The sequence below is a fragment of the Gastrolobium bilobum genome, unplaced genomic scaffold, assembly GCF_033153095.1.
Source record: "Gastrolobium bilobum isolate Gb01-03AN ecotype WA unplaced genomic scaffold, APGP_CSIRO_Gbil_v1 utg7986, whole genome shotgun sequence".
NCBI lineage: Eukaryota > Viridiplantae > Streptophyta > Magnoliopsida > Fabales > Fabaceae > Gastrolobium > Gastrolobium bilobum.
This window is the reverse complement of record NW_026899159.1, coordinates 666,066-736,571: the sequence shown is the minus strand read 5'-3', so window position 1 is coordinate 736,571 and position 70,506 is coordinate 666,066. Positions and strand designations below refer to the sequence as shown.

Below are 70,506 nucleotides of genomic sequence, written 5' to 3'. Positions count from 1 at the left end.
AGATTAGAGTAAAAACAAATTCAGTGTAAAATATATAAGATAAAGATCATTTGATACTGGTATTAAACTAAAAAATTTGATAAGAAATTTTAACCGTTGATTTCTGATAATTTAACAGTTATAATTTATTAAAAATTAATAATTAATCAATAAATATGACTCAATAAATTATAATCACTAAATTTAATAAAAGAAACCGTTAAAATTTGGTGTAAAAAATTCATACTGCTTATTATATTATACTATTATTAATTTTGTTGGTGGTTTAAAGTAAAATTATTTTTTATTTATTAAAAAGGAAAGCTGAAAATCTAATTGAAGCCACGGTAACTTGTGTTGAAGGTATTAAGGGTGCGTTTGTATTGACTTTTTATAAAAGTCTTTTTTATCACTTTCTTATTTCAAAAGTATTTTATATAAAAGTTACAGCTATTTAAATTCTTAAAAAAATATTTGATTGTTGAAAAAAATATTTGACTTTTGACTTCTGTTTTTTTTAAAAGTTAAAATTTTTAGCTTACAAAAAAGTAGATTTTTGGCTTTTTTTATAACTTCTGTTTTTTTTAAAGCTGACATTCAAACAGACTTTTTTCGAGAAGTGCTTTTTTTCTTCTTAAAAAAAGCAGTTTTTTTAAAAAAAAAACCTATCCAAACGGGCTCTAAGAATCATTGGTTTACCTTTCGTGCTTTTATTTTAATTTCATTTTAAAGTGAATGACAGTAAGAATCGAATTTGTTACTTTGTATTCAAGACTACTTTAATCCAAAATCTTAAAATATTGAGTAAAATAATTTATATTATTCTCTAATTCAGATTAACTAAAACAAATCGTCGGCGAATTTTTTTTGTTTTTAGTGGTGTTGAAATCACAGTTGAGGAGAGGCACGATTTTCGCAGTTTTTGGTACCTTTGACTTTCTATTCCTAGAAAAGTTCACTACATTTTTTATTAAATTTGAAAATAATAATATAAATAACTGTTATTATTTTACCCCTTTTTATGATTATTTATAGGAAAAATCTCATGTTATATAAAATTAGTTTTTTCTTCTATACATCTTGTATAACTTTTTTCTTTATTTTTCAGATAATTTATCTCATTTGACATGAGATTAAAAACATTTTTATCTATAATTGAGTCCCATTTTTTTTAATAAAGGAGTAGATATTTCCGAATTACTAAAGATATACTCCTATTCTTACTACCACGTCATCATCTGCTCTCTGATGCCTTTGTTTCTCTATACTTCTACCATTTCTTGTTTCTATTAATTATTTATTTATAAAAATTTGTGTACACAAATAAAAGCAAGCAAGCACGGACTCGTCACTTTTTTTGCAAATTGTACGTGTCGGATATGTGTCCGACACGAACACGCGGTTAATATTTGAGGACACGCAGTCAATTCTTCGACACGTTTCGACATATTTTTTCGACATGCGGTCAATTTTTTCGGACACGTGGTCAACGCTCGGACATGCTCTGACATGTTTTTTTTTTTAAATCTTAATTTCATTTTGTTAACTAAATATAAAAAAAATAATTTATAAATTAATTTTTTTTCTGTTATGAAATTTGACATGAAAAATTAACAAAGTACAAAAAATTATTTCTATTTATGCTATGAAATTTAAACATTTGATTGGTTATATGGCTTATTATGGACCCTTATATGTATTAAATATAAATTATATTATATATATTAAAATTTTTATTTAATATCAAAACGTGTCCCAACGTGTCGAAATATGACATTTTTTAGAATTAACGTGTCAGCGTGTCGTGTCGTGTCCCGTGTCCGTTCATCATAGCATAAAAGTAGACGTATATTTTTTTTCTCTTTTTTCTTATATCCCGTATAAATCTCACATATTTTTATATGTTTATAAAAAATAATTTTATCGCCTACAATATATGAAATATTAATTTCTTTGTTTATAGGTTTTATATTTGATTTATAAATAGAGGATAATTTTTTATTACATGATCTCGAATTATTTGGGGGAAAATAAAAATATTAATTTAGGAAATAAAGCATAAAATACGATTACCATTTCGCATATGAAATGTAAAATTAATTTATAAGGAGATTGGGAGAAAAAAAATATGTAAAGAGAGAAGAATGATTCGTCCTCTATTAGAATAACAATAATTTACACTAGGAAGAAACAAATTAAAATGGGACTTTTATTTCAATTTTAATAGAAGTGAGATTTTCTTCCTTTTTACAGTAAATAAAATTGATTCTAAATAAAAGACTTGTTAAACTTTTAAAACATAGTTAATTACATTTTAAAGTTATTTTGTTTTATTATATAAATAATTTTTTTTGAATTTTTTTAAATTATTCTTTATAAAGTAAAAAAAATCTTTAAACACCGATTATCTCAAAATTAAATATTGTGACATTAATTTAACTAAAATTTAAACCAAATGGGAAGTCTACATTTTTTTTTATCTCGCAACCAAAATGAAAGTACAAAAGAAAATCTTAATCTCAAATGAAAATAACCCTAGTTATTTAATATAACCATGTTCTGTGAGAGGATGAGTGTTATCAAACTCGAACCAGCGCAGTTATCAACTCGATCGAGATATTAAGTCAATGAGTTATCAATTTAAATAATAGATCATTGGTTTCACTACATGAATTAAATATATATAATAAAATATAATAAATATAAATATAGAAGGATTATAGCTAATAATCAGACTTGATTTAATGATAAGTGCTATAAATTATAATTTATATAATCTAGGTTCGAATCTCCTTAATAGTAACTTTAGAATTATTATCTAGTTATAATTCTTCTACTTAACATAATCATATTAAACAATCCACTTTCTTGTCATGAAAAAAGAAAGAAAGATAAGATACACAATTCTTGTTGTACAATCACCGTTATAATCAAAGGGAAATATTGTTCTCCTTTCACATAAGTTAACTTCTCTTATGTTCTCTCACTTTGATTCTCGCACTCCACTTTTTTCTTATAATGGTGGGACCCACCTATTTTATCTCTACAATATAAGATAATTATCTCATGTAAAAGGAGACTAATAAAGCCCTATAATCAAATATTAATCATCTGTTAGTCCTTACTTATAAAAGAATAAATATCCCTTTTGATCCTCAACAAATTTCACGATGTCCGTTTTAGTCCCTAACAAATAAAAAGGCCCATTGTGGTCCTAAGAAATTCAAAATGGATCTATTTAGTTGAAATCGTGGTCCCTCACAAATTTAAAAAAGACCCATATTAGTCCCTAAAAGGACTAAAATGAGTCCATTTTAAATTTTTTAGGAACCACGATGAGTCTTTTTATTTAGCGGACATCGTAAAATTTGGTGAGGATCAAAAAGAATATTTAGCCTCTATAAAAACAATAATAGTTATGAGCGTTATATCAAGGGTCATTTATGGCAAGTACGGCAGGTAATTGCTCGTTTGGTGTGTGGTTTGTAAAGGTTGTCCTGGATTTCGTGGTTTTGAAATGCTAGATAAAGTTAATCTCATAATTATCATGTAAGAACTCCGATGTTTTCGTCAGTGTCCTAAACAAAAAATAATTAGAAATAAATAATATGTATAAAAAATTTAATTTGAAAGATAAATTTAAAGATTGAAATAAAACAAGAGAGTAAAAATATCCTCTGTACATTATCAATATGAAACTTATAATATCTTAGTAAATTCCAAATATAGAAGTCGTCAAATAATCACATCCATTCATATCCAATGGTTATTACAAAGTCACGTAAGCTAACAGAGAAGTACATTGAAAAAGTATGTGCTGTATTATTTCATAGATACAAAAAAATAATATCAAAGAAAAAAAATAGACACAAAAAGATGTGTTCCGTTGAAAAAAAAGTATGCAACACTGTACGACAAAAAACAAAAATGTGTGAAACATTTTTATTTAATTCATTTGTTGTTATTACATGAGTACTTGTTTTTCCTTTTGTTTTTGTTTCAAATTTCGAAGGTTCATCATCCACTTCCTTAACTTCTATATTTAGCAACTATCTCTTTTTCTCCCTCTTCCCCCTCTCTCGCTCAAGGACCAAGCATTAGGAACCACGAAAAAGAGGTGCATGTTGTTGTTCCAGGTGTTTTTGTTTGCCACACCACAACATCTGCAATATTGTTTTTCCATGTTTTTGGCACGATTTGGCTTTTTTGAATTTCCCTGCATTTACTGAGCCTTGTTTCCGTTACAAGTAGTATGCGTTGGACATGCTTCGGAATGTTATTGTTTGGTTTGGCTCTTCTGTTCTCGACATTGTTTCGCCATTAATAAGAAATTTGGCAATTCCATCATCGTTATAATCATTCTCTCTCTTCGTTTTAGACCCCATTATTATTCGGGAGGAAAAGATTGAAATTTTGAAAAGAAAAAATAAATAAAAAAATTAAGAGGGGAATCCACCTGCTCAGAAGAATCACAAGATTTTTTTTTATCGTTAAATCATATCAAATGTTTCTTGGGATTCGGTTACACGTGAGAAAGGAGTAACGTTAGAATAACTTTTGGTGATAATTTCCATCTGGGGTATTCTCATTCAAATCAGTATGTGGTAGAAACATCAAATTCAGTGGAATGATCCAAAGGGGTGGTGGTGCTGGTATTGGAATTTGGTTCAGCAATCTGGAATTGATTGGTGAACTGAAAGTTTGAGAGAATGAGGTAGGTGAATACAAATATGGACACAAAAGAAGAGGCTGAACCTAATAATGAGGATAGGCCCACATCGCCAATGTGGGTCCTGCAGCAGTTATCTGAAGGGGCATTCAGAGTTGCTGGGGAAGCATTGCAAAGTATGTACTCTGGTGGTGGCGGGTCAAGCATGCCCCCAATGGGACCTGGTGTACATAGACGCTGTCAAAGTGAACTTGTTACTAAAGGATTTCAACGTAGTAAAAGCTTTCAGAAGTTAAAATCTCATGTCAACAAGGCTTTGCGGTGGGGTGGCAAATCCAGTGAAGAAGGCTCCCTGGCATATTTCAACCCTGAGGTCATGGCAGACCAGAAACGTCAGTGGTATCAGCTTCATCCCAAAACTCTGGTATTCAATTTTTAGAATCCCTTCATGTACAATGTTGATTTGCAAATAGTAGTAGAAATTAATTGCTGGTTTAACATTTCTGCTTTTGACGCAGAAAATATTCATCTGCCACACTTATATAAAAGTGAGTGGATTCATTAATTTTTTTTTTTTACTTTATGTGAGTGTGGTATAGAAATATTTTATGCGTCAGAAACAGAAATATTTTTTATTAGATAATGTACAGTAGTATAGTACTATCAATGATATTAAATTTCAATAGCTCATGTTTCACCTTATTGGCTCACAGTACAAAATCATTTTCCTTCCTTTCAATTACTTTTTTCTTTATTGTTTAACCAAAAAAACCTACTGCTTGGTTTAGGAAACTTTTTGTCCACTAGGAAACTCGTACTTTTCATTTGAGTTCATCTGACAACGACTTTGGGATAAAGGTGTTGTTGATGTTGAATGTTGAATTCTCTTGCTTGTTTTGAAAAATATAATTCTTCTGCATGCAATATTTTAAGGGGAAATATGCACCATTGAAGGGAATTTGTAGCATTTGTCTCTCTACACATAAGTCTGACCCTATCAGAAAGAACATAGAGTATCGGTGTTGATGATTTTAATTGAGAAAGATGTTCTTATATTTGTGCAGTTAACCATGCCATGCTGGTATTGTGAGTAATGGGTATGTTGTTAATGCTAAAAGTTATTTGGAAGGTGCTTCATGTTGACTCGGAACATTAACACTGATTCATTATTGCACTAGCTTTTATGGGGTTATTTTGTATCCCTTACACATGTTTTGTCAGAAATGTAAAATTATCAGTCTGTTGAAGTAAGTCACTGAATATTACTGTAGGATTGTCTAAATTATAAGGAGCCAACCTCGCTCTTTGAACATTTTGTGATTGTGGGGCTGCCTCCAGATGCTAATTTGGATGTCGTGGAGCATGCATTTGTAAGAAGGAAGAAATGGGAAAAGGAGAAGGAAAATTCTGAAATTCTATATTACAAAATGCTGCAGCAACAAAGGTTGCCAGAACCAACTTTGGAACCTCAGGTTTGTTGGATATCAGTTTTTTAATACATTTATTGATAGAAAAGAAAATTTTATTAGAGAAAAAGGAAAGAAAGTATAATTAAGGGAGGATAAGATATCCTCCAAAACAGAGGAAGAAGAAGCAAACAAAGAATAGAAGAGACTAAGGGCCTCTTTGATTGTGTTTTGGTTTTTTTGTTGTTAAAACTGTTTTGTAGAGTAATTATGGAAACAATTGTTATCTGTGTTTTTTTTGTTTTGAAAGTTAAAAACCAAAACAGAAAACAAAAACAACTCAGACATGTTCTCTAAATTTGATTCTAAAAACAAAAAAATAGTTACAGTTTTTAAAATCTCTTTTATAAAACAGGCCTTACCAAACGAGTTTTTTTGTTCTGAAAACTAAAAAACTGTTTTTAAAAACAATAATCAAACAGAGCCTTAACTGACTGTCCAGTCTCTGTGCTTATCAGAGATAGAAAAATTCAATTAAAATTCATCTGTGATTCTCAACTGATAAATTTTTAAGGTTGATTTCTCCAGATTTGCAGAGGATATTTAGTGTTATAGGCATTGTGCATAGCTGGTGTCTGGTTCTCTTCAGAATTTTAAAGATTAATTTCACAACATTTATGAAAGATTTTTAGGAATATTACATCTGTATTTTGATGCTGATTGTGAATTATTTGAATCTAAAATCTGCTGCTACCATACAAATGATCTCTTCAAACAAATAATTTGATTGTAACATTTCTCAGCATATAAAATGTAAACATTTCCTCCTTATTTATTGTAAAGAACCTTGGGATACACCACCCCAAAAGCTAGCTCGAAGGGTGGGAGTGCTCAAGGCCTTATAAACTCCACATTAGTTGCACATACATACAACCAATGTGGGATTATATATCTCAACACGCCCCCTCACACGAGAGCCAATTGGGCTTGAAGAGTGGAAGATGCAACAGGCTCAGCCTACCTGTGCTAAGAAAGTCCACAAGAGAAAGTGGGGGGCGGCGAGGCTCTGATACCATGTAAAGAACCTTGGGATACACCACCCCAAAAGCTAGCTCGAAGGGTGGGAGTGCTCAAGGCCTTATAAACTCCACATTAGTTGCACATACAACCAATGTGGGATTATATATCTCAACATTTATAATTTCAATTCAGTCTACTGCTATGTATCAATAGGTTTTTTGTAGCTGATATCATTTTGTAAACATGCAGATACTTTTCAAATATCCTCCTGCAAAGAAGCTAACAATGCGTATGAAGGATTTAGCCTCCTTTTGCTTTCCTGATGGTGTTAAGGTCTGTTTGATGGCTTTTTGACCCTTATAACCTTTTATTAATAATTAATTACCAAATTGACCTTCATTATAAACTATTTCAAAAATTTAACCCCCTCAAAAAACATAACACCAATCTGCCCCTGTTTGACCGTTGACCACCAAGCCTACCCGGGTACACCCCTCCCTACCCGAGTATTTTTTGAAATTTTTTGTTTACCCGGGTAGGGAGGGGTGTACCCGGGTATTTTTCTTGACACCTGCGAAATTGCTTGAATTATTTACCCGGGTACGGAGGGGTGTACCCGGGTAAATCTACATAAAGTGGTTGACTTTGGCATTATTGAAGGAGTGTTTCTGGTTAAGATTTTGAACATTGAAGGAGTGGATCTTTTCCTCCTGGGTAGATTGCTTCCTTTGTGAATCCTCTTCGTTCATAATTAACTCACTCAGATCTAGATAAAATTGTAAGATCACCATTTTTTATTTTTATTTCTTGGTGATAATTGTTTGACCATTGTTTGCCTATGACCTCAACTTTTTTGGACTGCCACTTATAACTTTAATATTTTATATTTGCATAACACGAATGTATCAGATAATGAAATACAATTACTTCATATACAAGATGCTGTAGCTACTCTCAAGCGAGTGCAAAATAGGATGTGACTTTCTAAGCTTATTTGTTCTATAGAAACAAAAGTCTCTGTCGAAAATATGACCGCAAAGAGTAACTTTCTTACAAATGTTCATGAAAGATTTGGAATTCTTATCTCACACTATGGATTCATGGAACGCTTATAGTAAGGCACACAGAAACAAAAGACACTCACTAAATAGGTAAACATAGAGTTCCAGGGGAACTAGCTTACATAGCATAAGACACACCACCTTTGGATGTTAGAATTTTTAATTAGTTAAATTCTTGTTCTGGTAAACATTCAAAGTGGTCTTTATTAAATGCCTTGGCTGTGACAGAAGAGAGGGAGCTTGGCTGAACAATTTGGCTTCATCTGATATTGAAAGATTTATAGCCAGAGCTCCCTGGTATGTTTGTCTGAATCCTTCCCCTCTCATCAGCAAGCCTGCAGTGAGTTTCCTTAGGGTGATGGCCTTTGCTGTGGCTGCTGTTGCCCTCATTGCTTGAATTATTTACAAAAGATTACACACTGAATGCCTCGACAATCGGCATAATAACGCCAAAGGGATATCCCAACCACTTTATGTAGATTTACCCGGGTACACCTCTCTGTACCCGGGTAAATAATTCAAGCAATTTCGCAGGTGTCAAGAAAAATACCCGGGTACACCATTCCCTACCCGGGTAGACAAAAATTTCAAAAAATACCCGGGTAGGGAAGGGTGTACCCGGGTAGGCTTGGTGGTCAACGGTCAAACAGGGGCAGATTGGTGTTATGTTTTTTGAGAGGGTTAAATTTTTGAAATAGTTTATAACGAAGGTCAATTTGGTAATTAATTATTAATAAAAGGTTATAAGGGTCAAAAAGCCTCTGTTTGATACTATTTGACTTAATCAGATCTGCCCAATTCTTTTTCTTTGTTAAATACTACTTCAACATTATGATGAAAATATATCTTTGCTAAACTGGTCCTAGTAACACTGCTTGTTAGTACATGACAAAATTATTATTATTTTCTTAATTTTCTATGAATAAATTGATTGATTTGTCTTGAATTTAGAAATTTCTATTATCATTTTTATCATTATATTGCAGCATATGAACATAATTTATGAGTATATATCACTGCGGCACCAGGAATAGAAGTCTATCTGTCTATGGAATCTAGAGAAATCTTACGTTGGTTTTTATCAGTTGCATCCATAGGTTGAGCTTATTAGGATTGACTAATACTCTGGCCTTTAATTTGTATGATGTCTTAATTGCAAATAATAAGTTTTCCACCTTTTATTTTGGGTAGAATTTGGCATTTTGTAAACTAATATGAAAATAACAGTTTTGATAAACTGCAGCTCTATTTAAGCTATGAAATCTGCTCCTATTTCCCCCACAAACTGTTTCATTTGTTAAATGTTGATTTACAGGCTTGGTTGTTGGAGAGGACTCCATCTTTAAGTGACCTAAATGAACTTGTCTATAAACAGGTATGCTACATCAATCTCATAATTTATCTTTTAGAATGACAAGCTAGTTAAGCAATTTATCATCTTTCATTTGTCAAATCTAGTGTTTTAGATGGTGAATTCATACTATATAAGCATAATTTAATACTTGGTCTTAGTACTGAGGCATGCACATGTAGAGAAATATTGAGGATCTCTACATTTCATGACCTTTCATTTTTGTTGAAAAGTAGCTTTGAGTGAATCAAATTCTTATTGTATAATTAACCTTCCATTGAGCGCTCACCACCTTTGAGACCAAAGAGATAATATATATATATTTTAATATTATCTACAGGAGCATTTAGGCAGAGATGATCTATCATTTATCTTTACGCTCAAGGTAATTTTTCTTTTTCTGTTGACATCATCTATTAACTTTAGTGTGTTAGCCTGATATGGTTTGTGACTGTTCTATTCAGCACTTCTGGAATCATTTGACTTACCTATACCCTGGTTCACTTATGCTAGGTCATAGCACGCAAGATTCTGTTTCTGTGTACAGTCTGCACATATTCTTATTTCGAATTTATTTTTTTAAGAATTGTGGAGTGGGAGGGTAAATTTATATTACAAACATATTTTCTTAGCTACTTAGTGTTTTTCCATGAGATATGTTGAAATATATAAAACCATTAATGTATCCTCACCCAATGGCTTAAGCTTTTGGGTTGAATTGATTCTTTACATGATATCAGAGCCTCGGTGTATCGGGTTCGATCCTCACCGCCCCCCACTTTTTTTCTAGTGGAATCTCTTTCTTCGCACAGGTAGGTGGGCATGTGAATTATCCACCCTTCAAGCCCAATGGGCTCTCTTGTGAGGGGGCGTGTTGAAATATATAAAACCATCAATGTATCCTCACCCAATAGCTTAAGCTTTTGGGTTGAATTAATTCTTTACAAGATAAAACTTAAGAAGCATGTGTCAAAGGATTGTCTCAACACTTCAGAATATTTGAGTTGTCAAACGTCATCCTATTGTTGCAGCTCAAGCTGCTGGTGATTTTTTACTGATCCCTCCTCTATATGTATATATATAGATATACCATTAGGTGTGGATTGGTTTTGTTCAGTTGGTTCTCATTCATTTCTTTAAGTTCAATATTTTGATGGGAAACAAAGATTCGTGACTGCTGAAATAAATTATTTATACCCTCATGCGCGTTGATCAGGCAGAAGACAATGCAACACTTTATGGAGTTTGCTTACATGTGCCCGAAATTGTTCAGAGGCCCCCTGGTATCTTAGTTTCTCCTCCGTCTGGGTTATGCAGCCGTTTTCTGGTTTCTGCACCTCGCTGTTACTGTCTTCTGACTAGAGTTCCTTTCTTTGAGTTACACTTTGAGATGTTAAACAGGTTAGCATTATTAATGGCTTATGGGCATGTACTGACTCACTTTTCAGGTCGAAGACATGCTTAATGTCATTTGCTTTTCCCTAGATCCAATAGAATTCATTATATCTTACTTGGATGCAGTCTCATTGCACAGGAGCGTCTGAATCGGGTAACTCAGTTTGTAAATGAGATGACTCTCACTGGTTGCTTTCCATCAACACCCAAACTAGATGATCAAATGAATTCAAACGCTTACTCCCCAGAGAGGGAGTCATTTAGTGACTGGATGGCTTGTGCAATACCTCTTGAAGGTGCAGCAGTCATTACTGCTGCTGCTGCTGGGATTATATCTGATGATGAAATCCCACAGTCATCACCCAAAATATGGGATTCTCACTGCCCATCTCCTATAAGTGTGACTGCCAGTGATGCTTCAGATTCTTGTCAAGTTAGGGATATAGATAAGGATGGCAGGAAGAATCTGCCAGATCATGATAATTGTGCTTTTGAGGCACCAGAAACTCATGATTCCATGGAAAAAATGTATGGAAATTGTGAAAGTGACCAAGTTTCTCCCAGTCCTGGAACACCCTTTTCTGCTCGGAGTCGTGCATTGGAGCGTCTTGGAAGTTCTGAGTCACTTTTCAGGTGGTAGATTTATAATTATAGTATTCTAGGTTTCAATTTTCTTTAATTTATTGTGCTGAGATATGTATCTGGCAAAAGTTTGTCTCCTAATCTGGACTTCCTTCTAATGGCGCTTAATTTTTTTAGATTTGAATAGTTCATCGGTCTGTTTAGTCTTACTGGTTTTTTTGACGTTTTATCTTCACTTTCAATTCAATTTCCTTATCATATTGTTTTCATTGGCAGTCCAGTTAGAAGCATGGCATCGGAAGATGAGGATGATTTCTTTTCAAACAATGAGAGAGACTATGGGGATGAATTTTTAATGGAATGGGCTATGGTCAGTGTAAAATGGTTGCCCATTTGCTTTGCATTGGTTAATCTAAGGTGATGCTTGATTGGCATTTAACATGTTTTCTTTGTTGTGAATGGCTTTGATAGGAGAATAAGAATGATTTGCTACAAATAGTGTGTAGATATCATGCTCAACCTATTCCACCTCGAGGAAGCGAATTTGTGTTCCACCCTCTTGAACATCTACAAGCTATTCAGTATATAAGACATTCAGTTGGTGCTCTTGGCTTTAGCAAAAACTTTTTAGATTGTTCTGAACCGGCCCAGGTAATTCTTAAGTGATTTTTAACGCAATACTACTCCACAAATATGCTCACTCTTTGCAACTGTACCTGCTAAAAGGTCGAGATGAAGTTGGCAGCTGCTGAGGAAGCCCTTGCATTATCAATATGGACAACAGCAACTACTTGTCGAGTTCTTTCCCTTGATAGTGTAAGCACATATTCCAGTTGAAGTTCAACAAAGTTAATATTTGTCAAAAGTTTTGTTGATACTGTTTTTAGAAACCATATCCTGCATGCAGAAAATCTTCTAAAACTATTCTTTTCCCACTAATTTCTATTTATTTCTTTTTTTAATGCAGAAAACTATTTTCAGATTGGTTTTGCTCCTCTCTCATGTTTGCTTTTCCTGTTGCTGTATGTTGCAGTTTATTTATTCCAGTTCTGATACTGAGTAACATTCTTTTATTGAATTATAGCTTGCATCTTTTGATCATCAGTTCCTAGCTTCATATGCTATAATTTAGGGTTGTACATGAACTGGGTTTGTCAGGTTGGGTCAACCCAAACCGAACCCATTAACTTTTTTACGTACTCTAAACAAAACTGACCCAAATATATCATGAGAAAAGGTTAAAGAAGAAAGAAAGGAGCATATATCATGAGTAGTTCCTAGGACATTTTCATATTCCCTATGTTTTTTATTTGCATAAATAAGTAGTATCCTTGTGACTCTATATGATGTACTCTTCCATAATGAGAAAAGGAATGGTAACAAACACTAATCCTTATTACCTTACAACTAGCAGGGACAATTTAGTTTGTCAAAGAAGATGGTTTTACTGTGCTTTCTTTTCTACTTATAGACTGTTTCCCCTGGCCCCTCTACTTCCTGTTGAAGATTTTGACACATTACATTTACTATATCAGCTGCAAACATCATGCTAGTTTCTTGATTGACCAAAATAACTTTAATTTTTTATCCATAACGTTACTGGCAGGTGTTGACATTAGTTGCAGGAGTGTTGTTGGAAAAACAGGTGGTAGTAGTGTGCCCAAATCTGGTAAGTCTTTGAAACAATCATATTAATTGATGATCATTGATTTGCCTTGCAATGTTTTATGCTTATTACGAGTTTTCTGCTGCTGTTAGTTAACTTGGATTGCTACAGAGAAGTATTATAACCTGTCTTTCATTTTGGCCATTTTTTGACACTATGCAGGGTGTTCTATCTGCCACAGTGCTATCTCTTGTTCCCCTTATTCGTCCATTTCAGTGGCAGAGTTTATTGCTTCCGGTGAGTTCAGTGGCATTCGACAAGCCCTGATTTCAAATTTTTCTTGTGGCATTGTCACATGAGTCTAACAATATGTTAGCCTTGCATTTCAGGTTTTACCAGGGAGAATGATTGATTTTCTTGATGCCCCAGTTCCATATATTGTGAGTTTCATTTTATTTGATGTTTTGTAAAATATGTTGCTTTGCGTTATATTTGTTTTGTAGACTACTATTTTAGTATTTATTATTGCTTTTTTTGTTATATTAGTTTGCTGAGTATTACTTGAGTATTCATTCTTCATTCCTTTATAATATTCGCCTTTACCTGGAGAATGGTTGATTTTCTAGGTTTTTTTTCTTGCTTTTTAGGATGTGTACTTCCAGTTTCATTTTGAGTTGATAATGGTTTTGTGTTGCATTGAAGATTTTTTAACATCTTCATGTTAATAATTCTACTTTTCTTTCAATATGTGAGAATGACACCCTGCTCATATATTATATGTAGTTTTGTTTTGATGTTGAAACTATGCCTTCTCTTTCTGAAATTTTAAAAAATAAAAAAAATAAAGAGACAAAAATAGGAGTGGAAAGAGAGAGCCCCACAAACTGAAAAAATTCCCCACCTTGGTTCTATGTCATGTGATATTTTTTTATTTTTTGCTGACAATACATGTGATTTTGAGAGTTTTTAAGAACGGTCTCATTGTTCAATCCAATTTTCTAATGTTCTTGAAGGTTGGCATACAACATCCACCAGATGATTTGAATAGGAAAACAAATAATCTTGTTCAGGTTAATGTACTGAAGGATCAGGTTTGTCATGACCTTTTTGGGCTTGTATATATGTTTTTGACCCCATTGTTGAACAGGATTTCTAACCAGATGATAGCATATGCTGTTCCATGTAGAATGTCTCTTTCATATTTCTGTTCCATTTATTTTTCTTTATGTAGGCAAAAATGTGTCATTTGCCAAGACTTCCACAGCATAAAGAGCTTGTCTCTCAGTTGGGTCCAATTCATGCCAGACTTTCAAGTGAAAGTTCAATTGCTAGAAAGCATCCTGTACATAGGTGCAACGAAGTCCAGGTTTTTTTTTTTATTTCCTATACTGAAAGACTTCTCTTTCTCTCTGATTTTAGAAAAATAAAATTTAATATTTTATCTATGAATGATTCATGCATAAACCAGCAGTGTTTCAGCTTTTAGCCTCTGATGCTTCTTCCTCTAGTGGAAACTGCTAATTTGTATGTTTACAGGCTGAAGCTGCAACTCAGTTTTTAAATGTCATGTGGCACTATATGGAGTCACTTTGTTCAAATCTGAAATCCCATACGATAACTAGTGTACAATCAAATAATGACAGGGTAAGATAAATAATTTGTTTTTTTTTTTTTTTCATTTTCATTCCTGGAAACTCTCAACTGATTAAGAAGTGCCCACTTTTTCCTAGCTCATCCTGGATCAATTTTTCAGGTTTCTTTACTTCTTAAAGATAGCTTCATTGATTCCTTTCCAATTAGGGACCAGCCATTCATTAAGGTAACAATATTTTATTCTTTGAAAGAAAAATCATAGGAAATTATCATTCTACATGAGCATTGAAATGATTGTTACAGATAGTAGCACGAGTTGCCATCCTAGTTTAGAATAAAATCTGACTGTTATATATTTTACATTGTGCCTAAGGGTGGAGAAAAGGTTGCATTTTTAACATCATGGAGGGGTTACATTAAATATTAGCCCATGAATAGTCATAGTGGGATTAGCAGAAAGGGTAAAAGTCTTTCATCTTGATCAGTTGGGTAGCCCTGAGACTAATAATTGGATGAAATGTTCAGAAAGCTTCAATTTTGTTTGGACACCGTGTTATTTATTTATTTTCATCTTTATTCTGGAGCAACATAGGTCCTAGTGAGACTTTAAGCTCATTGATAATTCTTCTTTCAAAGCTATTGATTATGAATCCTTGACTTTGCAGCTATTTGTAGATACACAGCTCTTCACTGTTTTGTCAGACTCTCGTCTATCAAGCTTTGAGAGTGGCGAGTCATAGCCCTCTGTCACATTGCAATAGATCTGTTATACATGGTTGTAGGCAGTGAAGAAGATATAGTTCTTAATTTCATTGGTGTTCACCTCCAATCCAGATGAAAATTTGCTAACCCTAGAATCCAATGTTTGGAATGACAAACAGTGAGTTGGTATGTGGGTTATAAAATTTTGTATCAAGTTGATAGTAATAGACTGCAAATGCTCTATACTGAGTCACTGGTGCTGACCCAGAGGAAAGAATCAGTGTCCCTATTTTTTATTGAGGGATATGTTCTTGGGTTTAGCTGCTCATATTTTATAACTGACTTCTTGTGAGTACAGATTTCCCCATCACTATAGCATACATATAATTCGTTTTATTTTGTTTACTCTTGTTTTTAGATTATGACAATGACATATTCTTTTCTTTTTCTTTTCTTTTTCTCTTTTTTTCATAGTAGTGTTGTTTTCTTTTGTAATTTGCCTGGTTCTGTTTCCTAATAAAGGACGTTTCATGGGTTGGCACCACGTCATAGTATTTCAATAAAACCTATTTCAGTGACAGCTTGCGTATCTCTGGTTTCATGAATATAACCATTATTGTGTATATGCTATAAGATTATTTCAGAACTGCACCAAAAACAGGCACATTTAAATGAAAAAAATAAAAAATAAAAGTGTAAAGTCTTTGTTACATAAGCACACAAGTACTGCAGTTGGTTCTAATTAAATTTATTAGAACCACAATTTAGTTGAGTACATTGGTTGCAGTAGAAGGCCCAAGTGAATTACAATATCAAGGATTTGAATCTTCATATTGTTATTTTAAAAGGAATTTTGTCACCCTTAGTGCAAAACAGCATAAGCAATTGACTATACCAGATAGAGAGTGATGACTGCTTACTCTTAACTACGGGGAAAAAAGTCTTTTAATGACAAGAATGAGTAAAAAAAAGTACATCAAAGAGAATAACTAACCAAGTATTGTGCTCCATTTTGATAAGAAACGCTTATCAGCAAGCATTCGCTAAAGGCTGGCTATGGCATGCAATTATGCCGTTTCAAACCTACACGATATCCATGAAATTGCAAAGATTGTTTCTGATGCATGGCACCATAATCCATGACATGCCAGCTTCTTAGACCAGTAAGCTTCAATACTTTCTAAATACAAATCAAAATTTCTAAAAATTATTAGTGACAGGTAGCATTTGAGATACTTTAAATGAGTAAAGGATGATGGGGAAGGTAAAATAATATAATACCTACTAAGGAGTCTTATGGCATGACTCTGCCAACGAAGTTTCATACTTAAAAAAACAATATGGGTTTACTTCTAAAGTAATATTCTAGTAAGAATGCACCCCCTACATTAAAAAGCTGCACCCGCTAGATGTGGACTCCTTGGCAGACCCCTCGTCCGAAACATACAAGCAAAGTGGAATGGCAGAGAAAGGAGAATTGGAAAGAGAGGGAAGGGGAAACAAATTTATTGAAAATTTCGTTCCCAGGCTATGAAACTTCTACACTATAGCATATCCAAAGTAGGAACAGCTGTGGTGTCTGCCACCCGCAGGATGACAGGTGATGAGATATGATTCATGACAGGTAAAGTAGAATACCAGAGTCATAACTCAAAATGATGCTCATGAATCCATTACAAAGGCTTTCTGATACAAGTTTGTAGAAACATTTGGAAGAAACTGTGCATATTATACCCCAAGTGATCTTAAAAATTGTAGCCACTCAAGATTTATTTAACTACAACCAAAACAAGAGGGTAAAGCAACTCAACGCATCCGTTACACTGGAAACTAGCAAGGCTAAATTAGATCCCCTCATGCATCCGTTGAAAGCACGCAACGAAGACATCCCCCTTCATGCAAAAGATCGAAAGCCTTGTTGATCTCCGCAAGAGTCAAATTGTGGGTAATGTACTCATCAACCTTGATTTCCTGTCAAAAAGGAAAAGCAAACAATGTAGTCTCTCATAACGATCCATGCATTAACACTTTCCAACAATCTTGAATTAATAATGCATAGAACACTCTTGAAAAACCTTTACCTTCTTCAAGTACTTGTCTACGAGCCAAGGCACTTGTGACCTGCTCTTGAAGCCACCAAAACCTGTTCCTTTCCATACACGCCCAGTCACCAACTGGAAAGGGCGAGTTGATATTTCCTGCCCTGATGCTGCAACACCCACAATAACTGATGTCCCCCAGCCCTGGAAATTGCAACAAAGAATATTTTTATGTGTACAACCATCATCGTGTAATATTTGAACAATTGAATCAATGAGGCAGCAGCAGCATTTACCTTGTGGCAGCATTCCAAGGCAGCTCTCATCACAGAGACATTTCCAATGCACTCAAAGCTATAATCAACTCCACCATCTGTGAGATCAGCTATGACCTGCTGAATTGGTTTCTCATGTTCTTTTGGATTAATAAACTCGGTGACTCCGAAGTTTTTTGCTGCAAGGTAAAATAGCAAAAGAAGACAAGTATACAAACATATTTTTCAGTTTATTAGGGTTCAAGATCAGACAGAAAAGGGAGGGTAAAGGGAAAGAACGTAAAGGAAAGCTTGAGAGAAAACCAGAGAGGCTTATTCTGAAATTTGATACTGAAAGACTACTATTCTCAATTATTGTTTCCAGAGATACCCAACTAGTTTGAGATTAGAGGTGGTGGTGGTGTTGTTGTTGATGTTGATGTATTGTTTACAGAGACCAGTACAAATATATATAGCTCTAACTGTCTGACAGTTATCAGCAACTGCATTGTAGTTACTAACTATTCTAACAGCAAAGTATTAACTACTCTAGCACAGGTTAGGGCAACCAAGCTCGTCGTGATGTACCTATATCAAACTTCTTGCTGTCAATATCTATGCCAATAATCCGGGATGCACCTGCAGTTTTAGCACCTTCTGCAACCTGTTAAACATATAAATTATGAATCACAAAAGCAGCCCAAAACCAGGCAAATACATAGACATATTGTAACTTTAGAAACTTACAGCAAGCCCAACAGTTCCAAGGCCAAAAATAGCCACAGTTGACCCTGACTCCACTTTTGCAGTGTTCCAGACAGCTCCAAGGCCTAAAAGGTAAAAAGAATAGTTATCATAAATTCATAATAATAAGTAAACTTGACATGCAAAGAACACAAAACCACATATTAACAAAAAAATACAATAAGGCAATCAAACAAACTGTTTCAGCCCAGTAATCTCTCCCCCTGCATTTTCATTCAACAATGCAAAGCATACAGTCAAAGTCCAGTGTTAGCAATAAGAGGATATGGAGTGAAGACTTTCATAGCATTAATAAAGAAGGAAGGAAAAAAAAGTTTGTAAAGCAACATTTCTATGAAGTATATTACTTGATAAATTAACAAATTTCAAAGTGCAGGATCACAGTTAGGCTACCTTATTATCAAATTAGAATAATGATAATTGATAACCTTGAGCTATCATTAAATCAAACTCCAAACTCCAAACACAGGGGGTTATTCTAGCCGACAACTTGGATTAGATTTGTAACTCTGATCAGAACAGAAGTTTAATTATATATTTGTATGGCAAGGCAGCAATAATACATACTCCATGGGCAAATATAACATCATTGTCCAAGCACATTTCATGAATTCATTAGACAGTCTATGAACACGAACAAATTATGCACAGAAATGATAAGCTACTACATCCCATATAACTAGAAAAATCTCAATACAGTTTTTTTATATCACGAAAAAGAGAATGGTTACCGGTTGAAACACCACATCCGAGAAGACAAACTTTCTCCAAAGGAGCTTTTGGATCAATCTTAGCTACGCTGACATCATGAACAACAGTGTATTGACTAAAGGTTGAGGTTCCCATAAAATGATAGATGGGTTTTCCATTAATAGAGAAACGACTCTTGCGATCACTGAGCATGACCCCAACTCCAGTGGCAGCACGAACCTTGCCACAAAGGTTTGTCTTGCCGGATTTGCAAAACTTGCATTCTCTGCACTCAGCCTGGTAACAGGGTATAACATGATCTCCAGGCTGAACCTCAGTAACACCTTCTCCAACACTTTCAACAATCCTGCACAAATAAATAAATAAATAAATAAACTACTATCCAAATCAACAATCAAGCATGGCAATGCATATGTTGCAGCTAACAAAAATGCAATATTAACACACCCTGCAGCTTCATGGCCAAGAATACAGGGGAAGAGACCTTCTGGATCCTGCAATAGCAATAAAGGAGAACATAACAACAATCTTCTGTTATTGTACAAGGAAACACAAATTGTCATGGGAAATGGAAAAGAAAGAGAAGAGAGTACCTTGCCGCTCCAAGTATAAGCATCAGTGTGACAAAGAGCAGTGTAGAGAATTTGAATACGGACCTCGCCGGGCTGCGGCGGAGCCACCTGAACGTCTTCAATCGTCAAGGGCTTGTTGGGTTCCCAGGCCACCGCAGCTTCAACAATGAAAATTGTGGTTAGGGTTTGGTTTGTGTTAATGTGATTCTAAAACACAACACAATGGATCTCGAATAGGAAAAATAACAAGAAGAAGAAGAGAGTACCTTTGCAAGTAATGACTTGACCTTTAGTTGTTGCCATTGAAATGAAATGTGAGATGAGACTCGAGAGACCACAACACTAATCAACAACACACACCAATAACCAATTATCAAGTTTATGTCTTATATTTTACGTATTTCAAAATAAAATAAAATAATAATAATAATAATAATTTTAGCAATTGGGGTGAATAAATTTTGTGGGCTTGTCATCTAGCCCAAAAAGCTGGTGAACTTTTAAAGACTCAAGCTTTGGGTTGAATAAATTTTACATTTTTTGGGCTGAAAAAAATGTCCATTACCTTTTTCTCTCTTCTCTCAAAGACTCAAACGTCAAACCCAAACTTTGCCACGAAGCTTTGGAGTCCAGGCACCACGCTAATCAGCCAGCATCAAATCAACAAGAAGGTGAACTTTTAATTCAGATTCTCTCCTAATGGTAATAATTGTTGAATAATGTAACTGATAGATGACCGTTATAACCGCCGATTCACGTGAATCAGAATCTGCCGTGACGCCGACGTTTTGAGGTTGCGATTTACGATATTTTGTGAATTACATTCAATTCCGATTGTAGGATTCTCAATCCTAGTGTTTTTTTTGTACTTTTCTTTGTTTGTGATTTTGGCTTCGTAAATCTAACGGTGGACAAGAAACAACGTTTGCTTGTGTTGTAGTTATAGATATTATTTTAGTCCTTTTGAGGGACTAATATGAGTCTTTTTTGAATTTGTGAGGGACCACGATTTCAACTAAATGGGTCCATTTTGAATTTCTTAGGGATCACGAATAGCTTTTTTATTTGCTAGGGACTAAAGCGGGCATCGTAAAATTTGTTGAGGACCAAAAAAGGTATTTATTCTTTTTTTTATTGAGAATGAGGTGGATGGTATTTATTGTCTGTCTGTTGGATTTATTCAATTATGTAAGTGCCAACCAATCTATGTATTATTTGAATGAACATGTGATGGACTTGCTTGACTCACTATCTGTCATTTGTTATGCAACAGGTGCCTTTTCTTTGGTGATGTTTCTTCTAAGAGAGATCCATCAGCATACTTAAATTACGTATTTGCTATATATGATTATTACCGAAAGAAGTATTGCATCTTTGATAAGGGAGAAAATCCAACTAGGATTGAGTTGCCTCTTATTGTGAATACTCCTGGCTGGGTGAAAGGTAAGCTCACTTCTTTTGCAGTTATTAATCTGATTATTTTTAATCCTGCATTTGTATTTTTACTGCACAAAGACTACTGCTTTCCTAGAATATTAATAATATATCATCTGTTATGGTATTCATTCAATGGATTCTTCATTTCCCTTACATCTCAGGTGTTGGCTATGACGTATTAGTGGACATGTTGAAATATATTCGTGCAACAAATGTAGTTAAGATCAGCATATCCACTGAAAGTAAGAATTTACCTGCTGGTGAATTCTGGTTAGATGGGGAACATGATGGAACAGTTAACTTAATTGAGATAAATTCAGCTCGTCAAGACTCATTAAAGAGATCGTAAGCCTAAATTTCATCAGAAAGTTATCAATTGAAGATGCTAGTTTGGTCCCTTTATTTTTCAATTTTTATGCATCAAGTATCATAGAATATACCTATTTGTTTTCCCAGGGTGCTTGTTCTGAAGGATGCATCTCTCCTGCGCGATTTACGAATAATGGCTTATTTCAGACAGTGCTTTCCTAGTGATTCAAATATTTCTACAATCAAGGAACTTGCACACTCCTTGGCCTCTCATTGTTCTTATGAAGTTCCAATTACATGCATAAAGATTCAACATCTTCATTGTGAGGTTGGTTCAAATTTTACTTATTATCTCTGAGTCACCTTGGTGCAACAGTATGGTTGCTGCCTTGTGACTTGATGATGGTCACAGGTAGTAGTTGCAGAAACAGCCTCTTCACTCTGAGTGAATATAAAGTTGCGTACATCTAACACTTACAAGCCCTACAATGATGGAGTCTCATGACTGAGCTGCCCTTTATATGTTCTGTTTTGATGCATTTGATCTATTTCAATTCCAATCCCACTTTGAATTTTAAATCTTTTTTAATATAAACACAAATTTTGTAAAAAAATTGTTTTCTTGCTAGGAATTTCAACTATATTTTTTATATATGAGGAGGACTTTTTTTTATAGTCTAACCATATTTTTGTAGGTTCCAAGCTCTGAAATATTCTACAGTTTGAATGCTAGCATTGTTGGCTTAGCAGTTGATTCTGAAGGACCTGGAAATTTACCTTGGTGTCTTGGTCTTGGTAGGTAATTTGGCATAGCTTTTCATTGGATCCCATATTCTGTTAGTCGTAACACGTTTATCAGCGTCTCTTAACTTTGCAATAACATCTCAACTGTGATATATCTCAAGGGACCTCTCACCTATTTAGGCTATCATACTTCCACAAATACAAAAGATAAAGAATTAAAAAAGTGATATTCCTCTCTTAGCTTTATTTATTTTTTTGATAACTTGGAATTGTTTCTTTTAACAATAACAACAGATCATACAGATGTTTAGTCTCGTAGTTGTTATTCATTTGGATAATTCCATGCATCTTCACTGTTAAACACATTTTGATTTCTTTTGATTAAGGGATTGTGAGGGGCATTGACACAGTCAAACGTGTGCTCTATGTGATTACACCTGTGCCACATAGTTCTCTGGAAAAAGTCAACCTTTTGCTACAGGGTTATATCCAAATTCCTACTTGTTTATTGCAGGTAAGTGATTGTTTTATGCAATTTTATTTTCTTCTTGACATAATTTTATAGAAACAAAAGATACTTTGTCAAAGTGTAACCAAGCTTTCTTTTGTTTTCTTACGGCTTTGATGATTAGTTGTTAAAATGTGTTTTGTTAAATATTAGAAAAGGATTGTTACCATATGTGTGTGTGTGTGTATTAGAGAGAGGGAGAGGGACAGAAAAGGAATCTATAATTTCCAGTCTTTTTGTCATGGCAGGGGTGTGCAAAAAAACTGGTTCACTTGCCTTGCCCTTGATCCGACCTTGACCCGACCCATAAATATCCATATTTTTTGAATTGGTTTAAATACTGACCCACTTTTATTTGTGTCAGTTTTAGACCTGACTCGTTTTAATATTGACCCACTGACCCAAAACTTGACCCATACCCATTATGTGAAAAAAAAATCACAATTACATTAAAAGAAAAGTTTTAACGTAAAACAATTACGTCAAAATTTTTTATGGAAAATATTTTCATAAAACTTTTCGCAAAAATTTTTGACGAAAAATATTTTCATCAAAATTTGTGAGTAAAAACATATCGGTAAAAAAATTTGACGGAATATTTCTTTTGTCAAATATTTTTACGGAATCTAAATTTCGTCAAAATATTTCACAAAAAAATATATTCATAAAAACTTTCGACGAAACACATTTTCATCGAAATTCTTTGACGGAAAAAAATTTCATCAAAATTCTTTACAGATTTCAAATTTCGGCGAAAGTTTTCGACAAAAATATTTTCGTTAAACTTTTTGACATAAAAAAATTTCGTCGAAATTTTTTAGCGAAACGCATTTCTATCAAAAATTCTCGACTAAATATATTCGTCAAGTTTTTTGATAAAGAATATATCTATCAAAATTTTCAACGGAACACATTTCTGTAAAAAAAATTCGTAAAATTTTTTGACAAAAATATTTCGATAAGAAATTTTGACACAAAAAATATTTTGTCTAAATTCTTTAGAGAATCTAAATTTCGTCGAAAGTTTCAAATGAAACATTTTCCATTGAAAATTTCGATGAAACACATTTCCATCAAAAAATTTCGACGGCAAAAAATTTCATTAAAATTCTTTAGAGATTTCAAATTTCGGCGAAAGTTTTCGACGGAAATATTTTCGTCATCAAAAAATTTTGACGTCAAAAAATTTCACCGGTAAAAAATTTCATCAAAATTCTGTACAGATTTCAAATTTTGGCGAAAGTTTTCGACGGAAACATTTTCGTCATCAAAAAATTTTGACGGCGAAAAATATCGACGGCAAAAAATTTCATCAAAATTCTTTACAGATTTCAAATTTCGGCGAAAATTTTCGACGGAAATATTTTCGTCATCAAAAAATTTTGACGGCAAAAAATTTCATCAAAATTCTTTACAGATTTCAAATTTTGGCGAAAGTTTTCGACGGAAACATTTTCGTAATCAAAAAACTTTGATGGCAAAAAATTTTGACGGCAAAAAAATTCATCAAAATTCCTTACAGATTTCAAATTTCGGCGAAAGTTTTCGACGAAAAAATTTTCGTTAAATTTTTTGACAAAAAAAAATTTTCGTCGAAATTTTTAGCGAAAAACGTTTCCATCGAAAATTTTGAACTAAATATTTTCGTCAAGTTTTTTGATAAAAAATTTCCATCAAAATTTTCAACGAAACACATTTCTATAAAAAAATTCCGTAAATTTTTTTGACAAAAAAAACATTTTGACGAAAAAATTATTCTGTCAAAATTCTTTAGAGAATCTAAATTTCGTCAAAAATTTCAAATGAAACATTTCCCTCGAAATAATTTCCGTCAAAATTTTCGTCAGAACATACTCCCATCGAAATTTTGAACAAACATTCTGTCAACTTTTTTGACAAAATTCTTTTTTCGTTTAAAACATTTAATGGAAGAAATCATTTTCGTCAAAACTGTTGACGGAAACTAAATTTCAATAGAAATTTTTTTTTTGTAAAAATTTCGACGAAAAAATAATTTTGTGACGAAATTTTCGTCTTTTGCAACGTAAAAATGTTGACAAAATTTTGTGAGAAAACCAAGTCAAAAACGGGTCAGGTCAGATTTGACCCAGTTCAGAAACCAAGTCAGACCCACTTCATAAACCAAGTCAGGTCAGATCCAAACTTGTTCTGAACTAGTTCAACAAAATCCAATCCAAGTCAGACCTGACTTAGATCAAATTAAAGCGGGTCGGGTCAAAATACCTGACCTATAAAAACCAAGTTGGGTCGAGTCGGACAAAAACCTGACCCGACCTGACCCATGCACAACCCTAGTCATGGGACTGTGGCTTGGACTGGGTGCTGTCTGCTCTTTCATAATTCTAGAGAATCTTTTATTCTTGTTAAAGATTTATTTAAATTATCTTATAATACCTTTCTAGATCTGTTTCCTTATTTTAATAGGTTTTAGTCTTCTTGATTGTTAGCTTGGGCTTATGCTAGGAGTACTAGTACTTAACCTGATTATTAGTATGAATATGAGTTTTACATTAAGGCATTGTAACACATCACATCCTTCAATAATATTTTCAGTTTATTTCCTTGGGACACATCCATCAAGATATTGATTCGTTATTGTCATTTTTATTTCTGTTTCACGATATCTATTGTTAATGAATGACTTTTCTTCTCATAAAAAAAACGACTTTTTTTCAGGTCCAGGGATGCGTATCACCTTACATTTCAGCAAATGCTTTAACTTCAAGCTAGTTATTTTCTTGAGTTGGCAAAGACGACAATTATAGTAGTAGCTAACTCCATATAGTTATTATAGGTGCTTTCTTTCCAAGGTAGAAGCACGTGGATTTCAATTTAGATATTCTTGAGAATATATGTATATATTTTTTCTTTTATGAAATTCTAACAAAATTTTAGGAAGAGGATGTAGATTTGTTTCTCTAATTAAATATAGGAATGACAAAATTGGGTTGATTCCTAGCTGTTCTATTAATATTTTCTTTTACTGAAAAAATGTCTTGGATATAACTTACAAGCTATTTATCCAATTCTCTACTTAAAAAAAAATTGGTAATTTTGTTTTGGGTTATTTCTATATAGCTACATATGTGGCTCTGTTGCATTAAAATTATGCTCACGACAACTGGCAGTGTGTTTAATCCCCTTCAAGCTTCGGCTATGTATTATTCTAATGATCGATTGATGCATCCGTTGCTTGCAGACCAGTCAAGAAAAAAGGGACGTAGTTGGAAAGACGTCATTTGGTTGGCAAGTCTGGCAAATGTCATTCGAAGAATATGGCTGTTAATTTAAGGTTGTGTGCAGAGACTAATAAAGTTTTAAGTGTTGATTTTAGAATTATAGATGAAGTGATGAGTGAAACGAAAAATTGTTTTTTTTTAGAAAAGTGTTTATCTTTTTAAATGACATAACTTGTGTCATTTCACTCTCACAAAGAAGTGGGATTTACATATTTAATTTTTTTTGTCAATTTTTTCTCTTCCTTTATTTATATCTTTCTCTCTCTTAAAATGACATAATTTTACATCTTTTAAAATGATACACAGTTTTCCGTTATTTTTTGTAAGATACATGACTATAACATTATTTATCTTAGGTGAATTGGGTGAGCCTTGGTTTGATAGTTGAAGTTACTACCTCCGCTCACATGGGTAGGGCTGCATATCGATCTGTTCTGGTGGGAGCCTAGCGAGCAAGAATATTATCCCTGTACTTTTTGTGTGATTCCCTTTTGCACATAACTTTTATGGAAAATAATTATCTTATGTTGCATGAGATAACTATCTCATGCAATAGAGACAAAATAGTGGGGTCTATTATTATTATTTTTTTTTTTTTTCAAAAAAGTTATGGACCCTATTAATTTATCTCTGTTACAATTATCTCATGCAACATGAGATTAATAAATCCCGACTTTTATAGGGGGAAAGTGGGGAGAGAAAGTGACTGGGGAAAGTGAGGTGATGTGTGGTTTGTTGTTTGTTTTTATGTTATCAATTGTTTCTTTTTTCTGAGATATTAGGTGTAAAAGGGAAATGTAAAAAACAAAGTGTACGATAAACATTTTTGGCCTTGTAAGCTCTCTGAGTCTCTATGTTAATATTGGATAAACACAGGAATCAATTGTAAAAGGAAAAATAACTTAATTGATCTGGTTCAATTTTAGAACATTACTCTTTTTTGTTCTAGCCCATTCCCAGTAGGTACATGTTTTTTGCAGGCAAAGTCTATAATACTTTTAGATCTAGTTTCGCATGCTTAATATGATACATTATGATTTTGTTAGTTGTTTGGTATAAGCACTGAATTGTTTTAAGTTTACCTAGGAAAGCTCTTTGATACATTAAGGTGTTGTTTGGTAGGTGTGTTTCTTTTAGATTCCTGGAAAAGTGTTATTGGAATTTTAATATATCTATGTTTGGTAGAAGAAATGTAAATTTTTTCCCATGATTCTGATTTAGCCAGGGTTTTGATTGTAGTACAAAATATTAACCAAAATACCATCTAGAAAAACCTCAAAAAATGTGGAATTCCTAGAATCTGGTCTGTGGAAAAATTATACATAATTTTTGAGACTTCTGTACCCTTGCTTTTATCGCTGCTGAACTGATGGACGCTAATATCGTTTTAGTTGTTTTTATGGTTTCTTCCTTGTTCAAACTGTTCATGATATTTCCTTGCGCTGGTTGTGGTTGTTTGCGCACTTGACACCTTGCGCTGCAATTGCGTGTGGTTTGATTTGTCCATTGGAAATAATAACATCAGAGAGCTTTGGTTGTTGCTGGTCTTCGGAAAGAGAGTTACTAAACTGAAATGCTCTCAGACCAAAAGCATACCGTGCCAAATGTATAAACATTCTCGTTAATATTACACCATCAACCAAACATAGATTCAGTAGTAATCTTAATGGTAATATTTTCATCTATCAAATAACTTTTTGTTAACATTCCCAAAAAACTCACTTTTCTATTAAATTCTCGAAAATCATGATTTTCAGATAAATTTTTTTTCTCTCGTACCAAATGCTCCTTAAACTTAATAGATATCAATTCAAGTTTACCCATGAAAGCTCTTTGATACATTAAACTTAATAGATATTTGTGAGTGGGATTCTGCTTTATTGAATTTAGATAATTTAATGTATAAACTACCCCATTACAAACCGTAAACACTCCAATGTCTACAATACTTTTTTTTCCCCTCTGGTTGGAACAACCTTTGATTCAGGTTAAGGCAGTAGTGGTTGCTTTTGGGGGAGATTTGAAGGGGATTGAGCATTTGTCGAAGGAGAGTGTTTAACATCAATAGTAGACCTTGACTACCAAAGGTCCGAACTGCTCTCCATCTCATTGCCTGAGAGAATATAGATGCTTCTGATTGTTGGAGTAGTATGGTAATTTCAACTTTTCAATTATTTTCCTAGAGGGTAGAGGAAAAAAAATCATCCGGAAATTACGATTTCTAGGAAGATGGTGGGAGAATGACTTTTTTAGAAATATTATCAAAAAGCTGTTTAGTAGGCTAAAATATTCTTACGAATGTGGAGTCAATTTTCTTGATGTTGTATTTGGCCGATTGTCAAATATTACTGGAAATGTGGGGTAATTTTACAAAAATAACCTCACCTTCTAACAAACAGAAACAGAAGCAGAAAAATAAAGAGATAGAACAACAAATAAAAAAAGACTGATAGTAACATTAGTAGAAATAATAATTGGTTGTTATAATATCCTATCCCTATTTCTTATTATCAAATTTTAACCGTTAATTTTTGTGAATCAAATTGTTATAATTCGTTGAATCATATTTATTAATTAATTATTAATTTTTAATAAATTATAATCTTTAGATGGATGAAAATCAACAGTTAAAATTCAGTAATAAGAGATAGTAAGAAAAAAGATACTAAATATAACATTTCCTTTAATTTATAGAAAAATTTAAAATTAAAAAATAACTTGTCGGGTCAACCCAACCCGACCTATTATCAACCCGTTTTAATTCATTTATAAACTGGGCGGGTTGTATTGGGTTAGTGAGTTGAGAGTCATAACTCAACCAGGCAACTTAGATAGGTTATACAGGCTCACCGACATGTCAAACTGCTTTTGCCAACTCTTCCATATATTGTTATATCTTATATAATAATAATAATAATAGTAATAATAATTATTATTATTATTATTTTAGCATTTGGACTTAATATTTTTTTTGGCTTGTCTTCTAGCCAATCCACTAGAGGCTCTTCTTTAAGTTAAAGTCATACGTGGAACAGATTTACTAATTCTTTGATTTCAGTTAGTAAGATAAGAGTTGAACTAATAAATAGATTATATTCTAAAAGCTAAAAAAAGAGTATCGTGAGCAATTTCATTAATAGGGTTCATTGATACTATTCGTATAGTAGATGCTATCACACATACAATAATATTCAATTTGATGAAATTGTTTGATATTAAAGGGATCTTCTATAATTTCGCATGTGAGGAGTTATATTTAATATTTATTTTTTAAAAAAATATAGAATTATATTATTTTAATTGAAAAAAGACACAAGTAATAAAAATTGTGGAAGAAGAAAATGGGTAATTTTTTAATTCAAATTTTAAATAAAAATATTAATTTATATCTTTCTCTCACTTAAAATAAGTCCTTTTAAAATGATAAATATTTTTTCAAATAATATATGCTGAAATATTATTAGACCAATCTACACATTTGTAGATGCGATATTAAGTTAAGCGTGCCATGACCAAATGAATTATAATTTAGGTCAGTCAATACATGTGAATACTTTTAAATTAGAATATAAATTCTTTCACTTTTACGAAGATTTATAATCATATATAATAAAGGAAAGGATATTGTGACAATCAAGTTGTGTTACTACCAAGTGACTACCAATCAATTTCACCGTTAGATCAATTATGTTGATCCAACGGTTATATTTATTTCCATCTTTATATGGTCATGATTCCCCATATTTAAAGTGAAAGCATTAAATATGAGAAATCATAACCATACAAAGGTGAAAATAAATATAAAATATTAAATTTAGAAAATCATGACCATACAAAGATGGAAATAAATATAACCGTTGGATCAACATAATCGATCTAACGGTAAGATTGATTGGTAGTCACTTGCTAGTAACACAACTTGATTGTCACAATATCCTTCCCGTATAATAATTAACTTACGCGGAACGAAAAATAATAGAAAAGTGAAACGAAGCGTTTTAAGCACTGAGAAGAAGATACGAGCCCTCTGATCTGAATGGTGTTGTTCGCACATCGTGTTAGGGTTTAGGGTTTGTCCCTCTCCCTCGATAAAACAGAATATCGACGACGGGTTCTTCTCTGCTTCCATCGAAAGATATCGTGGTCATTTGTTTTTTCTTTCACAGTAAGGGTTCTCTTTCATACTGCTATTATTATTATATCGCTCTAGAATCATACCCATATCTAATCGCTTCAATTTTATTTTTATTTTTTTTATTATTATTGTTGTTGACTATTCGGGTCACTTTCTTCAACTTTCAATATCTTATTATTATTATTATAGGCTAATTTTATGATTTCAGATTGGCCTCGGAGATTATTTGCATGAAAAGGCCCCTATGAACACTTCTAAGTTTTCATTATAATTTCTTCAATTGCTGAAAAGATAGTTATATGTATCAATTAAATGGTTTTTTTGTTAATGTGGATGCTTATGGATTAGATGGTTGATTATGACTTGTGTTATATAAGCAGGATATTTTGAATTTAAGGCTGAAGCGAACGGAATTATGGCGGATTTAGAAAATCTGCTTTTGGAGGCTGCGGGGAGAACTGGGAGAAACCGACACTCTCTTCCACCTTCAAGAAGAGGGCATGATGGTGCATATTCGGATGGTGGAAGTGATTCTAGGGAGGATGATTCGGATGATGAGCTTAATTATCAAGGCAGAAAGCCCCCTGGCTCGCAAGTTCCCCTAAAGAAGAGGTTGGATCAGACAGAAAGAGATGATGATGATGATGATGATGATGATGATGATGATGAAGGAAGTGAGGAAGAAGGGGATGATGACAACGAGGGCGATAGCAGTGATGAATCTAATATTGGCGATGATCTTTATAAGAATGATGATGACAGACGGAAGCTTTCTGAGATGACTGAATTTCAAAGAGAGATGATATTGTCAGATAGGGCTAGCAAGAAGGATGATAAAAAATTATTGGGGAAGATAGCATCAAAACGTGAGAAGGGAAAGACAACTGTACCCAGAAAACAGACTCCACCCCTCCCTTCATCTCGTGTGCGTTCATCAGCCAGATCTGCTGACAGGTCAACTGCCAAGGATGATGCATTAAATGAATTGCGTGCAAAGCGATTGAAACAGCAAGATCCAGAAGCACACCGCAGGCTAAGAGAGGCATCTAGAAGTTCAGGGCCCAGGCATTTTTCACCAAAACGCAAACCTTTCACTTCAACAAGTCTTAGTAGCTCAAGCCATAGTGATAGTGAAAGTAGGTCCCGCAGTGATGACCAAGGTTCAACTGGAGAAGGAGGAATTATTTACAGTGATGATGACAGGGCATTATCTGGATTTGAAGGGCCTTCATTCGAGGATATAAAAGAAATCACCATTCGCAGGTCAAAACTTGCAAAATGGTTTATGGAGCCTTTCTTTGAGGAGTTAATTGTTGGTTGTTTTGTAAGAGTTGGTATTGGTAGATCAAAATCTGGGCCTATCTACAGGCTCTGCATGGTGAAAAATGTTGATGCATCAGATCCTGATCGGCAGTATAAATTAGAGAATAAAACCACATACAAGTACTTGAATTTAGTCTGGGGAAATGAAACTTCTGCTGCGAGGTGGCAAATGGCTATGGTTAGCGACTCTGCTCCACACGAGGAGGAGTTTAAACAGTGGGTTAAGGAAGTAGAACGAAGTGGTGGCCGGATGCCATTCAAGCAAGATGTGTTAGAAAAAAAACAAGCTATAGAAAAGATCAACACATTTGTTTACTCTGCAGCTACTGTGAAGCAGATGTTACAAGAGAAAAAATCTGCCTCATCGAGGCCATTAAATGTTGCAGCTGAGAAGGACAGGCTGAGGAGGGAATTGGAAATAGCACAAAGTAGGCATAATGAAGTTGAAGTGGAGAGGATCAAGACAAGACTGCAAGAATTGGATGCATCCCGGCAAGCTCAGGAGAAGGATGCTAAGGCTTTGAAGCTTGCTGAGATGAACAGAAAGAACAGGTTTGAGAACTTCAAAAATGCATCCAAATTGAAGCCAGTAAAGACAGGTTTGAAAGCAGGAGAGGCAGGTTACGATCCATTTTCAAGGAGATGGACTAGATCAAGGAACTACTATGCTTCAAAACCTGGTGAAGAGGCTGCAGCTGGAAATAACAGTGCCAGTGGCGCAGTGGCTGACACAAGCAGCAATGGGATGGGAGCAGCTGTAGTAGCGGAGACAGGCATGGTGGCTACTGCTGCGGCTTTGGAAGCTGCTGCTGGTGCTGGAAAGTTAGTAGACACAAGTGCTCCGGTGGATCAAGGTACAGAGTCAAATATGCTACACAATTTTGAGCTGCCAATATCATTAGCTCTACTCCAAAAGTTTGGTGGAGCCCAAGGAGCTCAGGTAGGATTTATGACAAAAAAACGAAGAATTGAAGCAACTGTTGGATTTCGAGTCCCAGAAAATGATGGCGGGAGGCATGCGCTGACATTAACAGTTAGTGATTACAAGCGAAGAAGAGGGCTTCTTTGAAATTTGTTGAACTAAAAAATTTAATCAGCCTGACACTTTTTTAAGGTGAAGTTAGTTTGTATTATCCGTAGTACTGTTGTGCCCGTAAATAACTAAATATCTTGAATCTTTTCATGCGATCATTGTGTTTTCCTTTCCTTTTTTCCTTTCCCAAAATTTAAAGAAAATTGATAAATCCAAGTTAACTATGTTTATATGATTTAACATTGGTTTTTACTGGATGCTTGGAGGAAAGCGGGATAGTAATATTGTTAAAAATATATTTCTTGCATAATTTTTGTTTGTTTCAATATACTCTTTAGAGTCTGTACCTATGAAATATACACACTTTAAAAATCCTGGCGTGTCGTCTTCGACATTTCCCGACACTCTAACACTCCAACACGTGTTATAGATATTCAAAAAAAGGTTCAAAGGTTACATTGTATTGAGTTTTTAGTTTTAACTATTAGATTTGTTGGATTACGATTACCATTTTATTGAGTTTAATATAAATATTTGGGATATCTTATGATTCTTTGCAAAATTGATGAATATTATAAGTTTAGTTTCATTTTTTTTGTTAAATTATTGAATATTAAATATAATATACACTACATAAATTAAAAATATTATTTAATATCAAAACGTGTCCTAACATGTTGAAATTTAACATTTTTTAGAATTAACGTGTCGGCGTGTCGTATCGTGTATCGTGTCTCGTGTTAGTATTAGTGCTACGTAGGTACATTGAGGAATATCCAGAACGGTATTTAGGGAGTCGCTCTGATTCTATCTGTTTGTTCCGTATTAAATACACTTATACATTTTCCTATACTTTTGCTCAAGCTTATTTTCTAGGTAAGGATATGTTTTCAAAACGTTATCAACGAGTTGCTCATTGGCTTTAGTTTACTCAGTCCTTCCTTCATCTTTCACTCAATGGATTGCAGACAAAGAAGGACAAAATGAGAAATGCAACTTTGACGTAGATAGCAGGTTCAAATATGTGTGTGGTTAAGATGCCTGTTTAAGGGCAGTTACTGCTAGCAGTAATCCAAGACAAACCCCTTCGAATTGAAGTCCAGATTTGTGGCCAAATTCTAAATATTCGCCCTTCAAAACTAGTGAGTAGTAAGTCACTTCACTGTGATGAGGTTTTGTCTAAATTTTAGCTTATCAACATTGAAATTTGAGTTTAATTTTAATCTGATATTAATGTATTTTAAAATTAAAAAAAAATAGTATCATCACCAGAAGAGCATGACCTTTTTGACAAATATTGTTATAGGCAACATTAAATTTTGGACGTCCTTTAATATTACGTAAGGAAATTTACTAGGATGTATTAACATTCCTTAGTTTAGCTTCCTATTTATAATAAACGGCAAAATTGTAACGATTGATGAGAAAATCAACGGGTGAAATTGGGCTGCTCAATGCTCAACCTGGCCCATCCTAAAGTTATTTAAGCCAGATTCAGGTTCTAAAAAGTATGCTTACTTTATTTTGTGGGTTTTAGATAACGTTACGCTTTGGGTTAGAATGGTTCGGCTTGATGTTATATAATACTTTAAGATATATATATATATATATATATATATATATATATATATATTGAAGACCAAGTATAAATTATAAGCCTTCTTGATTTAATATCTTATCCATAATATACTGGTTTTTTTTTTTTTTTTTTTTTTTGGTAATCTCATATAATATAATTTTTTTAAATAAATATACAATTTGATTAGAAATATAGATTATAAAACATTCCTTAGTTTAGCTTCCTATTTATAAAATTTATGACTTGAAAATAGTACTGTTTAAATTTACATTTTTGTTTCTAAATTTGCAAGACTAATATGAATTTTTGTTTATCACACTTTAGTTCCTAAGAATGATTAACTTGATACGAATTATGTAAATTCAGGAAATAAATCGTAAACTTAACTAAATTAATCAATTAATATTCTAAATATTAAGTTGCTAATTTACTTTAGAATAAACTGCAGAAAAAAAATAGTAAATGACGTTATGCCGTATTTTGTTGGTAATCATGAACTTTCGAGAAAGAAGATAATTATACTCCATTGTTATAATTGGCTAATTTATCACCAGTTTTAAGGTTTTTGAATCTTTCAAGAATTTAAGGGAATAAGTTGTATGTGTTTCAAAAACGATTGTAAAATGTAACGTTTTAGACTTTGTATATTAAAATTGGCTTAAATGAAATTTTTTAAAGAGGTATAGTGTAATTTAATTTTTTATCTTTTAATGAAAAATAAGGAGCAAACGCTTTAAGTTCAATACCACTTTGGCTATGGCCTCAGTGGTAACCCTTTAAAAAAACTTGTTCTAGTACAACTTATTGAAGCAATTATGGATTTTCAAAATATATTCCATACAAGGTAACTATTACATTGTGTTGACTAAATTCTTTTAATGTGCAATTGAATGGTAATTATCACACAGATTTTTTTTATTTGTAAAATAGGGAAAATTTCATTTAACTCGCATTAGAATTTTTTTTCAAGTATATCTTAATTTGTATAATTGTCTAACTCATTGTATTTATATTTTTATTATTTTTTTCTTCGATATAGTTCTTCATAATTTCTTATTAATATTTTGGTCCTTCAAGAATCGATATCTTATTAAGCTAAATCATTAAAACAATATTTCATAAAAAAATAAAATTTATTTTCATAAATTTATATTACAAAGACTAAAAGATGAATAAATTAAAAAATGGGAAACGAAAACTTAAAAAGAAAGAAAGAATAAACGTGTTTACCAAAAATAATTAAAACTAAACGCAAATTAATATAATTATGATAATCAAGATTTACTTCGATTGTCAACCACTTTAAAAGAATAAACACAAATTAAAATGCGATGCAGAGGTTATAAATAGGGATGCAAAACGAGTCAATCCGGCTCGACCTGGCCTAACCCGTTTGTAACCAAAAAAAACAAATCGAGTTTGGGTTGTCTCGGAAAAAGAAAGAAGACAGAAAACCCAACCCGAGTCGGGTTAGGATTAACTTGTGGGTTGACTCAAAAAATAGGGAAAAATAATTTTTGTCACACTCATCTCGTACATGTGGTGAGAAAGCTAAGGAAATGATTTTAATTTGATATAAGATATTAACTAATAACTACAAAAGAAAACACTTAATATAATAACTATTTACTAGCCACTAAATACGCTAAACATAGCACATATGCATACTTAAGTGCTTGTATTTTTCATCAAAGAGAAACTACAATGTCTAATTAAACTAAAATATGATTCACAGTACAATGATACATTTGATTAACACTACATATAAAATATTTATCTAATGTGTCATGTTACCAACTTACCATGTAATAGAATTTGTAAACGAAGAGCATCCCCAGCAAAAAAAGACCATGGAGCCCAATCACAGACAAGAACAATACAGCAGTGAGCAATCATGTCACTTATTATTCTTTTACATTTTTTTAATAAATAAGAAAAGAATAACCCGTGAGCTAATCTGTTTGATCCGCGAATTGGCTTGGTTTGTTTTAAGCTGACTCGAGTTGTCAGCTCATTTTTGCCAATCCAATCCAGCTCATTTTTGCCAATCCAACCCAGCTCATTTTATGCAGGTTACAAGCCAACCCGACGTATTGGCTCATTTTTACCGTACCTAATTATGATTGATTGGTTTTTTTTTTTCACATATTGATATGAATATTATATGCTAAAGATTGTAAGGTACATAAAAAAAAATTGATTTTTTTTTTTAAGGAAATTTGAATGTAATAAATGTTACTAAATTTAAATAGAAGATTAAAGACTCGTGTATTAAAGTTCAAATCTTTTTTTTTTGTATGAAAAAAGTTCAAATCTTTTGATACACTTCTTGGTAAATAACATTGTTAGTTTTTTTTTCACATGAATTTCCATTTTCATCTAAAATTATAATCTTCAAATGATTCCTAATTTTTACTCTAGAAACAACAACATATAGTTATCCATGAGTAAAAACACGCTTTGATAAGAATAGTCCGACATAAGAAAGAGATTGACCTGACTCTTATTAATGGTCATGGCAAAGCATAAACTAGTTAGAAATTGCCTTCTTTCGAATATCAAAGGAATGCCTGAATCTGACGGAATCATGTTCATTGGTGGAATGTAAACTTTATGGCCAATATAATTTTGCTGAAACAACAGTTGCACCAATGATGTTATTTCTTAATTCTTCAACTATCAGTCTCGTTCCATTGCACAAGCCAAAAGATTGGTCTATATTTGTAACATCCTCCTCTCGAGCCGGTTCAATTAACATACATATGATACTAAAACATGCATTAATAACATACATATGATATCATATAAAGAACCATTTTAACCCAAAATCGTAACGTGTTGAGTGAGGACCTTTTTAATGATTTATATTATTCTCTCACAAAACATATATTCATAATATTTATTATTATATTTATTGGGTTGAAAAATATTTAATATTTAATCCTCAAACTTTTTAATTTAAATTTTGAACTTGATAATTAGGAAAAAAGTTCAGCATTCAATGTTTCTCCAGTGGAAAAAAAAAAAAATATATATATATATATATATATATATATATATATAATAAATTTAAATATAATACAAAATTATAGATTAAATGAAAAAATAATTAAAATTATAAAAATATATGTAGAGTTGATAAAAAATAATTTAAATTTGAAATTTAATTGCAAAAAAATAAGAATGACTTATTTATACTTTAAAAGAAAATAAAGTAAAAATTTAACTTAAAAAATAATTCAAAAAAAATTAAATTTAAAAAATTTATACTTTTATGATTTGCGTTAATTTTTACGAGACGGATAAATCGATTTCTTTTTTCCCACATGCACCGGACGGGCAATACTCTAGTTTGTGTGTAAAAAAATAGTGACACATTCTTTCTTGTAGAGATTAATAAACAATGGTCGCTGACAAAAATTTTAATTTTTTTTCGTGCATCGCACGAATAATTTACTAGTTATTTATATAAAAGTAACCAAAAGTTTAATTGCTTTTATTTTTTTCTCTTTTCTTAAAGTTCATATTAAACCCATCTAGAACTTCGATTTTAATGATGTCATAGTATTGACTAGAATGGTCAGATCAATCAATTTGAGTCAAAATTTTGATACACGCGAATAAATTTTATCTTTATTATTATTATTATTATTATTATTATTAACAAATCTCCATGGTCAAATTATTTTTTCCTGGAAAGGAGTTTTGTGTAGTTTTTTAACATACAAATTCAGTTAAATTAAAATGTAAGTTTAACTTATGGAGAATCAATTTTTCAACAAGATCTTTTCGATCATATATTCAACGATTAATTTCATATGAATATCTACAAATATATCCTAATGAAAAAAACAAAAAAAACAAAATGTAGTTGTATTTCAGTATTGAAAATTTAGAGTACAAAAATTATTTCTTTCGGTATTGGAGTAATATATGTGTGGAACCTTCCCTTATTATATTTCTTATGAAAATTAATTAATTATATTTCATTAAGCAATTATTCATACTTATTTTTAATCAATTGTAAAATTTAAAACTTTTTATACTATTAGTCATACAGATTTTTTGTTCAAGAGTAACATAAATTCAACTCATGGAGAGATACGATGAGAGGGATTCCACTAGTTTATTAGTGTCTCTCACATGCAATGTGTCAATTGTGTTAACACAGTCAAAATAGGCCGATAGCAGTTTCTTGAATATTGTAAAAAAATATATTAAAACAATATGATTAAAATACATGTTTTAATAATCAATCTAAAAGTTTAATTTAAATAAAAAACAAATTAAAAAATAATAGAGAGATCAACATCATTGGTACAAATATTAGTATCTCAAAAAAACCTGAATTAGGAGACAAACACTGCAGTGGGATATATCCCACGAGGTGAAGATGCATTAATGATTTCGTTGAAAAACAGTGTTGTGATGCTTATGGGGCATGATGTGATAGGTGAACTCTTAAATTAAGGGTACCCAATATCCTCATTATTATTTTTTTCAAGGTCTTATAAAGTGTTATCCTCTTTTAACACTGCAAAAGATTCCTTCTTTCTTTCTTTTTTTCCTCTTCGAAATCCCACAGTGTATGTTGCCAAAAACTCAAGCCCAAAATTTTTCACCACAGTGCTGTAGTAAACTCTGTTCACAATTCTCTTCCCATTTCCATGGCTTCAGATTCCAACTCAAACCTTAGAATCACCATTGAAAGAAATCCTTCCCAGTCACGCCTAGCTGAATTGAACATCAAGTGCTGGCCCAAGTATGTTTTTTTTTTTCTCTATTCTGTTGTTCCATTTTTTGTTCTGTATGTGTATTCTGAAATATGAAATAATGATGACATGCATATATAAATTTTGTATCTTTTTCTTATGGGGTGGCCCAATGTGAAAAAAATGAAAGATGGGGTTGCTCTCCAGGGAAGTACCAGTTGAAGTTTGATGCAGAAGAGACATGTTATTTACTGAAAGGGAAGGTGAAAGCATACCCAAAAGGGTCGTCATCAGAGTTTGTAGAGTTTGGAGCTGGTGACCTTGTGACCATTCCAAAAGGACTCAGTTGCACTTGGGATGTCTCTGTTGCTGTTGATAAGTACTACAAATTTGAGTCAACTAGTTCTACTTCTTCATCATAATCACCATGTTGTTAGTGTTCATGAGTTTTAGCCTTTTTGATTCATTAAGTAATTATTCATTAATGAAGTTCGTTCACAGCCTCTTTGTCTAACTGTTCTTGTTTGGTTGTGTTGTGATGTTATTTGGAATGGAATTGAGATGCCTGACACAAAGGGAAAGAGATGATAAATTTAATAATTAATTTGGTCAAAGAAGGAGAAAACAAATCAGTAAATGCATGTTCATTGCTGCGTTCAAAGTTCAAACCGACCCCTATCTATACGTGTTAAAATTTTAAAACAACGCTTTTATTGTATCTTTGACTGGTCAATGATTTGGATATTTTTAGTTTTTATTTTTAGAATAATGATGGGGTCACTTCAAAGGAATTCCTGAGATTTTATAGAGGGAATGATTGAGACACTGTCTGTCATGACTATGACCCATTCCAATTCATCCTTCTTCTTCTTTCTTTACTTTTTCTCTTCTTTTCTTATATCCCTACTATCAAGCCGTTCATCATGCCTTCATGCTCACAGTTCAACAACATAATTTTAATCATACAAGTCGTAACCTTTTTCGTCCTACTCTTCTTAAAAAAAAGAAACAGATGCATATTGTTCGGCCACTTTATAAGAATAGTAAATTGGGCTCAACGCTAATAGTTTATGCTTAGAATCTTTCCTAGTAGAGTCTCGTCACATGATATTTCTTATCTTGCACTTGTTACCTATTGTACACTAATAGTCGATACAACATGTCTTGTAGCATAAGCAAGACTTTGTAGAGGTGGTACAACTTTGATATCTAAATATTTCATTCTCCCATTGAAGTGAGATATTTATTCTATTTATTTTTATGAATTGTTACTCTATTCAAATATATAGAGTCACCTTATTTCAGAATATCTGCCTGAGAAACTTTAATAGAGCCTTGGTTCATGTTATTGCTATTAAAAATATGCTTAGTAGGGGTGTTCGCGGTCTAGATTGGATCGGTTTTGAAAGCTAAAATCATCTGATCCAATACTTTCGGTTTGATCATATAATCATCCATTCGATTTTAATTTTTTTTCAAATCCGATCCGATCCAATCCAATTTTTTTCGGTTTGGATTGGATCGGTTTTCGGTTTTTTGAAAATCCTAAAATTTATTTCATTATTATTGTGAAAATAACATCTTTTGTATATATTGGCTTTGTATTTTTTTATTTTGAAATACAAAAGTATTAGTAAACTATAATATAATTTTTTTAATTTTGGCAATGAGATATGAAGCTCTACAAAGATAAAATTTTGTTGATGAGATATGACTAGATTTTTTCTTGAGTTTAATTGATGGGTTAATCGGTTTTGGGTTTAGAAATTTTTAAGCTAGGATTAAGAAAATACCCAAGTAGGTAGAGAAAAATTAATATATTGGATCGGTTTGGATTGGATCGGTTTTCATCAACTCATCCAAAAACTGATCCAATCCAATTAAAATTTGCGGTTTTTAATCGGTTTTCGGTTTTTCGGTTTTCGGTTTATTCGGTTATCGGTTTTTCGGTTCGGTCACCGCGGTTTAAATCGGTTTGGATCGGTTGATGAACATCCCTAATGCTTAGACTGATATACTTTATCCTTCAAGGGATTCATCAGTGACTCGACCAAACACAAACAGTTCAAATATTTTAACTAATTTATTTTGAATCAAAATAATTAATCGTAATTTGTTTAAATTAATTTATTTTGTGTATATAATAAGGGAAAAACATCTATTCTTTTAAAGGATAAAAGCTTATATCATTTTAGATCCTAACCGTTGATTTTCGTCTATCTACGGTTATAATCTATCGGGTCAAACTTAATGGGCCAAATTTATTATTAATTAATTAATAATTTTGATCTAATAAATTATAATCGTTGATGGACGAAAATCAACGGTTATGATCTAAAATGATATAAGCTTATATCCTTTAAAATGACAGATGTTATTCCCAAAAAATAATTAATAATTATTTTTTACTACAAATTCCAAAATATGTTTAGAGATATAATAAAATGATTTGTGTACCTTCTCCAATGATTCTCGAAAGAGTTAGTCAATTTATAATTTGATCATTGTCGCCTTTCTTTTCTAACAAATCAAGTTAAATTTCATCCTAAGATAAATTTAAAAAATTTGATCTTTGCATTATACATGCTTCAAAGCCAAAAGGATTGTTGCAAACATAAAGTTTTTATTAAAATAAAAGCAAACGTGTGCGTGATTTATTGAAAGAACTTTTGAAATTAAAAATAAAAGCAAAGTTAAATGGTGCTTGATCTTGTTCCCCTCAAATTATTCATAAGTTATTTTAAATAAGTTAAGTTATAAAAATTGTTTTAACTTCTAATAACACAACAAAAGAAAATTTGTATTTGTTGGGAGGAGGATATTTGAGAAAAGTAAAGGTGTTATAGAAAGATATGGAGGAAGAGAACACTTCTATTACTACACAACTCTTTTCTTTTTGGCTTATTACAAAATGATGGAGATGACCCCTATTTATACTAGTGGCACCTCCTCAAAACAATGACTCCAAATAATTCTAGAGTTTTCTATACTAGCCTAGTACAAATATTAATTGTGGTAGGTGCAACTACCCTCATTAATAATGATAGGTGCAACTACCCTCTAAATCTTTCACGAAATTGACTAGAATAGAAATTTTTAGATCTTGGGCTAAACTATCTCCTAAAGTATAATTCTAGATGTTGGGCTAAATGTATACTAAATCAAGTTTATTTATTTAACACCCCCCTTAAACTTGATTTTGTAACTCCAAGCAATTTTCTCATCTTGACAAAGTCTTCATTCTTGAGTGGCTTGGTGAAGATATCTGATGCGTGATCTTGAGACTTCACATATTTTATATGCACCTCATTTCTTGCAATGCATTCCCTTATAAAATGATAGTGTGTGTCAATGTGCTTACTTCTATCATGGAAGACTGGATTCTTTGCTAATGCAATGGCAGATTTGTTGTCAACATAAATATTGGTTGGCTCCTCTTGTTGCATATTCAACTCCTTTAGCAAGTTCCTTAGCCAAATGGCGTGGCAAACACATGATGTAGCTGCGACATATTCGGCTTCACAAGTAGACAGAGTGACAATAGGTTGTTTTTTTGACATCCATGTGAAAGCAGTATCTCCCATGTAGAACACAAATCCAATGGTGCTTTTCCTATCATCCATGTCTCCAGCCCAATCACTATCACTATATCCAACAAGTTTATATTCATTAGAGGATGAGTAAAACAAGCCAAAGTCGATAGTACCTTTAATGTAGCGGAGGATTCTCTTTGCAGCCTTCAAGTGAGTGGTAGTTGGAGTCTCCATGTAGCGACTAATGAATCCAACAGCAAAGAGAATGTCAGGTCTGGTGCATGTCAAGCAGCGCAAACTTCCAACTAAGCTTTTGAAGAAAGTAGGATCAACATCTTCTCCTTCATCATACTTGGACAACTTAACTCCACATTCCATTGGGGTGTTGATAGACTTGCAATCGTCCATCTTGAATTTCTTCAGTATCTCCCTTGCATAACCTTCTTGAGTGATGAAAAAACCTTCTTCTTTATGTTTGATTTCAATACTGAGATAGTATGCCATTTTTCCAATGTCAGTCATCTCAAACTCCTTCTTCATCACTTTCTTGAACTATTCAAACATCCTTGGATTGTTTCCTGTGAAGACTAGATCATCCACGTACAAGCACACGATCAAAATATCTCCATCTTTGAGCTTGACATAAAGTGCATGCTCGTAAGGGCATTTGATGAAACTATTCTCTTGGAAGTACTTGTCGATTCGACTATTCCAAGCTCTTGGTGCTTGTTTTAACCCATAAAGTGCCTTCTTCAGCTTCAATACCTTATCTTCATGTCCTTTGACTTCGTACGCTGCTGGTTGCTTGATGTACACTTCTTCTTCAAGTACTTCATTCAAAAATGCTGACTTTACATCCATTTGGTGTATGCTCCACTTGTTTTGAGCTGCTAAAGAAATAATTAGTCTAATAGTTTCTAAGCGAGCAACAGGAGCAAATACCTCATCATAATCGATTCCTGCTCGTTGACTATAGCCTTTTGCCACCAATCGCGCCTTGTATCTTTCAACTTCTCCCTTGGCATTCCTTTTAGCTTTGTAGACCCACTTCACACCAATCGCCTTGTGCCCTTTTGGAAGTGAAGCTAGGTCCTATGTTTTGTTCTTCTCAATCGCATTGATTTCTTCATTCATAGCATTTCTCCATTTCTTGCTTTGAACAGCTTCTTGAAAACTCACTAGCTCAAAATCAGCAAAGAGGCAAAATAGAGTGAGATTATCTTGATTTTCCGTTACCTCATAAATTTCTTGCAGGCTTTTGAAACGTGGTACTCGTTCACTTGAACTTCTAGATGACGATGGTTGTTCTTGAGAACTTGCAGCTGGTGAAGTTGGTGGAGTAGTTTCCTCTGATTCCATTCTTGGTTGCACATTCTCTTCTTCCTCCATAGAGTAGGGAAGGAAATTATAGTCTTCATTACATAGACCCCAATTCCATTCTTCTTCTTTGTTAAACTCCACATCTCGACTAATGATAGTCTTTCTATTGTTCGAATTGTAAAGTTTATAGCCTTTAGAGTTAGAATCATACCCGATGAAGATGAGCTTCTCACTTTTTTCATCAAGCTTGGATCTTTTCTCATCATGAATATGTGCATAGGCTATGCTTCCAAACGCTCTCAGGTGGGAGATCCCAGACTTTCTTCCACTCCTAGCTTCTTATGGCATCTTTCCCTACACACTTCTTGTTGGCGAACGGTTTAAAAGATAGACGGAAGTTGCCACGGTTTCAGCCCAAAACACTTTTGGCATCTTCTTGCTCTTGAGCATACTCCTTGCCATGTTGAGAATGGTTCTATTCTTCCTTTCAGCTACTCCATTCTGCTGTGGGCTTCTAGGAAAGGTTAAAGGTCGTCGGATTCCATTATGATCACAAAATTCTTGGAATTCTTTGGAAGTGAACTCTCCACCTCTATCGGATCTCATGGCTTTGATTTCGCATCCACTTTCTTTCTCCACACTAGCCTTGAACTTTTTGAAGACTCCAAACACCTCTGATTTTTGCTTTAGGAAATACACCCATGTATTTCTTGAGAAATCATCTATGAAGAGAAGAAAATAATTACTTTTACCGAGTGAGCTTGGCTTCAATGGTCCACAAACATCTGTATGTATGAGCTCTTGCAGCTTGTTGGCTCTTGACAAAGACTCCTTTGGAAAGCTCTTTCGACATTGCTTCCCAAGTAAACATCCTTCACATAGCTGGTCAGGTTGACTTATGGAAGGCAATCCTCTCACCATCTCCTTCTTGTATAGCAACTCAAGACCACCAAAGTTGAGGTGTCCGAATCGTAGATGCCACAGCCAAGATGCATCCTTTTGACAGGCTTTGAGACACTTTGCAATGTCGTGTTAAATGTTCAACAGAAACATTCTATTTCTTGACATAGACACCTTAGCAATCAAGTTATTTTGATTATCTCTTAAAGAAAGAGTATTATTTTTTAAGTGAACATCATACCCTTTCTCTAGGAGTTGCCCCAGACTCAAAATATTATTCTTCATGTTGGGCACATAGTACACATTAGAAATGAATTCATGCCTCCCGTCTTTTAATCGGATAAGAATCTTACATTTTCCTTTCACCGGTGTCTTTGATTCATCTCCAAAGGAGACATTTCCATTCACTGATTCGTCAAGTTCCACGAACATGTTTCTTTTTCCACACATGTGATTGCTTGCCCCCGTGTCTAGATACCATGTATTCTCTGGTTCTCCTACATTGTCGTTGCGTACCATCAATAGAATGCCATCTTCGTGACTCCTTTCCTCCACATAGTTTCCCTTCTCCTCAATTTTTCTTGTAGGAGTTCTACATTCATAAGCATAATGGCCGAACCTTTGACGGTTGTAGCACTTGATTTGAGACTTGTCACGTCTTAATTGCGAGCCACCTCTTCCACGACCTCTTGTTGAGCTCTCTCTTCGATTTTCATTGGCATAGTTGTTGTTGAAGCCTATTCTTCCACGTCCATGACCTCTTCCTCGACCACGATATCCTCCTCGTCCTCTTGTGTTGCCAAAGTCTTCTTCCTTTTCTTTGAAGTTGAGTTGTGTCTTCAGTAATTGTTCACCAATCCATTGCTTCTTCTTTTGCTTTTCCTCATATGCTTGTAAGGAGCCCAAGAGTTTCTCTATTGTCATGGCTTCCAAATCTTTTCTTTCTTCTATGACAGTGACAATATGATCAAATTTTGAATCTAAAGATCGCAAAATTTTCTCCATAATTTTTACATCATCTATCTTTTCACCATTTCTTTTTAATTGATTAGTCACCGTTAAGATTCTAGAAAAATAATCGGAGATACTTTCGGCATCTTTCATGTGTAAAGTTTCAAACTCACTTCTTAGAGTTTGAAGACGTACCTTCTTGACTGGCTCAGCACCCTTGTAAGAGGTTTGTAGCTTCTCCCATGCTTCCTTTGCGGTGACTGCCTCCGAAATCTTCTCAAAAGCATCTTCATCCAATCCTTGATAGATGAGATAGAGAGCTTTCTTGTCTCTCTTTCTTGAATCCTTCAATCTATCCCTTTGAGCTTGGGATAGAGTAACTCCATCTTATGGCTCACTGTAGCCTTTCTCTACCTCTTCCCACATATCTTGTGATCCAAGGAAGGCCTTCATCTTGATACTCCAATTATCATAGCTGCTCTTGGTGAGCATAGGGACTTGGAAATGAACCATGTTGCTACTTGCCATTTCTCTAGAAAAGGATCTTAATGCTTTGATACCACTTTGTTAGGAGGACGATATTTGAGAAAAGTAAATGTTATAGAAAGATATGAAGAAAGATAACACTTTTATTACTACACAACTCTTTTCTTTTTGGCTTATTACAAAATGATGGAGATGACCCCTATTTATACTAGTGGCACCTCCTCAAAATAATGACTCCAAATAATTCTAGAGTTTTCTATATTAGCCTAGTACAAATATTAATTGTGGAAGGTGCAACTACCCTCATTAATAATGGTAGGTGCAACTACCCTTTAAATCTTTCATGGAATTGACTAGAATAGAAATTTTTAGATCTTGAGCTAAACTAACTCCTAAAGTATAATTCTAGATGTTGGACTAAATGTATACTAAATCAAGTTTATTTATTCAACAGTATTTAGTGTGTGTGTGTGTGTGTGTGTGTGTGTGTGTGTGTGTGCATGCGCGCGTGTGTGTGCGTGCGTGTGATAAAATCATTTCTTCGGTTGCTGGATGTCCAGCAATAGGTCTTACACCGTTGACTGGTTATAATTTCACATATTTAATGCTTTCACCAACTTTTTTATGCTTATGATTTTCCATATATATATATATATATATATATATATATGAGGCAGGATCCTTTGACACCAATGTCAAATTTGAAATTTGACACCTCATCTAAAAGTCGTTAGATCAAAAAAGATCAATGGTGTCACATGCTTACAAATCAGAGTTGTTGATTTTTTTTTATCTAACGACTGTCAGATGATGTGTCAAATTTCAAATTTGACACTGGTGTCAAAGGATCCTACCTCTATATATATATATATATATATATATATATATATATATATCAATGTTATTAGAACCGAACCGGTCATTGACCCGGCCGAGGTACCGGGTCACTGGGTCAATGGTTCAACCGGTGGGTCACTGGTTGAACCGCATGAACCGGATATATATATATATATATAAATTTATATTTTATACTTAATTATATAATAAATATTTTGAATGGTGTCATCTAAACAATAACCTGATGTAGTTTAGTGGTATTTGCTATGTTGTATATCCTCAATGGTAGGAGTTCTAATCCCATTAGATGCAATTTTTGACTTAATTCTCTTAACTTAATAGTTATATATTAAATGGTGTATTTTATTCAACATAATTACAAAAATATCTTGATTTCCGCCTCAAAACGACGTCGTTTTGGGCTCACTGTAGTAGATAAGCTATCTACATTGACTGTAGAAAAACCAAACTCATATTATATATATATATATATATATATATATATATATATATATATATATATATAATAACTTTCTTCCATTCGAGTGGAACATACCACGACATGCAGAAAAGTACATAGTATCTAGATTTAGCAAGAAGAGAAAAGGACTTGCACATGGCTACGTTCATCTTTTTTTTTGGATTTCTGTCTTTTATACTTTTTCTCAGATATTCGGCATCTTTTGTTTCAGCATTCTATCAACCATCTGTTTGGATTCTTATATTTATACACTCCATCTTATTTTACTCCCTAAAACAGGTAGTTCAATTTTATAGTTCATACGAGTTGAAAAGATGTTACAACTCATACACGGAAAAATGAAATTTAACGTGAAGACAACCTCATTGAAGATGCAAAAATCAACACAACTTTTCCCACATAGGAGGGAAGACCAATAACAATTTTTGCCGTGCACCAGAATTAACACATCCCAACCCTACGTGTCCTATGATATTTTATGAATTGCATGACATGTCTCCGTCGATGTTAATTACGTGCCTATTTTGTTTTGATATATATATTTTTCTCTATTGACCCATTTATTATTATATCATCCGTCTGAAAGGTTTTTTCTTCCGCCGTTCGATTAATGCGAGTTCCACAATAAATCTGTGAATCATATGCCACTCAATAAGAAAGAACCTACATAAATTATGTACTTAAAAAAGAATATACAGGCTAATCTGAGAATAATGCCTGGCGTCAGCATGCTGTAATTCAGTGCCATGTCCTGGAAAGTAAGAGAATTTCCCGAAGACAAAATAATCTATTTCTTTTTTCTTTTTTCTGAACTACTGAACAGGATACACGTGTAGAAAGGAAGATGCCCACTTATGGGTTGGGGGAGGAGGGTTGGAGGAGCAAAAGAGAAAATACAAAACATGTTAACAAAGGATAACATTAGTACATATTCATACAATGGATAATACAAAAATATACATTTTCTGATGCAGTGTGAGTATGAAGTTCCAGGTCTCGGTTGCATGTGCTCAGCATTGGATATGGTGTTAAGTTTGTGTAGATCATCAGCAGAGACAGAGCTGCATGGGGATAAGATACCTTTCAATATCTCATGCACATCAAAAAAGGATAATTCTATGGAGAGTATACCTCTCAAGGGATTGAGCTTTAATTGGTTGAATTGGTTTTTCAATTAACGTAATTGGTTGAGTTGTTGGTTAAAAAAAAATAAAGGTAAGAGTCTCTACTCTCAGTATACATCTCGTGGAGAGAAAGCTCATTATACCTCTCAACTTCTTGAGAGGTCCACCTCTCCATAGAATTACCCTGAAACAAAATATATTTCTTTTCCCGTACTTAAGCAGAAAATTTTATCGAATTGTATGAGTTTATAATTCATTCATATAACCAAAGAAGAGAGGCAGGAGGTTGGGGTAGAAGGCTTACCATCTGAGTATTACAGATATTGTGAAGCAGATCATTGAATCCATCTCCAATCATTTGTCTAAACCTACAATTAGACAGTAACCGTGTAAGGATAATAAACTAAATGTCAATTATTGTGATCCAAATACATAATTTTGAATTAGATTCTTCTAAATTATCTTCAAAACAAAAGTTTAACTGTCATAGTTGTTTCACCCAACCAACAAAAACGTTTTTGCTAAGAACATCGAGCAGCATAGCCTATCCCTAATCCTCGTCTACGTTGATTTTTAGTACTCATCAAGCATTTATCTCCACAAAAATCAAAACCACATGTCACTTTTTATGTTGTCTATTAACATCATAAATCCCAAACAGAATCAATATATAACCTTGCTCACTGATTGACTCCAATGATGGTCTCCTCAGGAAAGTAACTAGGTCCATTGTTATTCACAGCCTGAGCACCGTCATACTGGAGGACCCTAAGCTTTCCTTCCTGGAACCTCAAGCAAAAGATTATCAATTGAAGAATGTAAGCGAAAGCAAATTGATCTCGGCCAGAAAAACCATACCTTCGTTCCATAAACTAGTCCTCCCCCAGCAAAAGGATGAAAGCATGCCACATTGACCTCATCTTCTGCACTTGGAAGCACCCTAACAAGTTCCATATCCGACACTCTGTATACCTAAAGGACAACAAATTCGGAGACATGAAATTCAGAATAAAAAAAATTTAACTACAAGGGGATAATTGAGATAATTGATAACAATGTCAGCCCATAGACTGAGACTGAGCACACCCGGTTAATCAGTAGTCAAGAAAACAGTTACACAATCTAACTTTTGTGTTCCAGAACCATGCTTACTTTGCAGCTAAAGATTATACAGACTATAACAGATGGGTGGATAAATTATTTCAAAATTGAGTCAGATGATGAAATTTTAAGAGGAAAAAAAAAACAGCATTTTACCTCTAACACTGTATATATAGGTAATGTTGTTTCTCCATCAATGACAATACTTTTAAGAAGAGAACCATGACGTCGACCATAGGCAAGTAGTATGTGCTCAGATGTAGGTGAGAACTACACATTAAACAGCAGTTGCACAAATTCAATCCACTAAAATAAGGGCTTTTCCAATTCAATCCACTCAAGAAAAATGACAGAAGTAGCTTTTAATAATTAAAGAAATTAATAAGATTAAATTTAACAACCTGTAATAAGTAATAACAAGGGGTTTACTACTCTTTCTTTTTTTGGTGTGCAAAGCACATCATGCAAAAAAGGGCACATATATGTATCTATGATTGTGTTAGAGAGAGGGAGAGGAAATTATTCATGAAACATAAATATTAAAAGAGGTATAGGTTCGTGCTGAGAAGGAAAGATAGAATTATGATTATGAGAAAGCATATTGTAACGCCCGGCCACTTGCAAGAATCAATGACTGTCCCCACACACTAACACGAGACTTTTCAGTGTGCTTTGTCCTCACTCGCACACTTCCCGGGAAAACTTCCCAGGAGGTCACCCATCCCAAAATTGCTCCAAGTCAAGCACGCTTAACTGTGGAGTTCTTCCGATCCGGGCTACCGACAAGTAGATGCATCTTGTTAGTATAGGTAGTACCAATTAATTCTTATAAGCCATTCCTAACTGTACCGTCCCATACCAGCACAGTCTCTGGAATCCCTCTCTTTCGGGTGTTGATTCGATTCATTCATGAACCCCCAAGCTGCAAGATTTGGCATGAGCCGCTCATTGTCCGTGCCCTTTCGCACCGGCGATCACTCCCTGCCCTTGCCAGCTCTTGGGATGTTACATGCCCACCAGCTTCCGCCTGGTTCGTCCTCGAACCACACCGTACTGGAAGAGAGGCCCTGCTCTGATACCACTTGTAACGCCCGACCACTTGCAAGAATCAATGACTGTCCCCACACACTAACACGAGACTTTTCAGTGTGCTTTGTCCTCACTCGCACACTTCCCGGGAAAACTTCCCAGGAGGTCACCCATCCCAGAATTGCTCCAAGTCAAGCACGCTTAACTGTGGAGTTCTTCCGATCCGGGCTACCGAAAAGTAGATGCATCTTGTTAGTATAGGTAGTACCAATTAATTCTTATAAGTCATTCCTAACTGTACCGTCCCATACCAGCACAGTCTCTAGAATCCCTCTCTTTCGGGTATTGATTCGATTCATTCATGAACCCCCAAGCTGCAAGATTTGGCATGAGCCGCTCATTGTCCGTGCCCTTTCGCACCGGCGATCACTCCCTGCCCTTGCCAGCTCTTGGGATGTTACACATATGATGAACTAAAAGTTGTATAAATGGAAAGAGGGAAACATATAATTATATCTATATATACACATACACATACACTAGCCTAATGATAAATTAATTATCTGACCTGAATTGAAGTCAGACAATGAGCTGCTCTAATTGCCCGTGAAGCAAGCACCAATCCAAATCTGCTCAACAAATATATATGACAAGATTATTTTAAAATTTATTATATTCACTTAAATGAGTTAGAAAAATAATAAATGCTAGGCAGCAATAGTTGAAGTGACCCCTACGTTGCTTCCTCAAGGGAATATATCCGCAGCTCATACATAACTTGGTGTGCGGAGATTGGATGCCGAGTTGGTGATGTTGCAATGCCAGGCTCTTGATGTACTGGAGTTTGTAATCCAGGATCAGCTTCTATATGAGGAAGCATACATGCAACACAGGCAGCTAAAAATCTACCACATGGTGAAAAATGGGCACCCATTTCACTGCAAAATGTAAACAAAATTTCGAATTAAATATATAATGTCAATGTTTAAATATAATGCCATTTTTATTAAGTAATAAGTTCATAATCATTCAGTATTTATGACCAAAAGTTTACTTCACTCTGAGAATTTATGACCAAAAGTGTAAATATAATGCCCTTTCTATTAAGTAATAAGTTCATAATCATTCAGAAGAGAAAAAAAAAAAAAAAGCAATCAATTCACATAATGTATGTAAGATATCTTTTCTAAAACAACAATCACACTATATCAACCACATGCTGGAGTGGACAAAAAAACTTAAGAAGGTACCTGCAGAGGACAGCATGTGGTATGGTTAGACGGCATCTGTCAGCATTTAGTGGGGTACAGGGATTTTTTATGTCATGCGACCATACTCTTAACTTCACAGTGCAAGGCAACTCTGCAGCTGCCGCTGCAGCCACTGATGTGGTAAGTTCTGTCTGGATTCGATTTATGATGGCTTGGATATCAGACCCATCATGTGGATTATTGATAGCAGCAGCAAGATTCCCAGATTCAGATACAGGTACACGGGATTGTGAAAAATTATTCCGTAAACCTGATCTCATAGAAGATCCAGGTATGCTGATGCTGCCAGGAATTGCTGAAGATGACGGTGCTTCATCAACATTAGAATTAGAAAGATTAGATGCCATCACGGAAGAACCAACCTGTTGGGCCAGAATGTCACGACTAACACCCATGTGAGGAAGCACCGAGGGAACGCCAACTTGGTTTTGACCCATTAACCATCCTTGCAGAAAAGGTAACTCCCATCCACTTGCGTCTCTTGAAGGAAAAAACTGATGAAATTGACCAAACTCTGAGAGAACCCCACGATTTCCTGTTTGTCTAGATAGTCCATGTAACACACCATTAAGGGTATTAGTGGAGTTTCCATGTTGGCTTCCTTCTGCAGGTCTAATTTCATCAGTCTCCATACCATCCATTGTGAGGTTACTGATGCCAATTCCCATTCCATTAGAGAAAATAGTATGAGCAGGATATTCTGCACCAGTTTGAGAACTAGCGGGCATCTCGGAGAATGTATCCATGGGAGACACTGTAGTATCATATTGCTCTGTTGCATTTGTATCTGCTTGAAGCTGCATCAGGGCAGAAGATTCAATTTGCATGCTACCTGAGCCAACATCATGACTAGCATGCTGCAGTTCTGCTCTTGATTCATCAACAGTATATGAAGGCATGAAGAAGAAAGGTATTGACAGATAAGGTAGTTCGCTGGACAAACTAATATGTTCGGTATGATGAATATTTGCGACAAAAACAGCAGGCGGAGGATATTGTAAATAACCAAGAGACGTTGCCTCTGTCATTGAGGAATCCGAAGAGTCGAGATCATTTACCTATACATCAATACAAACATGTTAACCAAAAGGAAAATCCAAAAATTAACATTCTAATTTCTGAATAGCATGGGTAGATAGGCAACAAAATACATATCAGTTCATTCACCTCGGCTGTTAAAAGATACGGGGCAGCATGCGGGTGAAAATGCACAGCCCGAAGCGAGCGCTTTGTCTTCAACACAAATGTTGGTGAGGATGCTTCGCCTTTCTTGTTGTAGTGCCATATGTACAGCTGACAATGTATTCCAGATTATATAATGTAACATCATCCAAAAAAAATGCCACCAAAATGCACTAAAATTCATTACAGATTTAAAGAGCATGAGAGGTTCTAAGAAAAATCACTACCTTGTGGCCTGATGCAACGGCAATTATTTCCCCTTTGGCATGAAAAGCAATGGATGCAATGGGACGATCTGTGAGAAAACACCCAATAGATTCATCAAAGAGAGAACCCAAATACAAGAAAAAAAAATAACGACAATATTTAGTAACAGTAGCAAAGGAAAGGAGGGATAGGAAGTAAATATACAGAAATGATGAGATATTATGCACTCTGATGTATTAGCATCCCATAGACGAACTTCTTGATCCAAGCTCCCACTAGCAAGTATTTGTGGATGCAACGGATGGAACCTAACCTGTAGCCATTAACATATAATTAAAATTTGACAATATGAAAAAGCAATTCCAAAAACGCAAAAATGCTTTCAGAAGAAGAGAGGATTGTGCACATTAGTTACACCAAAGAATCAACATCATAACATAAATGCATCAGCATCTGGCTAGGAGTTAACAAAGCCTTCAACTATCTCAGTGATCAATGCTTGAAACTGGCATTCAATAATACAATTTTAAAGCCTAATTTATTGAAACTAACATTCCCACCACCATGTATTGTTACACAAATTGGACTGAAATCTCCTGTCCCCTACACTGTCTCTCCATTTAAAATTTGCAAATTCAAAAATAAGATGCACATCATCTTTTTCAGGGATTGTTAAATCCCTAGCACCAGTTAACACCATTTTCATCCCACTGTATGTTGTAGGTTCTTCCGCCCCAACGCCTCATACTTTCAACTTTATCTACTTCAGGAATTGTCATGACTTACTACCTGCACACAACAATCTTATTTTACAAAAAGGCAAACCCCGATGCACAAGGCTCCCCGATTTGCGAGGGTAGAGGTGAAGGTTAATTGTACGCAACCTTATCCCTGTATTTTTGCTAAGAGGTTGTTTTCCCTACTTGAACTTGTGACCTTCCAATCACAAGAAACAACCATACTGCGGCTCTAAGGTTCACCCTTAACAATCTTATTTTACAGAAATTGTTCAAAATTCTTACATTGCAGTTCAAGGAAAACTAAAATTTACGCAAACTTGTTTTTTAAGACAAAACTACGAATTAATAGTATGTCTTGGACTTCGTTAAATTTTTGTAAAGCCTCGAACTAAATATAAGTTGACACACTCGAATCTTCAATCATACAGCAGCAGGCAATAACCCTCTTCCCATCTTACTCTGCTCTCTTACCCAAGGGAAGGGTGCTCGTGGTAATGGTTGGCCATAAACTTCAAGCAAAGGAAATGGCGAATGAATTCAGGAGAAGAGGACGGGTCGAGGCAGAGAACCCAAGAGGTCAATATGATAAATTGTGAAAAGGAAACAAATGGAAAACAACATTAACTTATGTTAGATGGGAAAAGATGAGCTGTTATTTTAAATTGATTTGACAAGTTTGAATTGTTCTAACTATAGAGGCATTAAGCTAATGAGCCATACTATGAAGATGTGGGAGAGAGTCATTGAACATTGCTTGAGGAGATATCAAGGTTTCTATAAATCAATTTGGATTTATGCTAGGAAGATGTACCATGGAAGCCACTTTTTGATGCAACAATTAATGTAAAGATATCGAGAAAAGAAGGACTTACATATGATGTTCATAGATCTTGAGAAAGCATATGATAGGATTCCAAGGAAAGTTTTATAGTTGGTTCTTGAGAAGAAAAAAGTACCATCAAAGTATGTAACGGCAATCAAGGAAATGTATGATGGGGCTACTATATGTGTGAAAGCTTGTAATGGAACATCAAGTTATTTTCCTATCACGGTAGGTATAACCAAGATTCGGCTCTAAGTCCTTATCTCTTTGCCTTAGTTATGAATGAACTAACAAAAGATATTCAAGAGGAAGTGCCATGGTGTATGCTTTTTACAGATGATATTGTGCTTATTGATGAGAATAAAGACAATGTTAATAGAAAACTTGAATTGTGGAGAAGCACGTTGGAATCTAAAGGATTCATATTAAGTCGGAGCAAGACTAAGTATTTGAAGTGTGAGTTTTCTCTGGCAAGAGATGTAGACCAAGATCTCGTGCATCTACTTGGTCAATAGGTACCCAAGAAAGATGCTTTTAGATACCTGGGATCCATTTTGCAAAAAAGTAGAGAGATTAATGAGGATGTAAATCATAGAATCAGAGCAGAGTGGATGAAATGGCGTAGTGCATGTGCATCTGGGTATGTGTGACCGCAAAATCCCCCTTAAGTAAAAAGGAAAATTCTATAAAACAACAGTAAGGCCTACAATGCTTTATGGAGCTGAATGTTAACCAACACATAGGCAACATGAGCATAAAATGGGAGTAGCAGAGATGAAAATGTTAAGGTTGATGTGTGGTTATACGAGAATGGATAAGATAAGAAATGAAAATATTCGACGAAAGGTAGGAGCTATAAAGCACGGATACGCAAAAAAAAAAAATTCTACGTATCAGACACACGTCCGATACGGATACGTTGGGATACTCTTTCTTTGCGTATCAAATGGGTCAATGGCATTTCAGTAATTTTTAAAAAAAATAAATAAAGCGTGTTTTTTTTTTTTTACAAAAAGCACCCAAATCGATTGAATCTCAGACGCCCTTAAAGTTCTACTCAATGTTGGTTCGCCGTCGCTGTTCCTCCTCGGCTCCTCCACGGTGGTAGCTGTTCGCAATCGATCTTTCTTCCTCCTTGGCTGTCGGTGGTAGCTGTTCGTCCTCCGACCTCCATCGTCGTTCTTCCTCCTTGGCTTTCGTTCTACTCCTTTTGGCTTTTTGTCGGTCGCTGCTCAAAAAGGATCCTCACGCACGGAGTCACGGTGTCGGTAGGTAAGTGAAGGATCCAATGCTGTATATTCTATTTGTATATAATATAATAGAATGGAGTGATTTTTACATTGAAGGATCCAATGCTCCTTGGTCTGCTCAAATATAATATAATATACAAATATATTTTTATATTATATTTGTATATTCTATTTACATAAAATTTATATTGTTATATTCTGTATATTTGTATATTGTATATTCTGTTTTTAATTTTTCTTTTTAACATGATTTTGTATTTTGTATTTTTAAATATGATTTTGTTTTGTTAACATAATAGAAAATATTAATGTGAAGTACACTATATTAAAAATATTATTTAATACTAAGACGTATTGGAACGTATCGAAATATTAGTATTTTTGAAGTAACGTATCAGACACACGTATCGGGAACGTATCGAAAATGCCATATCGGTATCGGTGCTTTATAGGGTAGGAGTACTACTGGTGGCTGAAAAGATCAAAGAGCATAGATTGAGGTGGTTTGGGCACGTAATGAGAAGGCCCCTGGATGCTCCCGTAAGAATAAAAGTTTGTTACCAAGAGCTCAACACAAAGAAAGGTAGAGGTAGACCGAAACTTACTTGGGGGAAGATAGTAAAACAAGACTTAATGGAGAAAAGCTATAAGCATGGTGGAGAGTTAGACCCGTTGCTATTCCTATGTTCCAGATGGTCTCTTTTTAGTCATTTTCCTCTTCATCTCCCCCATTTTCTTCTTTTCTCCTTCTTTTATTACTTTTATTTATATATATATATATTATTACTATTTTATTTATTTATTTTTATTTTATCTTTTTATATTTTTTCAACCCTTTTGTATCTTTTATTTAGGTTCATCTACCACCGACCCCAATTAGTTTGGGATAAAGGTGTTGTTGACAAGTTTGAATTGGGGACACATAGAAGGGGGCATGATTTCTGTCCTACGCACATTATCTAAAACAAGGAAGCGAAGGATACTAATTCATTAAGAATTATTAAATAACTGCATAAATTGAATGGCAAGATATGATTTTGTTGGTTAATAAGAGAATAGTATTCACTCAAATACATAGAATTGTCAGTTCTAAAGATTACATCTCATCAAACTTCATGCAAAAAAGATTCCTCGATCCTTCTATAAACTACAATCAGTACTACAACAAAAGCTAAAAGAAAGAAAAAAACATATGCTCAAGAAATTAAGGCAAGCAGGCCTATTTCAAGCTTACCACCCAAGGCGTCCTCCTATGGCCAACTAATACCTTTAAGCAACTTCCACTTTCGCAATCAATTATCTTTACTGTGTGGTCACCACTACACACGGAAAACAAACAAATTCAATCACAAAAAGGATCTTCATTTCAAATTAGCAAAGAGGAGAAGAACTAGTTACAACTTACTGAGTGGAAGCAAGAACCTTTCCATCGGGACTAAATGCTGCTGCAATTGTTGACCGTGGAGGAGGCAATAAAGGACAATACTTAGCTGTCAAATGCCGCAATGACTCAGCCTCAACCCTGAAAACCATTGTTAGAGATGTTTAGTCCCCAAAAATTGATTTTTCTTAGAGAAATTCCACATTCTCAAGAGGCTTGCTTTTTCCTCGATATAATTTATAGACTGTAATAGTGTATGTACCATGAGAGGAGGCCACGCCTTGCATCTCTCACTACTTCATTTTTAGGTCGAGAACAGGAACTAGATTTTGATTTAGAAGCTGCTCCCCAATGCCATTTTGCCATGTGCTTTGTTCTGGGCGAAATCTCTCTCCGTGCAAGCAAATTAAATACATTGCTACCACTGACCAAATTCAACACATCAGATAAAAGAAATATCGTAAAGAAAAATATTAGACTTCAAATTCAATATAAAAGAAGGAAAAGGTGTATTCTTCATCAGTTATTGAAAATAAACCTGAAGATGATTTAATAATAAGAAACTTATGAATTTGTAGCTTATAGCGGTATGACCAATCACAATGTCAAGCATAGTGTTGGAAGGTGAGATATTCAAGAAACAGATATTGGAAAATTTTGACAATCAATTTACACGCTCCATGACTATCCATCCAGATCATGCATAATAATGTCCCGGTGAGTACCACACTGCCAAGTATCTATGATCGATAAACTCATGCGATATGCTCCCTATTGATTAGGTAATATGCATATTGTAATGTCATAATACTATGACCATATCATATAGCTAAGTTCACATGACTCAAACAGACCCCAGGCCATAACTATTGCTGGTTTTCGAGTCAGCGACTGTGAATTGAAGCTGATAGACAACAAGAATTACTTAACAAGAAAACAGGATCCAACTTGAAAACTAAGCAAACCAAACCAGCATACAAAATCAAGCTTCAGAAACAAAAAACAAACATATCAAGCACAATTTCAGCTGACTCTAATGATGAGAATATTATTATTAAACACTGCCAATATCTAGAATCAGGGAGCTATACAGGCCTAAAGACCATCACAATAAATCAAATTTTGCAAATTTCCGTTCAAATCACACAACCCAGAATTCAAAATTCTTGTCCGTCTCATGGGTTTGGTCGGAAATGAAGCAAAACGGGGAATTGAAGCCAAGATAGCCACACGGCAAAAAATTACAGTTAAATAAAAAAATAAAGGCTAATCAAATCGATGCAAATGAAAAGTGGGTAATCAGAAAGGGAGGAATTGTAACCTGCTGTTAGAATTATAGGAAGATGAGGTTTGATCACGAGGGCGAGGTAATCCCGTCATTTCTGTGCGAGGGACCAAAATTCATAGAAAATTTGAGATTAAAGATAACACAACAGAGGATCCAATCTGAGAGAGTTACATTCAGAGGAGATTCATTGTTTTGAATTCTCAGAGACGCCAGGGTTCGGTTCGGTTCGATTCGGTTCCTTCGAACAACTCAGAGCCTCTCTCTCTCTCTCTCTCTGCGTGTGGGTGAGGACGCGTGCGTGGCTTTATTTCAGAGCCTCCTTGTTTGATTTCAAAGGGGGACAGACCTAGGGAGACGACGGTAAAAGGAATTCTCATGTTTTGGGGTTACAATTGGAATATCGTTGAGTTTTAGGGGGCGAATGTGGGAAAAATAAAATATTCATAAGGTGAGCTATATTGATCGTTCAATTGATGAGATTATTCCACGTCCACCGTTGGATCATACTAGCATAGGGATTCATGAAACCAACCTAGCCAGAACGAATATGTTCAGTTGTTCACCACCCACATGAACTAACTCTAATTATGTAGGGTGTCACCTAATATATGTAATACAAAATCATTGTTTCAAAAAATAAAAATATTAATAGAAACTATGAAGGGAAGGGCAAAAATATTAATTTATTACTTTTTTAATAAAAAATTACGAATAAGTAGTCGTTTTGCAAAATATTATGAATTTATAGCACCCAAACACGTCCACATGGGGCGTGTTGTCATGGAGAGAGACACGCCCATGTGGGGCGTGAGCTACTGAAGGGGACACGCCCAATGTAGGGCGTGAGTGGCAGAAAAGAGACACGCCTCTTATGGGGCGTGAGCTGTGATGGTAGACACGCCCAACATAGGCGTGTTCCACTGGAAGGTCACGCCCAATCTGGACGTGAGTGATTAAACTGCAGTCTATTTAAACACCCACCCCCTACACACTCTTCACAACTCTCTCATTGTTATGCTTAAACTCTATGATAGTTTGCACTTGTTTACTCATATTTTGTTTTATCTTTTTAAATTTTGATTTTAAAAATGAGTGCGAATTCTGATACTATTCGTGTTGTTCTATATTTTAACAGTAGGAAAGAAGAAGGTCGTCGTGGTGTTATTTTTGTAGGGGAGAAAAGGCCATCACGTATTAAACGGAACTCAACAGTTGCTGAGCTGCATCAGAAAATACGTCAAAAATTATGTCTTCAAGACAACCAATTGATCACTCTAGTCACGGCAAGATTATGGCAATGTGAATAATACATTAGCTTGCAAGTGGTCGATGACGAAGACATCGATATGGTAATGGAAGAGTTCTTGAACCAGTCCAGAAAGGATTTCTTAGAGTTGTATGTGGATACTACCACCGCGGAGGAAGTTGTTATACCAATGAGGTCAGTTAGGTCTACTTCTCCTCTTAATGCATCCTCATCTGCTGCTTCTGCTGTTAACATGTCTGAGGAAGATGAACATGACCCTACTTGGGTTATGGATGAGGAGTATGACGAAGATGATGAGGAAAATATTGCAATGGAGGATCGTCTTCTTGCAGAGGATGCGAGTGCATCGGACAATGACGAAGAATGTGGCAGGTCTGGTACTGAACTTCAACCATGGCATGATTTGGGGGAGTCTCGTATCGTTGTACATCATGACACAACATCGAGTCAAGTACCAGAACATCCTGAAGGTATGCTATCAATTAATATACTGACAGTTTGGTTGTTGCAATTTTTGATTAAGAAAATAATTCAATTATATTATTATTATTACATAGTACATGTAGGCGATGCACCTGTTGATCCTTTTTGGTCAGAAATTCCACATTACACATATATTGATTGGGATTATCCGAGTGAGGCACAATCATGGACGTAGAGTTTGGGTTCAATCCAGGGTCCATGGCAATTGGGAGAAAAGTTGTTTGTTAACCAACACTTTACATCCAAAAAAGAGGCTCAGATGGCAATCAAGCGCTACCTCATGAAGAAGCATCAAGAAGCAATTGTGGTTGAGAGCACTCCCACAAAATTAAGCATGAAATGTTGTGCACACGTCCAAGGTTGCCCGTGGAGGATCAGGGTAATTAAACCAATGTATGGTGAAAATTGGAAGGTAACAAAATGGGGTGGGAATCATAATTGCTTGAATGACCATCTTTCTCAAGATCATCGACAACTTGATTCTAACGTTATTGCAGCACTTGTAGTAGGTACATAATTTCAAATTAAAAAGCTGATTAAAATTGCAGTTGATATACCTGTTGTTCTGTTAATGTTTATATCCAGCTTTTGTAATTCAGAGATGATAAAAAAGGAACCTTCAGTGGCCATTGCGCTCGTTCAGGAGAGGATAACTCATTCATATGGATTCAAAGTTTCATATAGAAAGGCATGGTATGCGAAGCAGAAAGCCATGGCAATGTTATATGGTGATTGGGAGGAATCCTATGCATTTTTACCCAGCTGGTGTGAATATATGCTTCGTTTTTCACCAGGTTCCTTTTACAATATTCAAACAAAGGATTGTTTTGTTGCGAGGCAGTTGGTTCCCGGAAAACGTGTATTTGTTCGTTGTTTCTGGACTTTCAGACAATGTTGTGAGGCATTTAAATTTTGCAAACCAATGATACAAATTGATGGCACTCATCTATACGGAAAATATAAGGGAAAGTTGTTGATTGCCACAGCTCAAGATGGTAATAATGAATGTGTGTCACTTGCATTTGCCGTTGTTGAGGGTGAGACGTTGGAGGCTTGGTCATACTTCCTTGCCAATCCTCGTCAGCACGTCACACAAGTGCAGAATATATGTCTAATTTCAGACCGGCATGTTAGCATATTATCGGCTGTTGAAAATAATCCCCTATGGCAGCCACCCCATGCATTTCATGTGTTTTGCCTGCGACATGTTGCAAGCAATTTTAATCAACGATTTAGAAATGACAAATTGAAGGCTAGCCTGATGAATATAGGTATGTTGCACACTATGATTAGTGAATTAAAATGTTGTAGTTTTTCGTTAAGCGTCAAATGTGTGTTTTTTAAATTGTTCGCAGGATATACTCCTTGCATGGTGGATTTTGAGAGGTCGCTAGCACGATTTCGTGACACAAGCAGGCAAGTAGCGGAATGGATTGATGTCATCCCTAAAGAAAAGTAGTCGCGTGCACATGACCTTGATGGACGAAGATTTGGGCATATGACAACAAAATTGGCAGAATCCATAAAGAGGGTGTTAAAGGGAGCAAGAAACATGCCCATTACTGGTCTGGTAAAATTTACATACAGTAAATTGGTCCAATATTGCGTGGAAAGAGGTCAATCGGCTTGTAGACAACTTGAATCTGGTCATACTTATTGCAAAAATGTGATTGAATCATTGACACATAATGAATCAGTGGCAACAATGCATACTGTGCGTACATATAATGTTGATGAAACTATTTTTGAGGTGGATGCAGGGTTTGAAAGGACATATGTTGTCAACCTTATTGCTCGTACATGCCAATGTGGACAATTTAAAGCAATTAAATATCCTTGTAGTCACGCCGTTGCTGCAGCGTTATCCATTCGTCGGAATTATCGACAATATATAGATGATGTTTTCAAGACGTCAAACTTGGTAAAGGCGTACTCATTTCCATGGGAACCAATCGGCAATGAGCAAGCAATTCCACCCAATGCAGGTCCTGTGGTAATACCGGATAAAAATATGTTGCGAGCAAAAGGTCGTCTAAAGTCTACAAGAATACGGAACGAGATGGATGAGGTTGAAACTATTACATCACGCAGGTTATGTGGTCTTTGTAAGCAACACAGGCACAATCGTAGGTCGTGTCCTAACCGTGGAAATAATGCATGATATGACTTGTGGGTGTTTGTCACTTATGAACAATTATTTTGCCAATTAAAATGTATCGCTCTATTTTTTAAAAATTAGCTTTTATGGTGATTGTGTGGTTTCTTGCTTATAACATATAACATCGCATACATAAAAATTATTTGTTTACTCCTTGCATGCTAATAGAAATATTCAAAAAATAGTCCACAATAGTCAGCGATAGCACAGTACACAATAACAACAGTCCCAAAAAATAGTCAATACATCAGCCCATCTAACTAAACGAAAACAAAAAATAAAACTACGACCAACGAGGCCATGGCCTATCACGTGCCTGACGTGGGGGTAATCGACGCCTAGACTGAGCCTCACCAGATGCGCATGCCATGGGGTTAGCCTGATAAACCTGCTCACTCTGTGTAAACCCCTGGCCATACGATGTACCTTCCTGGCTATCATAATACTGCGGCGGAGGAGGACCATGGTACATAGGTTGTGGCCCGCCTGCTTGGCTCAGCACTGGCGGTCTAAACCAACCCTGCATATCAGTGCGCTATCTAGGAGCAATAATAGGATCGGGTATCGCTCGAACCGATTCCCATTGTCGTCCTAGTCCACGTCCCTCCTGCCTGCCACTAGGCACCTAAATGGTCAACATCGGCTCCTCAACAGTCTGCGTAGGTGGAGCCTCTGGCCCTGGCTCCTCTACTCGTGCCGACTCTCTGAATATTGCAATAATGCGACCAATCTCGTCATAGACCCACTCTAAGCCAAAGGCGGGGAACTGATCCACAGTAGTCGCAAAATATAGCATCTCCAACCCATCAATCTATAAAGAAATGAAACAACATGTGTTAATTAAAAATGTATAAACACATAATCATATTCAAAATTGAAGTGTCAAAACTTACTGGTCGTCCAACCCTGGCAGCTTTCCTGGCGACGAACCGTTTCCCTCGCTGTCTGTACCAGTGTAGGTACTCATGGTTCGGGGACATCAACCCGACCAGTACAGGGGGAACACATATGGACGTATCCCTAATCATCCATCGATGTATGAAGGGCCTCATCTTACGCTCCCAATTATCATCCTTCTTCCCTCGCAAAGTTAGATCATGAACACCCTTAAGCTTTCTTGGTCTCCGCGGTATGGGTGATCAAAACCAAATTGTCGCATACATCTATCCGGTTGAGCGTACTCAACTGTGTGGAAGCAAATGATAGGAGTAATGGCCAACCATAAGTACCGCTCATGATCAGATACAAACAATGTTGTATGGTACTCTCCGTATGGCTGCCACACAACCTACATATAAAAAAAATAGTAACAAGTACACAATTACCACCAACTATAATATGTAAATAAATTAAAGACAATTACTAAATAGATATCACAAACCTCGTCTCTATAAAGCGTGTCCGTGAATGTCTGTGCCCGCAACAGGGGCAGTCCTAAAAACCTGCTGACACATAGCAATCCAATCCAACGCTGTAGATCCGGTAACTGCCTGCCCGTCAGTAGGCAAACCAAGTATACCAGCCATGTCCTGTAATGTAACGGTCATCTCTCCCTACGTCATGTGAAACGTATGTGTCTCCGGTCTCCAACGCTCAACCAAAGCATAGATCAAGGGGGTATCGATCTGAAGGAAAAACAACAATTATACAAAGTTCACATACGGTAATTTAATTAAGTAATTTAAAAATTACATACCTGAATATGACTCATACGTGCCACGTGTATGAACCCATCCTGTGTCAAATAGTCAGCGACAACGTCTGGTATATCATCATGATGGGGTCCCCCCTGAAGTTTCCCTCGCCTCGTCTTTAACCCCCTGACCTTATCCTCGTTCCACACAACTTGTGAAACGTGACTGCGCTGTGTCCTTTTACGGAGTACCTCCAACCTATACGGGCCAGGAAGTACATGCGTACAAAGATCGGATGGCTCAAGATCACCATCGGATCCAGAGCGCGAGGACTCTGATGAAGACGAATGGGCCATAATAGAATACTACTACAAATGAAAAAGATGTACCCAAATTACTATTGATATTATATTAATTTACACTAAATAAAATTTAATTGCACTTAATTAAATAGCATTTAACTAACTTCAATTGTTATATTAATTTCAATTAAATTAACATCATTGACAATTAATTCATTTAACATTACGTTATTCTAAAAATATATTTCAATACATTAAATATTCAAATTCAATTTAAATTAATATTGCATACGGTATTCTTTTTTTACAAACCCTAATTATAATGTGGTTAATTGAAAGGTCAATATGTTTGCAAGTGTCATTCATAAAAAAATATTTATTGTCACAAACTAATTTCTAAGTGTGTAAATAAGTCATAAAACCAACATATACCAATTTAGAAGTAACTAATTAATTTTTAAGTCCATATCTAATACCTAAGTCACATCACAATTCTCTTACATAGGTCACTAATATTTTTCTAACCCCCTAACAATTAAATAAAGTCACAAATATTTTTCTAACCCCCTAACAATTATCTAAGTCACTAATAACTATCATATATTAATTGCTGTTAATAAAAAAATAAACAATAAATAGGGACTTACATGAGAGAGAGACAGAGCTTCGCTGCGCAAAACCCTCCAAAAGAAATGTAGAGAGAAGGAGGAGGAGGAGATTTAGAGAGAGGATGAGAGGGTGAAAATGAGGTAAAAAAGTGAAAAACCCATATATATAGACCACGGAGAACACGCCCATTAGGGGCGTGTCTCTCTCCCGCCACACACGCCCTACGTTGGGCGTGTCCCCTTCAGTAGCTCACGCCCCACATGGGCGTGTCTCTCTCCATGAGAACACGCCCCATGTGGGCGTGTTTGGGTGCTATAGATTCATAATATTTTGCAAAACGACTACTTATTCGTAATTTTTTTATTAAAAAAGTAATAAATTAATTTTTTTGCCTATGTGTAAGTAAGGCATGATATTATTTGTTTTTTCTCTTAACTTGTATATGTATTATATGTATAAGCATCAAACTGATTATGCATTCGAAACAGACCAAAATTGGGTTTAATCGGCATTGAACCGGTTTTATGTTAAATTGCGTAAAATATATATATTTTGAAAGTAACGGGATTCGAAGTTGAGTCCTTTTATTTAAGAATCGAAAGACCTGTCACTATATCACTTTTATTTATAAAATATAATGTTTATAATTTAATATTTATTATTATTATTTTAAAATTCAATTAAACCCGATTGAACCACTGACTTAGCGTGTGCATGACAATTTTTTCGGAATCAATTCTTTTTTAATTTATGTTCCCGGGAACAGAAATGGATAGGAAACTCGTTTGGTAAAATCGGTTTATTTTTTTGTTCCCGGAATGAACCAGTTTAATTCTTGTGTTGGGGAACAGAAAAAAGAATAAAAAAATTTCTGCTTTTTTTGTTCCCGGGCACAAAATGAGAAACATTTATCTCTCTCAATCACTCTCTACCTCTACCATCATCACCACCACCACCATCATCCCGACACGATTGTCGCCGCCATCGTACCACTAGTGCTGTCGTCACCACCCCTCACCACCATGATGCCACTGCCACCATTACCACCACCTCCACCCATCACTACCACCATGCTACCGTCACCACCACCACAACTACCACCGCCGCCACCACCACTATCACCGCCACCGTCACCACCACCATCACCATTATCGCCATCAACCACCACCACCATCATTGCAACCACTTCAGTCACTGTCACCATCGCCATCACACGCCATTGCCACTACCCCCATCGCCATCACTACCATCACCACGATGCCACCACTACCATCACCACCATTGTCACCAACCACCACTACCATTGCCGCAACCACTACCGTCACTACCACCGTCGTCGTTGCCGCCGCTGCCACCAACCACCACCACCAACGCCACCACTACCATCACCAGGCCATCGCCACCACCGCCACCGCCACTGTCACCTACCACCACCGCCGCAACCATTGCCACCACCACCACCATGATGCCTTCACAACCACCACCACCATACCACTGCTACCATTGTTGTCGCCACCAATCACCATACCCCACCACTACCACCGCTGCTGCCACCATTACCACTGCCATCGTCACAGTCACTGCCGTCACAACCACCACCATTATCTTCACCACGTCACTGCCACCACCACTATCGTACCGCCGCCGCTGTCGCCACCACAACCATACCATATGGAAAGGAAAGTGATGATCCGAAAAATTTTATATTTAATAGGAATTATTTTTTTATTATATTATTTGTTGTGTTATCAAACACAATTCTCATTCTCGGAATAAAAATAGAACATGTTATCAAACACATTTTTTCTCAGAAACCATTCCAAGACACAGAAATAGAAAAGAATTGTTTCTTTTCAGAAACAGTGCTCGGGAATAAAATGGTTGTCATGCACACCCTTAATAACTCAATACCTCGACCAAGTTAATAATCGATCCAAATTTTAAAACAATGATAACATATAATATTTGGATGTTTTATTCGCTGTTTAATGTGAGACTTTAAAATAATAATTATTCAGTACATGTTAAATAGAATAGAGCAAATAAAAGTCTAAAAGATATAACATATATAAAAGTTAAGACTGGATTATACTTGTAAGTTCCAGTAAAATAGTAAGTGAAACATACAAGCATATAACATGCACAAAAGGAGAGCATCTTCTGTACGATATTTGCACCAACCACTATACGAAATATTAGTATTATAATTATGTATTTTGGGAGTATATAATTATAATATCAAAGTTATTCTTTTTCTCTCTTTAGTATATGATGTGTAATCATCTCATTAGTGGGATGCACCTACGACGGAAGTATTCTAGAAATTTCCACACAAAAGGTGGTGGATGAGCAAGTCATTTCAGGGGGAAATAAAAAATTATGAAAATATAACAATTTAGAATCAATTTACAAATTTATTATACTCAATAACACTTAAAATAAGAGTGATCACTCGTGCCCAAATAAGGCGCAAGGGTGCTTGGTTGTGCCCAATCTAGGCGTGACTCACCCGATGATGACACATGATACAAAAAAGGTTAACAGATTGATCGTAAAACTTCATAAAGTCATAACTATTAACTCGGGTATCCGAATCAGGTGATTTTCTTTTATTTTACATAACTTTTTGAGATCTATGCAATGACATCTCATTGAAGGGGATTTTGACATGTTCCAAAAAAAATTTGATTGTGCCCTATTTGGCACATTTTATCTCTGCTAAACTTTTCTTTTTAGCAGTGAGCCTCTGACGCAAAACTTGGAGACACAAAAAATGCTTCATTGAACATGGAGACCTATGTTGCACCGACACGAGAAATAGGACACAAGATGACACGACACTCCGACACGTTAATCCTAAAATGGTAAAGGTTATATTCACAACTTTTTTCATTTACAAACTTTTACAACCAAGTCTTAACCATTGATTTCCGTCAATCTGACGGTTATAATTTATTGAGAATTAATAATTAATTAATAGGTGTGACCCAATAAATTAGAATTTTCATATTGACCAAAATCAATGGTTAAGATTTCGTTGTAATAGTTTGTAAGTGAAAAAAGTTGTAAATATAACTTTTTCCTTCTAAAAATGTTAGATTTCGACACATTTTGATATTAAATAATTTTTTAAATCTATGCAGTGTATATTATATTTAATATTCAATAATTTAACAAAAAAATAAAGTTAAACTTATAACACTATCAATTTTGCAAAGAAACATATGATATAAATATTTACTATTATATTTTTAAATTGAAAATCTCTTATACCCTCTAGTGAGGAATATATATCAATTTGGTAAAACATCGATCAATTTTTTCATGATATATAATGAAATTTCAAATACTATAGATATGGAGCGTGTCAAAGTGTCAGAGAACTGATTTTATATTAAATTGTGTAAAATACATACATTTTGCAAGTAACAGGATTCAAACTTGAGTCCTCTTGTTTGAGGATTGAAGGCTTACCACTAGACCACTTTTATTTATTGGACATAATGTTCATAACTTAATATTTATTATATATTATTTTGAAATTCGGTTGAATTCTATTGAACTAGGTTGAACCATCAGTGACCTAGTACCACGACTGAGTCAATGGCTAGTCCAAATTTTATAACACTGGTCGGTGTGTCGATGAATATCAGACAGGACACTTCAAGTTTTTTGAACTGTCGGTGCAATATAAATGGAGACACGCTGAATATATTGAACATGTTATGTCTCTGCCTGCCACAAACATTAAAACTACCGAATTTCAAATAAATGCAAAATTAATTAATCATAATCTTTTCCCAACTGCATTTGAATTTTCACAAAATACATATAAATTTGTTTAACATATCCCTCTTCTTCCCCTTTATATGTTTTTGGCAGCTGGCGAGTGAAAGCAAATAGCAGGATAAATTACAAGACATCTAGCGATTGATAATTTTGATAGCAAGACATTTACCTTAAAATTTCGGAACCTTTTTCTATCGGGTATTCAAATCAGGTGATTTTTTTTATTCCATACAATATTTTGAGATCTACACACTGAAAGGATTATTTTTTAGTGTTGAAAAGAGAAAATAAAAATTAAATAATATCATCCACAAAACTAAAATATGACAAACAGGCATAAAGAAACATTTTTTGGAGAAAAAAATTGACCAAGCCCCTCTCAGTTTGCACGCGTGTTCGTCTCGAAAAGTTATATGAAATAAAAAAATACCTGATTCGGGCACTCGAGGCCAAAGTTATAGTCTTCCGAAGTTTTACGGTCAAATTGTTGATTATTTTGTGTTGGGTCGCGCCCAAATAATGCAAAGGTGCTAGGTTGCGCCTAATTGGGTCACAATCAGTCATGCCTAAAAAAGGTGTGTTCAAGTAAGGGATTGCGCCTAATCTGGGCGCGAGTAGTCACACCCATTGGGAGCATGACTGAGTACAATAAATTCGTAAATTGGTTTCAAACTGCTATATTTTCATAATATAAATATTAAAATAGTAATTTTTTTCCCTCTCATATCTTACTTGTAATTAGGCTTCATACATAAGCCTTTATAACTTTGCATTGCATATTCATTTGATTGAGTTAATCTTTTTAAAAAAAATATTAAAACAATGACAAAAATTGTTATATATATATATATATATATATATATATATATATATATATATATATATATATATATATATATGGCATGAAACATATAAATAAGCATCACTTTATCACATAGCACATGCATGAAACATATTAATTTTTTATAGCGGAATATGGAGCTATATATGCCCTAATTTATTTTTCATTTTTCATTTTCTTAAAAAAGAATTGATTAGGAATGTATTGAGTAAATACTATATAAATGAGATGACTCATTGAATTAATATCTTAAAGTTTTGGATCAAAATATAATGTTAGACTCACTTATTGTGATTAACATAACTTGGTCCTCTGGTGATCCCTTTTAATAGGCTCCCCAGTCCCCATGACTAACCAACAATTGACATTAGAGAATTTGGCTCCGAGCAACAGATTGAATATTGGAGATAATGATTGATAACTAACCCCGTTAATAAAAGGTTATACTTACTATCATTTTAGTCTTATTATTCTTACTACCTGATTGGTTACCAATCAATTTAAAATCAACGGTTAAAACATGAGAAAAATTAATTATCATTGATTTCAAATTAATTCAACGGTAACAATCAGATAGTAAGAATAGTAAGGCTAAAATAATAATAAATATAACAATAGGTTTTCTTGCTCGAGGGTTGAAAATATTTTGTAATAACGCATCAGAAACACAAATTGTCTAATAGGTGAATTATTTCACCAAGATTTTACTTTTAAACAAAATATCACAATTTATAAAAAATAACACTTAGTTTAGAAATCTATATACTCGTACCA

The 70,506-nt window shown here is 34.5% G+C and overlaps 8 protein-coding genes across 8 annotated transcripts; 5 read left to right on the top strand and 3 right to left on the bottom strand.

Moving 5' to 3' along the window:
* Positions 1-4,709: 4,709 nt before the first annotated feature.
* Positions 4,710-15,734, top strand: LOC133287828 (uncharacterized). Its single transcript, XM_061485512.1, has 18 exons — positions 4,710-5,072; positions 5,920-6,120; positions 7,324-7,407; positions 9,451-9,510; positions 9,827-9,897; positions 10,684-10,887; positions 11,008-11,514; positions 11,740-11,833; positions 11,935-12,114; positions 12,190-12,279; positions 13,070-13,132; positions 13,292-13,366; positions 13,459-13,509; positions 14,083-14,160; positions 14,301-14,435; positions 14,606-14,713; positions 14,823-14,888; positions 15,328-15,734. The coding sequence occupies exons 1-18, from the start codon at positions 4,710-4,712 to the stop codon at positions 15,400-15,402; spliced, it is 2,505 nt and encodes an 834-aa protein (XP_061341496.1). The 3' UTR covers positions 15,403-15,734.
* A 1,248-nt stretch (positions 15,735-16,982) lies between these two features.
* Positions 16,983-20,059, bottom strand: LOC133287822 (alcohol dehydrogenase class-3). The gene is made up of 9 exons (XM_061485507.1): positions 19,972-20,059; positions 19,727-19,863; positions 19,581-19,627; positions 19,154-19,479; positions 18,405-18,487; positions 18,246-18,321; positions 17,700-17,857; positions 17,446-17,607; positions 16,983-17,335 (listed from the first exon to the last, which is right to left on the bottom strand). Exons 1-9 carry the CDS (start codon positions 20,006-20,008, stop codon positions 17,219-17,221), a joined length of 1,143 nt encoding a protein of 380 aa, XP_061341491.1. The 5' UTR covers positions 20,009-20,059; the 3' UTR covers positions 16,983-17,218.
* On the top strand, positions 20,013-25,655 carry LOC133287803 (polynucleotide 5'-hydroxyl-kinase NOL9-like). The gene is made up of 9 exons (XM_061485482.1): positions 20,013-20,019; positions 20,293-20,376; positions 20,778-20,820; positions 20,979-21,148; positions 21,304-21,487; positions 21,599-21,779; positions 22,147-22,246; positions 22,582-22,709; positions 25,401-25,655. Exons 1-9 carry the CDS (start codon positions 20,013-20,015, stop codon positions 25,452-25,454), a joined length of 951 nt encoding a protein of 316 aa, XP_061341466.1. The 3' UTR covers positions 25,455-25,655.
* Positions 25,656-29,993: 4,338 nt separating this feature from the next.
* On the top strand, positions 29,994-32,586 carry LOC133287814 (protein RTF1 homolog). Its single transcript, XM_061485498.1, has 2 exons — positions 29,994-30,128; positions 30,479-32,586. The coding sequence occupies exon 2, from the start codon at positions 30,514-30,516 to the stop codon at positions 32,488-32,490; it is 1,977 nt and encodes a 658-aa protein (XP_061341482.1). The 5' UTR covers positions 29,994-30,128; positions 30,479-30,513; the 3' UTR covers positions 32,491-32,586.
* A 6,029-nt stretch (positions 32,587-38,615) lies between these two features.
* LOC133287837 (uncharacterized) lies at positions 38,616-39,241 on the top strand. Its single transcript, XM_061485521.1, has 2 exons — positions 38,616-38,795; positions 38,936-39,241. Exons 1-2 carry the CDS (start codon positions 38,701-38,703, stop codon positions 39,165-39,167), a joined length of 327 nt encoding a protein of 108 aa, XP_061341505.1. The 5' UTR covers positions 38,616-38,700; the 3' UTR covers positions 39,168-39,241.
* A 5,389-nt stretch (positions 39,242-44,630) lies between these two features.
* On the bottom strand, positions 44,631-45,977 carry LOC133287802 (uncharacterized). The gene is made up of 3 exons (XM_061485481.1): positions 45,848-45,977; positions 45,587-45,736; positions 44,631-45,478 (listed from the first exon to the last, which is right to left on the bottom strand). Exons 1-3 carry the CDS (start codon positions 45,975-45,977, stop codon positions 44,631-44,633), a joined length of 1,128 nt encoding a protein of 375 aa, XP_061341465.1.
* A 1,969-nt stretch (positions 45,978-47,946) lies between these two features.
* LOC133287780 (uncharacterized) lies at positions 47,947-58,956 on the bottom strand. Its single transcript, XM_061485452.1, has 15 exons — positions 58,683-58,956; positions 57,624-57,785; positions 57,386-57,502; positions 57,215-57,299; positions 53,372-53,480; positions 53,188-53,255; positions 52,946-53,071; positions 51,758-52,836; positions 51,245-51,445; positions 51,076-51,136; positions 49,635-49,748; positions 49,236-49,349; positions 49,053-49,159; positions 48,682-48,745; positions 47,947-48,314 (listed from the first exon to the last, which is right to left on the bottom strand). The coding sequence occupies exons 1-13, from the start codon at positions 58,739-58,741 to the stop codon at positions 49,058-49,060; spliced, it is 2,397 nt and encodes a 798-aa protein (XP_061341436.1). The 5' UTR covers positions 58,742-58,956; the 3' UTR covers positions 47,947-48,314; positions 48,682-48,745; positions 49,053-49,057.
* A 1,702-nt stretch (positions 58,957-60,658) lies between these two features.
* LOC133287801 (uncharacterized) lies at positions 60,659-62,560 on the top strand. Its single transcript, XM_061485480.1, has 4 exons — positions 60,659-60,908; positions 60,999-61,670; positions 61,755-61,815; positions 61,987-62,560. Exons 1-4 carry the CDS (start codon positions 60,659-60,661, stop codon positions 62,558-62,560), a joined length of 1,557 nt encoding a protein of 518 aa, XP_061341464.1.
* Positions 62,561-70,506: the final 7,946 nt, after the last annotated feature.

What these genes read in the sequence shown, in the direction of transcription:
- LOC133287828 (XM_061485512.1), top strand. Translation starts at nt 4,710, where the DNA reads ATGGACACAAAAGAAGAGGCTGAACCTAATAATGAGGATAGGCCCACA. An exon ending in AACCAACTTTGGAACCTCAG is followed by an intron (nt 6,121 to 7,323) that starts GTTTGTTGGATA and finishes GTAAACATGCAG; the next exon opens with ATACTTTTCAAATATCCTCC. An exon ending in AGTTCTGAGTCACTTTTCAG is followed by an intron (nt 11,515 to 11,739) that starts GTGGTAGATTTA and finishes TTTCATTGGCAG; the next exon opens with TCCAGTTAGAAGCATGGCAT.
- LOC133287803 (XM_061485482.1), top strand. An exon ending in CAAGACTCATTAAAGAGATC is followed by an intron (nt 21,488 to 21,598) that starts GTAAGCCTAAAT and finishes TTGTTTTCCCAG; the next exon opens with GGTGCTTGTTCTGAAGGATG. An exon ending in ACCTTGGTGTCTTGGTCTTG is followed by an intron (nt 22,247 to 22,581) that starts GTAGGTAATTTG and finishes CTTTTGATTAAG; the next exon opens with GGATTGTGAGGGGCATTGAC.
- LOC133287814 (XM_061485498.1), top strand. Translation starts at nt 30,514, where the DNA reads ATGGCGGATTTAGAAAATCTGCTTTTGGAGGCTGCGGGGAGAACTGGG.
- LOC133287801 (XM_061485480.1), top strand. Translation starts at nt 60,659, where the DNA reads ATGGCAATCAAGCGCTACCTCATGAAGAAGCATCAAGAAGCAATTGTG. An exon ending in GGCTAGCCTGATGAATATAG is followed by an intron (nt 61,671 to 61,754) that starts GTATGTTGCACA and finishes AATTGTTCGCAG; the next exon opens with GATATACTCCTTGCATGGTG. An exon ending in CGATTTCGTGACACAAGCAG is followed by an intron (nt 61,816 to 61,986) that starts GCAAGTAGCGGA and finishes ATTTACATACAG; the next exon opens with TAAATTGGTCCAATATTGCG.
- LOC133287780 (XM_061485452.1), bottom strand. Translation starts at nt 58,741, where the DNA reads ATGACGGGATTACCTCGCCCTCGTGATCAAACCTCATCTTCCTATAAT. An exon ending in TCCTATAATTCTAACAGCAG is followed by an intron (nt 57,786 to 58,682) that starts GTTACAATTCCT and finishes GAATTTGGTCAG; the next exon opens with TGGTAGCAATGTATTTAATT. An exon ending in AGGCGTGGCCTCCTCTCATG is followed by an intron (nt 57,503 to 57,623) that starts GTACATACACTA and finishes AATGGTTTTCAG; the next exon opens with GGTTGAGGCTGAGTCATTGC.
- LOC133287822 (XM_061485507.1), bottom strand. Translation starts at nt 20,008, where the DNA reads ATGGCAACAACTAAAGGTCAAGTCATTACTTGCAAAG. An exon ending in CTTATACTTGGAGCGGCAAG is followed by an intron (nt 19,628 to 19,726) that starts GTACTCTCTTCT and finishes TTGCTATTGCAG; the next exon opens with GATCCAGAAGGTCTCTTCCC. An exon ending in CTTGGCCATGAAGCTGCAGG is followed by an intron (nt 19,480 to 19,580) that starts GTGTGTTAATAT and finishes TTATTTGTGCAG; the next exon opens with GATTGTTGAAAGTGTTGGAG.
- LOC133287802 (XM_061485481.1), bottom strand. Translation starts at nt 45,977, where the DNA reads ATGGCAAGTAGCAACATGGTTCATTTCCAAGTCCCTATGCTCACCAAG. An exon ending in AGAGGTAGAGAAAGGCTACA is followed by an intron (nt 45,737 to 45,847) that starts GTGAGCCATAAG and finishes GATTGGATGAAG; the next exon opens with ATGCTTTTGAGAAGATTTCG. An exon ending in ACACATGAAAGATGCCGAAA is followed by an intron (nt 45,479 to 45,586) that starts GTATCTCCGATT and finishes TGCGATCTTTAG; the next exon opens with ATTCAAAATTTGATCATATT.
- LOC133287837 (XM_061485521.1), top strand. Translation starts at nt 38,701, where the DNA reads ATGGCTTCAGATTCCAACTCAAACCTTAGAATCACCATTGAAAGAAAT. An exon ending in AACATCAAGTGCTGGCCCAA is followed by an intron (nt 38,796 to 38,935) that starts GTATGTTTTTTT and finishes AAAAAATGAAAG; the next exon opens with ATGGGGTTGCTCTCCAGGGA.